At 45.7% G+C, this 71,372-nt stretch overlaps 5 protein-coding genes across 10 annotated transcripts; 2 read left to right on the forward strand and 3 right to left on the reverse strand.

Moving 5' to 3' along the window:
- Positions 1-20,732: 20,732 nt before the first annotated feature.
- LOC123108290 (uncharacterized) lies at positions 20,733-21,301 on the reverse strand. The gene is made up of 2 exons (XM_044530112.1): positions 20,908-21,301; positions 20,733-20,829 (listed from the first exon to the last, which is right to left on the reverse strand). Exons 1-2 carry the CDS (start codon positions 21,276-21,278, stop codon positions 20,781-20,783), a joined length of 420 nt encoding a protein of 139 aa, XP_044386047.1. The 5' UTR covers positions 21,279-21,301; the 3' UTR covers positions 20,733-20,780.
- A 3,287-nt stretch (positions 21,302-24,588) lies between these two features.
- On the forward strand, positions 24,589-28,090 carry LOC123105788 (cytochrome c-type biogenesis CcmH-like mitochondrial protein). 4 transcript variants are annotated; one of them, XM_044527931.1, is made up of 4 exons: positions 24,589-24,876; positions 25,948-26,115; positions 26,895-27,026; positions 27,475-28,090. In XM_044527931.1, exons 2-4 carry the CDS (start codon positions 25,975-25,977, stop codon positions 27,715-27,717), a joined length of 516 nt encoding a protein of 171 aa, XP_044383866.1. In that variant the 5' UTR covers positions 24,589-24,876; positions 25,948-25,974; the 3' UTR covers positions 27,718-28,090. The 4 variants fall into 4 exon arrangements, with proteins under 4 accessions (XP_044383866.1, XP_044383869.1, XP_044383868.1 ...); XM_044527934.1 differs by having other exon boundaries at positions 27,532-28,090; XM_044527933.1 differs by having other exon boundaries at positions 24,590-24,828.
- Positions 28,091-29,047: 957 nt separating this feature from the next.
- On the reverse strand, positions 29,048-29,808 carry LOC123105791 (putative lipid-transfer protein DIR1). The gene has a single exon (XM_044527935.1). The coding sequence runs from the start codon at positions 29,734-29,736 to the stop codon at positions 29,401-29,403; it is 336 nt and encodes a 111-aa protein (XP_044383870.1). The 5' UTR covers positions 29,737-29,808; the 3' UTR covers positions 29,048-29,400.
- A 2,523-nt stretch (positions 29,809-32,331) lies between these two features.
- Positions 32,332-33,484, forward strand: LOC123105787 (anthocyanin regulatory C1 protein). The gene is made up of 2 exons (XM_044527930.1): positions 32,332-32,544; positions 32,669-33,484. Exons 1-2 carry the CDS (start codon positions 32,415-32,417, stop codon positions 33,265-33,267), a joined length of 729 nt encoding a protein of 242 aa, XP_044383865.1. The 5' UTR covers positions 32,332-32,414; the 3' UTR covers positions 33,268-33,484.
- Positions 33,485-68,182: 34,698 nt separating this feature from the next.
- On the reverse strand, positions 68,183-70,981 carry LOC123105792 (uncharacterized protein At4g15970). Of its 3 annotated transcripts, none has more exons than XM_044527937.1 (3): positions 70,559-70,981; positions 68,582-69,432; positions 68,183-68,509 (listed from the first exon to the last, which is right to left on the reverse strand). In XM_044527937.1, the coding sequence occupies exons 1-3, from the start codon at positions 70,796-70,798 to the stop codon at positions 68,413-68,415; spliced, it is 1,188 nt and encodes a 395-aa protein (XP_044383872.1). In that variant the 5' UTR covers positions 70,799-70,981; the 3' UTR covers positions 68,183-68,412. The 3 variants fall into 3 exon arrangements, with proteins under 3 accessions (XP_044383872.1, XP_044383871.1, XP_044383873.1); XM_044527936.1 differs by having other exon boundaries at positions 68,582-69,438; positions 70,559-70,978; XM_044527938.1 differs by having other exon boundaries at positions 68,183-68,444; positions 68,582-69,438; positions 70,559-70,939.
- Positions 70,982-71,372: the final 391 nt, after the last annotated feature.

A 71,372-nucleotide genomic window follows, 5' to 3' on the forward strand; every position in this document is an offset into this window, starting at 1 on the left:
TGCGCTTGAAGATTAGAAAGATTAGAAAATATGCCATTCATACCGAGGCTTGGTATCATTATGCCGTTGGATCAATTGTTACCTTGGTTGCGATTATGATCGCATTTGTTTTCACATTGAAATGTTTTACATAGTTTCAATGTATGGTTTAATTAATTAGATGCTCTGAAGAGCTATATGTTGTTAGATGAGAACTATGTATGTACTTTGGTTTTAATGTGATGATGAACTTCTATTAATTTGGACACTTAATTATATATAACGCACGCAGATGAACCGTCAATGGATGTACGGTGACAGACACGCCTCCGAGTACATTAAGGGCGTGCATGAGTTTCTCGATGCGACTGAGGCAAACAAGCAGAATGGTTTTATATGTTGTCCATGCACTGAATGTGGGAATACGCGGTCTTATTCTAACCGGAAAATCCTTCACTCCCACCTGCTTTACAAGGGTTTCATGACACACTATAATGTTTGGACGAGGCACAAAGAAATAGGGGTTATGATGGAAGACGGCGAAGAAGAAGAGTACGATGACAAGTATGTGCCCCCTGAATACAGTGATGCTGCAACAGGGGGAGCTGGTGAAGATCAAGAGGAACCAGACGATGTGCCCAATGATGCTGCAACAGGTGAAGCTGCTAAAGATCAAGAGGAACCAGATGATGTGCCCAATGATGACGATCTCCGCCGGGTCATTGTCGATGCAAGGACGCAATGCGAAAGTCAAAAGGAGAAGCTGAAGTTCGATCGCATGTTAGAGAATCACAAAGAAGGGTTGTACCCCAATTGCGAAGATGGCAACACAAAGCTCGGTACGGTACTGGAATTGCTGCAATGGAAGGCAGAGAATGCTGTGGCTGACAAAGGATTTGAGAAGCTACTGAAAATATTGAAGAAGAAGCTTCCAAAGGATAACGAATTGCCTGACAGTACATACGCAGCAAAGAAGGTCGTATGCCCTCTAGGATTGGAGGTGGAGAAGATACATGCATGCCCTAATGACTGCATCCTCTACCGCGGTGCATACAAGGATCTGAACGCATGCCCGGTATGCGGTGCATTGCGGTATAAGATCAGACGAGATGCCCCTGGTGATGTTGACGGCGAGCCCCCCCAGGAAGAGGGTTCCTGCGAAGGTGATGTGGTATGCTCCTATAATACCACGGTTGAAACGTTTGTTCAAAAACGAAGAGCATGCCAAGTTGATGCGATGGCACAGTGAGGACCATAAGAAAGACGGGAAGTTGAGAGCACCCGCTAACGGGTCGCAGTGGAGAAAAGTCGAGAGAAAGTACTGGGATGAGTTTGCAAAGGACCCAAGGAACGTATGGTTTGCTTTAAGCACGGATGGCATTAATCCTTTTGGGGAGCAGAGCAGCAATCACAGCACCTGGCCCGTGACTCTATGTATGTATAACCTTCCTCCTTGGATGTGCATGAAGCGGAAGTTCATTATGATGCCAGTTCTCATCCAAGGCCCTAAGCAACCCGGCAACGACATTGATGTGTACCTAAGGCCATTAGTTGAAGAACTTTTACAGCTGTGGAATGGAAATGGTGTACGTACGTGGGATGAGCACATACAGGAGGAATTTAACCTAAAGGCGTTGCTGTTCGTGACCATCAACGATTGGCCTGCTCTCAGTAACCTTTCAGGACAGACAAACAAAGGATACCACGCATGCACACACTGTTTAGATGACACTGAAAGTATATACCTGGACAAATGCAGGAAGAATGTGTACCTGGGCCATCGTCGATTTCTTCCGACCAACCATCAATGTCTAAAGAAAGGCAAGCATTTCAAAGGCGAGACAGATCACCGGAAGAAGCCCGCCATGCGTACCGGTGATCACGTACTTGCTATGGTCAATGATTTACACGTAATATTTGGAAAGGGTCCCGGTGGACTAGCTGTTCCTAATGACGCTGAGGGACACACACCCATGTGGAAGAAGAAATCTATATTTTGGGACCTACCCTACTGGAAAGACCTAGAGGTCCTCTCTTCAATCGACGTGATGCACGTGACGAAGAACCTTTGCGTGAACCTGCTAGGCTTCTTGGGTGTGTATGGGAACACAAAAGATACACCCGAGACACGGGAGGACCTACAACGTTTGCACAAAAAAGATAGCATGCCTCCGAAGCAGTATAAAGGTCCTGCCAGCTACGCTCTTACGAAAGAAGAGAAAGAAATCTTCTTTGAATGCCTGCTCGATATGAAGGTCACGACTGGCTTCTCATCGAATATAAAGGGAATAATAAATATGCTAGAGAAAAAGTTTCAGAACCTAAAGTCTCATGACTGCCACGTGATTATGACGCAACTGCTTCCGTTGCATTGAGGGGTCTCTACCGGAAACGTCCGATAGCCATTGTGAAGCTATGTGCATTCCTCAATGCAATCTCTTAGAAGGTGATCGATCCAGAAATCATACCAAGGCTAAGGAGTGATTGTTGGGGCATGTAGTAATTTCAAAAAAATTCCTACGCACACGCAAGATCATGGTGATGCATAGCAACGAGAGGGGAGAGTGTTGTCTACGTACCCTCGTAGATCGACAGCGGAAGCGTTATGACAACGCGGTTGATGTAGTCATACGTCTTCACGGCCCGACCGATCAAGCACCAAAACTATGGCACCTTCGAGTTTTAGCACACGTTCAGCTCGATGACGATCCCCGGACTCCGATCCAGCAAAGTGTCGGGGAAGAGTTCCGTCAGCACGACGGCGTGGTGATGATCTTGATGATCTACCGTCGCAGGGCTTCGCCTAAGTACTGCTACAATATTATCGAGGAGTATGGTGGAAGGGAGCACCGCACATGGCTAAGAAAATGATCACGAGGATCAACTTGTGTGTCTAGAGGTGCCCCCTTGCCCCCGTATAAAGGAGCAAAGGGGGGAGGCCGGCCGGCCCTTGGGCGCGCATAGGAGGAGGAGTCCTCCTCCTAGTAGGAGTAGGACTCCCCTCTTTCCTACTCCTACTAGGAGGGGGAAAGGAAAGGGGAGAGGCAGAAGGAAAGGGGGGCGTCGCCCCCCCTCTCCTAGTCCAATTCGGACCAGAGGGGGAGGTGGCGCGCGGCCCACCCTGGCCGCCCCTCTCTCTCTCTCTCTCTCCACTAGGGCCCACCCTGGCACTCCGGTTTTCTCCGAAATCACCCGGAACACTTCCAGTGTCCGAATATAGCTGTCCAATATATCAATCTTTATGTCTCGACCATTTCAAGACTCCTCGTCATGTCCGTGATCATATCCGGGACTCCGAACAAACTTCGGTACATCAAAATATATAAACTCATAATGAAACTGTCATCGTAACGTTAAGCGTGCGGACCCTACGGGTTCGAGAACAATGTAGACATGACCGAGACATGTCTCCGGTCAATAACCAATAGCGGAACCTGGATGCTCATATTGGTTCCCACATATTCTACGAAGATCTTTATCGGTCAGACCGCATAACAACATACTTTGTTCCCTTTGTCATCGGTATGTTACTTGCCCGAGATTCAATCGTCGGTATCTCAATACCTAGTTCGATATCGTTACCGGCAAGTCTCTTTACTCGTTTCGTAATACATCATCTCGCAACTAACTCATTAGTTGCAATGCTTGCAAGGCTTATGTGATGTGCATTACCAAGAGGGCCCAGAGATACCTCTCCGACAATCGGAGTGACAAATCCTAATCTCGAAATACGCCAACCCAACATGTACCTTTGGAGACACCTGTAGAGCTCCTTTATAATCACCCAGTTACATTGTGACGTTTGGTAGCACACAAAGTGTTCCTCTGGTAAACGGGAGTTGCATAATCTCATAGTCATAGGAACATGTATAAGTCATGAAGAAAGCAATAGCAACATACTAAACGATCGGGTGCTAAGCTAATGGAATGGGTCATGTCAATCACATCATTCTTCTAATGATGTGATCCCGTTAATCAAATGACAACACATGTCTATGGTTAGGAAACATAACCATCTTTGATTAACGAGCTAGTCAAGTAGAGGCACACTAGTGACGTTTAGTTTGTCTATGTATTCACACAAGTATTATGTTTCCGGATAATACAATTCTAGCATGAATAATAAACTTTTATCATGATATAAGGAAATAAATAATAACTTTATTAGTGCCTCTAGGGCATATTTCCTTCAGTCTCCCACTTGCACTAGAGTCAATAATCTAGATTACACAGTAATGATTCTAACACCCATGGAGCTTTGGTGTTGATCATGTTTTGCTCGTGGAAGAGGCTTAGTCAACGGGTCTGCAACATTCAGATCCGTATGTATCTTGCAAATCTCTATGTCTCCCACCTGGACTAGATCCCGGATCGAATTGAAGCGTCTCTTGATGTGCTTGGTTCTCTTGTGAAATCTGGATTCCTTTGCCAGGGCAATTGCACCAGTATTGTCACAAAAGATTTTCATTGGACCCGATGCACTAGGTATGACACCTAGATCGGATATGAACTCCTTCATCCAGACTCCTTCATTTGCTGCTTCCGAAGCAGCTATGTACTCCGCTTCACATGTAGATCCCGCCACAACGCTTTGTTTAGAACTGCACCAACTGACAACTCCACCGTTTAATGTAAACACGTATCCGGTTTGCGATTTAGAATCGTCCGGATCAGTGTTAAAGCTTGCATCAACGTAACCCTCTTTGTCACCTCCATATATGAGAAACATATCCTTAGTCCCTTTCAGGTATTTCAGGATGTTCTTGACCGCTATCCAGTGATCCACTCCTGGATTACTTTGGTACCTCCCTGCTAGACTTATAGCAAGACATACATCAGGTCTGGTACACAGCATTGCATACATGATAGAGCCTATGGCTGAAGCATAGGGAACATCTTTCATTTTCTCTCTATCTTCTGCAGTGGTCGGGCATTGAGTCTTACTCAATTTCACCTGCAAGAATCCTTTCTTTGCTTGATCCATTTTGAACTTCTTGAAAACTTTGTCAAGGTATGTGCTTTGTGAAAGTCCAATTAAGTGTCTTGATCTATCTCTATAGATCTTAATGCCCAATATGTAAGCAGCTTCACCGAGGTCTTTCATTGAAAAACTCTTATTCAAGTATCCCTTTATGCTATCCAGAAATTCTATATCATTTTTGATTAGTAATATGTCATCTACACATAATATCAGAAATGCTACAGAGCTCCCACTCACTTTCTTGTAAATACAGGCTTCTCCAAAAGTCTGTACAAAACCAAATGCATTGATCACATTATCAAAGCGTTTATTCCAACTCCGAGAGGCTTGCACCAGTCCATAAATGGATCGCTGGAGCTTGCACACTTTGTTAGCTCCCTTTGGATCGACAAAACCTTCTTGCTGCATCATATACAACTCTTCTTCCAGAAATCCATTCAGGAATGCAGTTTTGACATCCATCTGCCAAATTTCATAATCACAAAATGCGGCAATTGCTAACATGATTCGGACAGACTTAAGCATCGCTACGGGTGAGAAGGTCTCAACGTAGTCAATCCCTTGAACTTGTCGAAAACCTTTTGTGAAAAGTCGAGCTTTGTAGACAGTAACATTACCGTCAACGTCAGTCTTCTTCTTGAAGATCCATTTATTCTCAATTGCTTGCCGATCTTTGGGCAAGTCAACCTAAGTCCACACTTTGTTCTCATACATGGATCCCATCTCAGATTTCATGGCTTCAAGCCATTTTGCGGAATTTGGGCTCACCATCGCTTCTCCATAGTTCGTAGGTTCATCATGATCTAGTAGCATGACTTCCAGAATAGGATTACCGTACCACTCTGGTGCGGATCTTACTCTGGTTGATCTACGAGATTCAGTAGTATCTTGTTCTGAAGTTTCATGATCATCATCATTACCTTCCTCACTAATTGGTGTAGGTGTCACAGAAACCGGTTTCTGTGATGTAATACTTTCCAATAAGGGAGCAGGTATAGTTACCTCATCAAGTTCTACTTTCCTCCCACTCACTTCTTTTGAGAGAAACTCCTTCTCTAGAAAGTTTCCGAATTTAGCAACAAAAGTCTTGCCTTCGGATCTGTGATAGAAGGTGTATCCAACAGTTTCCTTTGGATATCCTATGAAGACACATTTCTCTGATTTGGGCTCGATCTTATCGGGATGAAGCTTTTTCACATAAGCATCGCAACCCCAAACTTTCAGAAACGACAACTTTGGTTTCTTGCCAAACCACAGTTCATAAGGCGTCGTCTCAACGGATTTTGATGGTTCCCTATTTAATTTGAATGCGGTCGTCTCTAAAGCATAACCCCAAAATGATAGCGGTAAATCAGTAAGAGACATCATAGATCGCACCATATCTAGTAAAGTACGATTATGATGTTCGGACACACCATTACGCTGTGGTGTTCCGGGTGGCGTGAGTTGCGAAACTATTCCGCATTGTTTCAAATGTACACCAAACTCATAACTCAAATATTCTCCTCCACGATCAGATCGTAGGAATTTTATTTTCTTGTTACGATGATTTTCAACTTCACTCCAAAATTCTTTAAACTTTTCAAATGTTTCAGACTTATGTTTCATTAAGTAGATATACCCATATCTGCTTAAGTCATCTGTGAAGGTGAGAAAATAACGATATCCGCCATGAGCCTCAACATTCATCGGACCACATACATCTGTATGTATGATTTCCAACAAATCTGTTGCTCTCTCCATAGTACCGGAGAACGGTGTTTTGGTCATCTTGCCCATAAGGCACGGTTCCCAAGTACCAAGTGATTCATAATCAAGTGGTTCCAAAAGTCCATCAGTATGGAGTTTCTTCATGCGCTTTACACCGATATGACCTAAACGGCAGTGCCACAAATAAGTTGCACTATCATTATCAACTCTGCATCTTTTGACTTCAACATTATCAATATGTGTGTCACTACTATCGAGATTTAATAAGAATAGACCACTCTTCAAGGGTGCATGACCATAAAAGATATTACTCATATAAATAGAACAACCATTATTCTCTGATTTAAATGAATAACCGTCTCGCATCAAACAAGATCCACATATAATGTTCATGCTCAACGCTGGCACCAAATAACAATTATTTAGGTCTAATACTAATCCCGAAGGTAGATGTAGAGGTACGTGCCGACCGCGATCACATCGACTTTGGAACCATTTCCCACGCGCATCGTCACCTCGTCCTTAGCCAATCTTCACTTAATCCGTAGTCCCTGTTTCGAGTTGCAAATATTAGCAACAGAACCAGTATCAAATATCCAGGTGCTACTACGAGCATTAGTAAGGTACACATCAATAACATGTATATCATATATACCTTTGTTCACCTTGCCATCCTTCTTATCCGCCAAATACTTGGGGCAGTTCCGCTTCCAGTGACTAGTCTATTTGCAGTAGAAGCACTCAGTCTCAGGCTTAGGTCCAGACTTGGGTTTCTTCTCTTGAGCAGCAATTTGCTTGCTGTTCTTCTTGAAGTTCGCCTTCTTCTTCCCTTTACCCTTTTTCTTGAAACTGGTGATTTTGTTAACCATCAACACTTGATGCTCCTTTTTGATTTCTACCTCCGCAGCCTTTAGCATCGCGAAGAGCTCGGGAATTGTCTTATTCATCCCTTGCATATTATAGTTCATCACGAAGCTTTTGTAGCTTGGTGGCAGTGATTGGAGAATTCTGTCAATGACGCAATCATCTGGAAGATTAACTCCCAATTGAATCAAGTGATTATTATACCCAGGCATGTTGAGTATATGCTCACTGACAGAACTATTCTCCTCCATCTTGTAGCTATAGAACTTATTGGAGACTTCATATCTCTCAATCCGGGCATTTGCTTGAAATATTAACTTCAACTCCTGGAACATCTCATATGCTCCATGACGTTCAAAACGTCGTTGAGTCCCGATTCTAAGCCGTAAAGCATGGCACACTGAACTATCGAGTAGTCATCAGCTTTGCTCTGCCAGACATTCATAACATCTGGTGTTGCTCCAGCAGCAGGCCTGGCACCCAGCGGTGCTTCCAGGACGTAATTCTTCTGTGCAGCAATGAGGATAATCCACAAGTTATGGACCCAGTCCGTGTAATTGCTACCATCATCTTTCAACTTTGCTTTCTCAAGGAACGCATTAAAATTCAACGGAACAACAGCACGGGCCATCTATCTACATTCAAACATAAACAAGCAAGATACTATCAGGTACTAAGTTCATGATAAATTTAAGTTCAATTAATCATATTACTAAAGAACTCCCACTTAGATAGACATCCCTCTAATCCTCTAAGTGATTACGTGATCCAAATCAACTAAACCATGTCCGATCATCATGTGAGATGGAGTAGCTTCATTGGTGAACATCACTATGTTGATCATATCTACTATATGATTCACGCCCGACCTTTCGGTCTCCGTGTTCCGAGGTCATATCTGTATATGCTTGGCTTGTCAAGTATAACCTGAGTATTCCGCGTGTGCAACTGTTTTGCACCCGTTGTATTTGAACGTAGAGCTTATCACACCCGATCATCACGTGGTGTCTCAGCACGAAGAACTTTCGCAACGGTGCATACTCAGGGAGAACACTTCTTGATAATTAGCGAGAGATCATCTTAAAATGCTACCGTCAATCAAAGCAAGATAAGATGCATAAAATATAAACATCACATGCAATCAATATAAGTGATATGATATGGCCATCATTATCTTGTGCCTGCGATCTCCATCTTCGAAGCACCGTCATGATCACCATCATCACCGGCCCGACACCTTGATCTCCATCGTAGCATCGTTGTTGTCTCGCCAATCTTATGCTTCTACGACTATCGCTACCGCTTAGTGATAAAGTAAAGCATTACAGGGCGATTGCATTGCATACAATAAAGCGACAACCATATGGCTCCTGCCAGTTGCCGATAACTCGGTTACAAAACATGATCATCTCATACAATAAAAGTTAGCATCATGTATTGACCATATCACATCACAACATGCCCTGCAAAAACAAGTTAGACGTCCTCTACTTTGTTGTTGCAAGTTTTACGCGGCTGCTACGGGCTTTAAGCAAGAACCAATCTTACCTACGCATCAAAAACCACAACGATATTTGTCAAGTTGGTGTTGTTTTAACCTTCGCAAGGACCGGACGTAGCCACACTAGGTTCAACTAAAGTTGGAGAAACTGACACCCGCCAGCCACCTGTGTGCAAACCACGTCGGTAGAACCAGTGTCGCGTAAGCGTACGCGTAATGTCGGTCCGGGCCGCTTCATCCAACAATACCGCCGAACCGAAGTATGACATGCTGGTAAGCAGTATGACTTATATCGCCCACAACTCACTTGTGTTCTACTCGTGCACAACATCAACGCATAAAACCTAGGCTCGGATGCCACTGTTGGGGAACGTAGTAATTTCAAAAGATTTCCTACGCACACGCAAGATCATTGTGATGCATAGCAACGAGAGGGGAGAGTGTTGTCTACATACCCTCGTAGACCGATAGCGGAAGCGTTATGACAACGCGGTTGATGTAGTCGTACGTCTTCACGGCTCGACCGATCAAGCACCGAAACTACGGCACCTCCGAGTTTTAGCACATGTTCAGCTCGATGACGATCCCCGGACTTCGATCCAGCAAAGTGTCGGGGAAGAGTTCCATCAGCACGACAACATGGTGATGATCTTGATGTTCTACCGTCCCAAGCCTTCGCCTAAGCACCGCTACAATATTATCGAGGAGTATGGTGGAAGGGAGGACCGCACACGGCTAAGAAAACGATCACGAGGATCAACTTGTGTGTCTAGAGGTGCCCCCTTGCCCCCGTATATAAAGGAGCAAAGGGGGGAGGCCGGCCAGCCCTTGGGCGCGCCAAGGAGGAGGAGTCCTCCTCCTAGTAGGAGTAGGACTCCCCTCTTTCCTACTCCTACTAGGAGGGGGAAAGGAAAGGGGAGAGGGAGAAGGAAAGGGGGGCGCCGCCCCCCTCTCCTAGTCCAATTCGAACCAGAGGGGGAGGGGGCGTGCGGCCCACCCTAGCTGCCCCTCTCTCTCTCCAATAGGGCCCATAAAGCCCATTACTTCTCCCGGGGGGTTCCGGTAACCCTTCGGCACTCCGGTTTTCTCCGAAATCACCCGGAACACTTCCGGTGTCCGAATATAGCCGTCCAATATATCAATCTTTATGTATCAACCATTTCGAGACTCCTCGTCATGTCCGTTATCATATCCGGGACTCCGAACAAACTTCGGTACATCAAAATATGTAAACTCATAATGAAACTGTCATCGCAACGTTAAGCGTGCGGACCCTATGGGTTCGAGAACAATGTAGACATGACCGAGACATGTCTCCGGTCAATAACCAATAGCGGAACCTGGATGCTCATATTGGCTCCCACATATTCTATGAAGATCTTTATCGGTCAGACCACATAACAACATACTTTGTTCCCTTAGTCATCGGTATGTTACTTGCCCGAGATTCGATCGTCGGTATCTCAATACCTAGTCAATCTCGTTACCGGCAAGTCTCTTTACTCGTTTCGTAATACATCATCTTGCAACTAACTCATTAGTTGCAATGCTTGCAAGGCTTATGTGATGTGCATTACCGAGAAGGCCCAGAGATACCTCTCTGACAATCAGAGTGACAAATCCTAATCTCGAAATACGCCAACCCAACATGTAACTTTGGAGACACCTGCAGAGCTTCTTTATAATCACCCAGTTACGTTGTGACGTTTGGTAGCACACAAAGTGTTCCTCCGGTAAACGGGAGTTGCATAATCTCATAGTAATAGGAACATGTATAAGTCATGAAGAAAGCAATAGCAACATACTAAACGGTCGGGTGCTAAGCTAATGGAATGGGTCATGTCAATCACATCATTCTCCTAATGATATGATCCTGTTAATCAAATGACAACACATGTCTATGGTTAGGAAACATAACCATCTTCGATTAACGAGCTAGTCAAGTAGAGGCACACTAGTGACATTTAGTTTGTCTATGTATTCACACAAGTATTATGTTTCCGGATAATACAATTCTAGCATGAATAATAAACTTTTATCATGATATAAGGAAATAAATAATAACTTTATTATTGCCTCTAGGGCATATTTCCTTTAGTGATGTGGTGCAATGTCTTGTCAGTTTCGAGCTGGTGTTCCCACCATCCTTCTTCAATATCATGACGCACGTCCTAGTTCATCTAGTCGACGAGATTGTCATTCTGGGGCCCGTATTTCTACACAATATGTTCCCCTTTGAGAGGTTCATGGGAGTCCTAAAGAAATATGTCCGTAACCGCGCTAGGCCAGAAGGAAGCATCTCCATGGGCCATCAAACAGAGGATGTTATCGGGTTTTGTGTTGACTTCATTCCTGGCCTTAAGAATATAGGTCTCCCTAAATCGCAGTATGAGGGGAGACTGACTGGAAAAGGCACTCTTGGAAGTGACTCAATAATATGCAGGGAGGGATATTCTTGGTCTCAAGCACACTACACAGTTCTACAGAACTCTACCTTGGTGACCCCGTATGTCGATGAACACAAGAACAGTCTGCGCTTCAAACACCCAGAGCAGTGCGACGACTGGATTACATGTGAACACATCGGGACTTTCAGCAGTTGGTTGGAAACACGTCTCAGAGGTGACAACACTGTTTGTGATGAGCTGTACTTGTTGTCCAGGGGACCATCTTTGACTCTATTGACTTACAAAGGATACGAGATAAATGGGAATACATTTTACACGATCGCCCAAGATCGAAAGAGCACCAACCAAAACAGCGATGTCCGCTTTGATGCAGCAACTGAGAGCGGAAAGGACACATATTATGGTTACATAGTGGACATATGGGAACTTGACTACGGACATGATTTTAAGGTCCCTTTGTTTAAGTGCAAATGGGTCAATCTGTCAGGAGGCGGGGTACAGGTAGACCCACAGTACGGAATGACAACAGTGGATCTGAAAAATCTTGGGTACACTGACGAACCGTTCGTCCTAGCCAATGATGTGGCACATGTTAGCTATGTGAAGGACATGTCTACCAAACCGACAAAAAGAGAAGATAAGGAAGCGAATACATCATACGATGAGCCAAAGTGCCACATAGTTCTTTCAGGAAAAAGGGATATCCTGGGAGTGGAGGGCAAGACAGACATGTCTGAAGATTATGAAAAGTTTCATGAAATTCCTCCCTTCAATGTCAAGGCTGGCCCAAGCATCCTGATAAACGATGAAGATTATCCATGGTTACGGCGCAATAAGCAAATGACACAAGCGAAGAAAAAGTGAAGACTTTCTCCCGCAACTATTATGATGATACCATGTCAACTTTGTAACACACGACTATGCTATGCCAACTTTTTCAGAGTTCATTTGAAAACTATGAATTTAGGTCGAATTTTCTGTATAGGTGCATCTATGTTCATTTTTTTAGTAAAGTTAATCACAAACTTGTGATTCACACAAATTTCAAAGAATTCAAATCTTAACTATTCAAATTTGAAAACCAATGGCACTTACAGAAAGTTTATAATTTTTCTAAAACTAATGGCACTAACAAAAAGATTATAATTTTGCTGACCTAAAAGCAAAACGAAATAAAAATAAAGCAAAAAACAAAAGAAAAATAAATAATGCAGAAAACAAAACAAAAATCTAGAAAAAAATAAAAATAGCAACAATAAGTATTTTTTGTAAATAGAAACAAAATAAAATAAATAAAGCAACAAAGAAAACAAAAAAACTAAAAAAGTGTTTTCAATTTTGAAAACTAATGGCACTAACAGAAAGTTTATAATTTTTCTAAAACTAAAAGCAAAAAGAATTAAAAATAAAGCAAAAAACAAAAGAAAATAAATAATGCAGAAATCAAAACAAAAAAACTGGAAAAAAATAGCAACAATAAGTATTTTGTTGTAAGTAGAAACAAAATAAAATAAATAAAGCAACAAAGAAAAAAACAAAAAAAGTGTTTTCAAATTTGAAAACTAATGTCACTAACAGAAAGTTCATAATTTTTCTAAAACTAAAAGCAAAAAGAATTAAAAAATAAAGCAAAAAAACAAAAGAAAATAAATAATGCAGAAAACAAAACAAAAAACTGGAAAAAAATAGCAACAATAAGTATTTTGTTGTATGTAGAAACAAAATAAAATAAATAAAGCAACAAAGAAAAAAAACAAAAAAAGTGTTTTCAAATTTGAAAACTAATGGCACTAACAGAAAGTTCATAATTTTTCTAAACTAAAAGCAAAATAGAATTAAAAATAAAGCAAAAAACAAAAGAAAATAAATAAGACAGAAAACAAAACAAAAAAACTGGAAAAAAAACTATTTTTCTAGTAAAGTTAATCACAAACTTGTGATTCACATAAATTTTAAAGAATTCAAATTTTAACTATTTAAATTTGAAAACTAATGGCACTAACAGAAAGTTTATAATTTTTCTAAAACTAAAAGAAAAAAGAATAAAAAATAAAGCAAGAATCAAAAGAAAATAAATAATTCAAAAAAAAACAAATGCTGGAAAAAATAAAAATGCCACCTATTGGGCCACACGGCCTGCATACGACTAGAAACCCATATGTACATGGGCCAGGATGCAGGCCCGCAGGCCCAATAGGTCCAACAAGGCAGTGACAAGGGCAGGCAAGTATTGCCTGCATATTAGAGAGGAGCTCAGCACCTGAGCCGCAATGCAGCTTATAAACAGGTGCTGAGCTCTCTCAGCTAGCGAGGTGGGACTAAACTTCCCACCGCACCGCGCCAGGCCTTTGGTCTCGGTTGGTGGCTCCAACCGGGACTAAAGGGGGCCATTGGTCCTGGTTGGTGGCTCCAACCGAGACCAATGCCCCCCTTTAGTCCCGGTTGGTGCCACCAACCGGGACCAAAGGCCGTCGCTTCCCGCCCTTTGGGCTGCTGAAAAGAGGCCTTTGGTCCCGGTTGATGGCACCAACCGGGACTAAAGGGGGGCATTGGTCCCGGTTTGTGTCACGAACTGGACCAAAGCCTTTCCTATATAACCAAACACTTGGGAAATTTCCCCCCACTCGCCATTCTTCTCCAACGCCGCCAGGCTGCTGCGCTGCTCCTCGACGCCGGCCCCTGCCCCGACGTCGCCGTCGCCTCCCCTAGCCGCCCGAGGTCGCCGCCCGCTCACCGTCGCCCGTGCCCTTGCCCGACGCCGTCGCCGCTCTCCGCCCTGCCCCGACGCGCGTCGCGCGCCCCGGCTCGCCCATCGTCGTCGCCTTGCCCCGCCCGTCGCCGTCGCCCTGCCCCTCCATTGGCCCGGCCGGCGCCCCTCCCCTGTTTTTTCATATATGATATGCTTGTGTATATTGTGTATATTGCTTCTTTGTGTATATTATGTATATATGTCAGTATATATATTGTGTATATTGCTTTTTTCAGATTTTTTTCATATATATGTTTGTATTTTGTATTTTGCTTTTTTATAAAAATGTATACATGTTTGTATGTTCTCTGTGTATATATGTTCATATATGCAAAAGTTAGATTTAAATATTTAGAAAAGGATTATCTATATATGTTCTCTGATTTAGTACATTTTAGGTTAGTTTCATTTCTAGAAAAGTTTTATATATTTAGGAGAGGAAAAAGGAAAATAAGAAGAGGAAAAAGGAGAATAAGAGGAGAGGAAGAAAAGGAAGAGGAGAAGAAGAAAGGAATAGAGGAGAAGAAGAAAAAAATAGAATTTTTTCTATTTTTTTCTTCTTCTCCTCTATTCCTTTCTTCTTCTCCTCTTTTTTTCTTCTTTTTTTCTTCGATCTTCTCCTCTACTCCTTTCTTTTTCTCCTCTTTTTATTTCTTCTTCGTATTCTTATGTTTTATCGGGTCTGTCGTCGTTGATATACCCCTCCTGATAACTTCAACACGAGGGGGGTCGATATACCCCCTCCCGATAACTTCAACACGAGGGGGGGGTCGATATACCCCCTCCCGATAACTTCAACACGAGGGGGGGGTCGATATATATACCACCTCCCGATAACTTCAACACGAGGGGGGGGTCGATATACCCTAAATAGCAAGTATCGTCGGTGTGAGATACATGTGGCCGTCGGTGTCGGACACTACATCCACGTCCCACAAGTGACGTGGGCTTCGATGCCCACGTCACTTGTGGGACGTGGATGTAGTGTCCGACACCGATGGCCACATGTATCTCACACCCACTATACTTGCTATTTAGGGTTTCCTCTACCGCTCGGTGACCCTCGACAACCCTCGTTCCCGATAAAAAAAAGAGGAAGAAGAAGAAAAAAAGAGGAGAAGAAAGAATAGATGAGTTTACTCCTCTATTCTTTCTTCTCCTCTTTTTTTCTTCTTCCTCTTCTTTTTTTATCATTGAAGCGTTGTCGAGGCCACCTCAAACCCTAGAGAAGCAGCGTCGAGGCCACCCCAAACCCTAGAGAAGCAGCGTCGAGGCCACTAATTAATATTAGTTCTACGTTTGCCACTAATATATCCATCTGTCATGTTTGAATAATAATTGCCATGTTGTAAATATTTGTAGAAACTATGGACACCGCCCGAGACGAAGTATAAGAAGAGTTGTTGGGGGACATAATTGCACGAGGAAGTGATGCCGTCTGCTCGTTGTTTCTCAACAACACCGATGGTCTGGAAGCAGCTGGCTATGATTATGATGGCTCCGGTGACCTAATGCTGGTGCAAGAAGGAGACCGTGAGGACGGCTCCGGTGACCCAATGCCGGTGCAAGGAGACCGTGATGACGTCTCCGGTGACCGAACCGAGTCCGGCCAGGTATATATATTAGTTAAGCTTGTGCTGACTAGCTAATTGATGCATTCATTGTTTTGGTATGTACACATATTAATTAAGTCTTTGTTCTTTTTTCTAGCCCTTCGGATCGAGCACAACTTCGGTAAAGAGACGAGGCCCGAAGAGAAAGTTGAGCTCGGATGAAAGGTTTGAGATCATAGCAATCGCGACTGACGGCCAACCGATTGAACCCATTCGGACAAAGAACGCATTTGTTGCTCAATGTGGGGTTCTGGTTAGGGACAAGATCCCGATCAGCATCCAACAATGGTTAAAGCCGGCTACAGAAGACCCTGAGGTGTCTTATGTCAATGATATGCAGAAAAATGATCTTTGGACTGAGCTGAAGTCAACTTTCACCCTACCACCAGAGGATGATCCGGAGAAGCCAGTTAAAGAGCAATTAATCAAGTCGTTTGCTCTTAAGAGGATGGCAGAACTATTCATGAGGTGGAAGAAAGAGCTGAATAAGTTTGTCGAAAATAAAGAGACACCAGAATTCAAGGGCAGATATGAGAAGATCAGAGATCACTGGCCCGCATTTGTGGCCCACAAGACATCGGAAAAGAGTAAGAAGATGTCGGCGACAAACAAGCAAAATGATGCGAAGAAGAAGCATCACCATCGCACGGGGTCAGGTGGCTACCTCGCAGCCCGACCTAAGTGGGCCAAGACTAAGAATGATCTAGTTGATAAAGGGATCGAACCAGAGACAATTAACTGGCCAGACCGTTGCCGGACTTGGTTCTTCGGGGCTGGCGGAAACTTGGACCCTGTATCAGGGAAGTGCATTTGGAAGGACGAGCAAATGGAAATACCAGTCAAGAGGCTTAAGCACTATATCGAAGCAGCGCATCAAGGGACGTTCGTTCCAGACAGAGAGAACGACGAGCTCACAATGGCCCTCGGGAATCCTGAGCACCCTGGACGGACACGAGGCACGCCAGGGTCCATTTCATGGAAGGCTGGATTTCCGGACGCAGGCGGTTACAAATGCCACGAGAGGAGGAAGAAAGTGGAGCAGACCCAACTGCAGGCGCTGCACGCTAGGGCACAAGCGATAGAGGAACGAGAAGCAAATCGCAGCAAACGAACTGCCGAAGCTTCCCCTGAAGCTACCTCGCCATCTCAGCGGAGAAGCAATGTGGCTTCCACCGAGCTGCTTCAGCCGGAGCATGTCTTGACGGCTCCTGCCAGCTATCCCGTGGATGCTATCACGGAGTCTCAAAATTGCCACCTTATGACGCAATGGATTAATATGAAGGTCAAGGCGGCTGTTGGCTCTGTTTTTCCTACTGAACCCGGGGCAACTTTTCACTGCGGCCGATTCCAGAAGGATATGCTAGGGTGATGGTTGATGAAATAACGGAGGGATTTGAGGACCTCCAGCTTGACCACCCTACCGGTGAAGGGGAGACTCGGCTGGGTTCTGCTCTGAAGACTCCATGCCTATGGCGGAAGGAGCTCATCAACCTTCCGAACTAGACGCCTCCGCCTCCTCCTCCTCCTCCGGCGAGTCAGGGCACTCCGCCTCCTCCACCGCCTCCTCCTCCGGCGAGTGACGATTAGGGCACTCGGCCGGCTCCTTCTCCGGTGCGTGGCGGCACTCCACCTCCTTCTCCGCCTGCGCCGGCGCACCCGAGCAGCCAGCCTCCTCCTTCTCCGCCTCGTCAGCAAGGGCGGAAGAGACCCGCCGCCGCTCCGGCTGCTCCAGCACGTCGTAGTCCTTCTCCTCCGCCTCGTAATAAAGTAAAGAAGACATCCACTCTGTCTGCTCTGCCGGCGTCTAGCAGTACAGCCAAAGGCGGGAGGACATACAGATTCGGTCCTTCTCTGAAGACTCCAGAGAAGTTACCATACGAGAGGACCCCGGAGGAGAACGCCGAGATCGCGCGAGAAGAAGTGAGGAACTTCTTTGAAGGGGTGAAAGCAAAGAAACATCCACCTCCGGAGGAGAAGGTAGATCCGGTGAAAGCGAAGCGCACTCTGGCTGCCCTGACAAAACCACCCAAGTCTCTACCGAAAGACAACTATGAGCACATTATTGGAAAGGCATTTGCCGAAGCGGAGCGGTCGGGAAGTGCCGTCAGCGATCAAAGGCTGAAAGAACGACGAGCTGGGAAACAAATTGCCCAGCTCGCCGAACAAGCGAAGCAATTGCGCCCCCCGCTCAAGGTGCCTATCGACATCATCGCTAGTGATCCGAGGATGGTGCCCAGTTATAGCAATCTTGGAGATTACCTGCCCGATGATGTACATTATGATTTCATGGAGGTGCAGATACAAAGATACGAGTACGTGAAGCCTCTCGTCAAAGATGAAAGATCTCTATCAACGATGATGCGAAGATTGCATGATTGGTACTTGAAAATCTGCAGAGAGTCTGGGGGGAGGAGTACTTTGTATGTGAGAGTTAAAAAGGAGCATGACCTCGTTGGAATTGAACTGTTGCCTGTTCCATTTGAGGAGTTCTTTCAGTTTTTCAATCAATTGACCCTCGAGAAAGCAACGGTCACCTACTACTGTCTGTAAGTAGTACTACTTCTGTCATTAAGTCTCTTTATATAGCTCAGCTCTTTCATTGCATGTATTTATAATTATCCTCACTATATTATGCAGATTGAAGATCGTCGAATTGAAGAAGAGACAAATCGTTGATATTGGGTTCATTAACACAAATCTCATAGATGCAACTCAGGTTAGATTTCATGCCGCAGATACCGAGGCCAACTTGCTACGATCATTGGTAATAAATGAAAACAAAGATATAATACTCTTTCCTTACAACTTCAAGTGAGTGTTACTGTCTTGTGCATATTCGGTTTACCTTATATATTAGTCAAGGTTATAGTAATGTAATTGATGAGTTATGCATGCGTGTGCAGTTTTCACTATATTCTCCTAGAGATTAAGCTAGAGCAGGGACTAGTAACCGTCTTAGACTCGAGACGAAAAGATCCCCAGGACTATGCGGACATGACTCAAATGCTCGAGAAGTAAGTTAAATCGATCATTATCCACCATATCAGCAGCTTTGTTCAATTCCTGATATATCAAGTAATTGTTTTCTTTGTCTGGCTGGGTTTGGAGAAAATTCACCAAAAAAGCTCCGGGACTGCCGAAGAAGCTGCAATTTAGACACCCGAAAGTAAGTACTATAGTAGCATGTTCCTCGCATCTCCTAGTGATTCAAGCGCTAGTTTCATCAATACCATTTCGCATTCTTGCTTATCAGTTTGATTGACCTCTATTTCTTGTAAAGTGGTTGTGGCAGGAACAAGGGAATGATTTCTGTGGATACTACGTTTGCGAGTCCATCCGCCACAAGACCTGTGAGCGGGGCTACTCTGACGAACAATATGAAGTGCGTAAGTAATAATATTCACAATTTTATTTTATTACCATCATTTGTGTTGAGTTTCATTCATATATATATATATATATATATATATATATATATATATATATATGTATTGACCCCTTTCTTCAAATTAGATGTTTCGGAAGCGGGATGAACTCCTAGCACCAGCTCGCATGCGAGAATTCAAGAGGAATTGGCGGCACTCTTTCTTGACCACGTGATCGCTGAAGACGGAGAATACTATGTGGACCATGCGTCCGTATGTTAGGAGATTATATTTGTAAGAGATAATTATTGTATATATATGTAGCCGGTAGTGTCAGATAGATATACGAGAACTTGTTGTTCGACCAATCTCTCGGAGAAGGAGAGGTGGTCGATATCACTTCTCTCTGTATGCATATATGTTCATGACGATCTTCTGTTTCCTTCGTTTGCTTACTAGCTAGTTAGCGTGTCTAGTCCTCTCTATACATATGTATAGTACGTAGCGTCGACCAAGCACGGACATAAGAGAGGACACTTCTCTCTATTAATTATAGCTAGCTAACACAATATATGAAACACCTAAATTAACCCCCCAAAACCCCCAAACCCCCCCCCTTTCAAAAAAAAACAAAAACCCCACCCACAGAAATGCTGACGCGTGGATGCCTATTGGTCCCGGTTGGTGCCACCAACCGGGACCAAAGGCCCTCCGCCTGGGCTCCGCGCACAGGCCGCGTGGAGGCCCATCTGTCCCGGTTCTGGATTGAACCGGGACTAAAGGGACAGGGTATTAGTACTGACCCTTTAGTCCCGGTTCAGGAACTGGGACAAAAAGCCCTTACGAACCGGGACAATATGCCCGTTTTCTACTAGTGAAAAGAACATTTGCAACATTAACAGCTGAGCAATCAAAAAGGATATTTCTATGTTACAGTGCATGTCATATTTCTCATGCACTATTTTTTTCAGATTTCTTACTTCTTGTTATTAATACTTCATTATTCTGAATTCCTACTTAGTGTTATTAATTTAGTAAAGATAACATGCATTGCTGTTTATTTTTCAATAATAAGTAAAGACAGGGAAGAAACTCATGCGCACACTCTCCAGCTATAAGAATAACTAATGCAATAAGACACTGATCGGGGCATACCAATATTTAAGTCTTGTCAGACCACAATAAGAGAACAATCAGTCACATATTGATACTTTGGTTTCAGTAATAAGAAGGATCACACGTTCGACATAAAAAATGAAGTCCATTTAGTTACTGGAGTTATAAATTCAAGGTGATGCCTTAACTTGCTGCTGGCTTCGAGGTTGTGACCTCCCCTCCCCTTCTTGGTTATTCCTTTCCCCCCTCTTCGTTTCATTGAGCTCATCCCCACTTCTATTTTCCTCTTCATCATCCTGCAACAAAACAACAGAGTTTGAGATGCATCAGACTTTCACAAATCACAACGTAACTCTGGAACTTCATATAATATTTCTAATTTCCATGTAGTAGAGTCCAACCTATATACAGATATAATTAGGATTTGCATAATTACTTTCTTCCATGCAGTACAGTCGGGCATCTTAGATCAAACGTCTGCAAGTTCTGCAACCTCAATATTGTGGATCTGCACAAGTAGCAGTTGTAGTGCCCTGCCCACACCTGCTAATTTGAGGAAGCAAGAACCTCATTGTAGGACGGACATAAGGAATCTTAGCGAAGTAGTAGTGTAGTACTTACATGCAGACCATCGCATCGGTGGCGTCGGGTGCAGGAACTCTACATAGGTGGCGCAGAGGAAGAACACATCTGCTAAGGGAGGAGCTTCTACGTTGTTGCGGCGTGGTGGAGTCTTTGTTGCCGGCCGTGTGGAGGACGGAGGAGTCGCCGTCGGCCGCGTGGGGGACGAATGCCGAGCGCCACAGGAAAGGCGGCCGGGCAGCCGTCGACGGTGAGGCGCGATGGAGGCGGACGGGAATCAGGGCCGCAAGGGGCTGTCGGAGGATCGGCGCCGTAGAGCAGGGCCGTGTGGAGAGGTGGGGATCATCACTGGCGAGTAGAATCACATGTGCGCATGGAGGGCGACTGCTCATGATGGGTTCGTCCGCCATGGTGAGGGAACTGAGGGAGGCGGTTTGCTTCACGGGGGAGGGGAGCCAGCTTGTTTTTGGGAACGTCTTGTTTTAGCCCAACCGATCGTGCATGCGTGCAGGTTCTTCGAAGGCTACAAACGTGGAGTGGCATAGTGGGTAATTAGAACGTAAAATGCATTTAGTACGATGGAGCGATGTAGACCATCATATCACATGATTTGATGGATGAGATGAATTGGTTCTCCGCTCTTTCGTGCTTTTATAGGGGTAGTAGATAGATGTAATTGTATTTTCTTACGTATTTTGTACAGATTTACTTTGCACACTACACCAAATCTCTTATTTAATTTCAATGTTCTATGCCATTCTATATGTAATAAATTTGATGGGCGCGGCAACGCGCGCCTGTCACGATTTAGTCATCACAAAAATCAGCCTAGGGGATAAGATGCCCTTTCACCAACTTGGCAAAGATGAAACCATGGTGGTGGGAAAACGATCATGCATGCGGGGAGTAGTGTTGGCTTGTCTACCTTGATAGATCTTGCACGGTCTCAACAAATCCAGCGAGGGTGCAATTGAATCATGCGTATGCGCGCGGGGGAGGGGGGGGGGGGGCTTCGGACCTCACACGTCGAGGACGGATAATCTTTTTCATGTTCTGTTGTTGGGTATGAAGTGTCTGATTTTCCATCCCTTTTTCATTGTGAGATCTAGAGGATGCATGGCCATGCTTATGCTTTGGCTTCAACTTCTTATACCTCACCATCCAACCAAACACATTCCTTTATTTTGGGCTTAAACAAAAGTGGTTCCGCTTTTTAGTTTAAAGAATTAAGAACACGGCCGAAGGTACTTTGTATTTATGAAACATCCATTCTATAATATCATTATGTACTTCACAGAAATTAAAAGAGAATTGCCACAAGATATAACAATCTAGCTACGCCCAGATCAGGGGATGCCCCCTATCAATGTGGCTTCTCTGAACCCTAGATCACGCTGTTCGTGATGGGTGATTAGTACAACGACTTCGACAAATTATGATCTTCTGCATGTTTGTGCTCAATATATCGGCTTCGTTCTTCTTTGGTGCTCGGGCGACGTAACGATAATTGGGGAAGCGACAACGAATTAGGGGATGTGTATACAAATTTCTGTGGACTTGGTTGCGTTTTCACCTTTTGTCAAGGTATTTTCTCTGCATTTCCATTCTTAATTCATTTCTTGGTTTACAAAATCAGATGATCTACCAACTATCTATCTACCTATCTATCTATCTACTACTCTATAAAAAAAAGAGGCAGATCCAAACAATCATACCCGTTCATCTACAAGATCTAATGGTTGCTAATCCTTCGATCTTTAACCCTACAAGCCACGGAATTAAGCCAGTAAGGGCATGTACAATGGTTCTATCTTAGCAATGCCACGTAGGATAGATGATGAGGTGGAGGAGAGAGAACTCATAAGAAAAGATTTGTCCTCTCTTATTTAAGAGAAGACAAGAGGTGATCTCTTAGCACAATATGTCTCACCATATTTTTAGGAATTACTAGTTATTGAAGATAAGGCTAAGATATGACCCATTGTAGATAAATTTTTTTGTCATCTCTAAATCACATGCAAGACTTAAGATAAGACTATCTTATCAACCATTGTACATGCCCTAATCCTCAACTCGTGACCCTGCCCACCCGTTAAAAAAAAACCGCTGCCCGCTGCGCACGCACGCACGCCCCTCGCTCGCTCGCTCCTCGCCCTTCTCCCGCCGCCCCGGTCCTCGCCCTCCGCCGCCGCCGCTCCGCTCGCCCTCCACCGCCGCCGCTCCGCTCGCACTCCACCGCCGCTCCTCCTCTCCTCCGCCGCCGCCCCGGTCCCCTGGGCCGTCGAGGACGCCGCCTGGACGGCCGTCCGTGGCCGCCTGCTCCGTCCAGCTCCTCCCCCGCCCCCGAGTACGGCCGATGTATTTTCTAGCGCACCACCGTTGATGTACAAGCAACTAATGTTATGCTGGGTGTTTTGTTTGTTAATAATAATTCGCGCATCACACCATTTCCATTTAAATCATCTGAAAGAATATGCCGTGTAGCTCAAAATCCAGTGAAGCACGGCTAAATCAGGCTAGTATCATTATCAGTACATAAACAGGCTTCCAACATTTTTCTCGCCACATTAGTGTCCATCTCAACATTCTTCGAAGCTAAATTGTGACGCCAACATCCACCCGAGTGAGCTTACTAGAGTTAGAAAATTGTGTTAGTTTAGGAACCGTAGCCACTGACAACGAGTTGAGGGTACCCGCAAAAAAGAAAAAGAAAAAAAAAGAGTTGAGGTAGCCAACTGAGAAAGTCAGTGATAGCTTGGGGAGTTCTGATGCATTTTTCTCTTTCCAAAAGCTACCGTTGAGGATATTCCCCTTGCTTCTTGGTTATTATTTTCTAAGGCGATGAAAAATGTAGAAACAAATTCTTGTGCAATATACAGTTTGCATGTCAGTATAACATTTTGTAGATTTCCTTAAAATAGTTTTTTTATGACAAAGTTGCCATACATAAAGCATAAGTATGACAGTTGAATGTGGAAAATGAGAAACAAAGCTGCAAATAGCAGCTGCATATGTGACTCGGTAGGATACAATGCTCGACACTCAACAGCTATTAGTCATTTTCACTTGCTTACCTTAAATTGTAAAATGGTTCTGCCGGTCTGCCCAGAGCTTCCAAACATTATATGCTTATCCTGATAGATAACTTGTCCCAAACATACAGAGGCTTCCCTGAACATTATATGCTTATCCTGATAGATAACTTGTCCCAAACATACTTTGCTACTTCTAGTTAATTAATCTGATCTGTGGTGGATGGTTATCACTCCCTCCGTTCTCAAATGTAAGTTTTTCTAGATATTTCAATAAGTGACTACATACGAAGCAAAAAGAATGAATCTATACTCTAAAATATGTCTTCATACATCCGTATGTTGTAATCCACTTGAAATGGTTAAAAAAACTTATATTTAGAAACGGAGGGAGTACCTCACAAGTGAGATCACAACCATTCATTCTAGTGCGCCATAATTATTTGTTCTTTGGTTCACAGATGCCACTAAGGCCCAGTTCTTTTCACTCGATTCTGAACAATCTGGGTCTGAAAAAAATCAAAAGCTCAAAAGAACTGGATCTGATTTTATCCAAAATCATGTGAGAATCGCCAGAATGAGTAGTGCAATCGAAAATCGTGTCGAGACCTCTTCTGGCGATTCTGGACGCTCCCACGAAACAAAACGTTTTGACTTAAGGTAGTAGTACCCCTATTTGAGAGGCAAATTACCAGAGAACTGCCACTCTCCTTCGCTCGATCCCCCACCTCCCCACTCGCGCTCGCGATAGGGTTACAGGGCCGCCGCCGCCGCGCCGCCCGACAGCCCGCCCCTCCCGCTCGCTTCGAGGCCCGCAGCCGTTGCTCCGCCCCGGCCACTCCTTCGGCCCGCCTGCTCGCCTCGAGGCCCTCAGCCGCTGCCCCGCCCCGACGCCGCCTCGCCGGAGTTTGCTCGGGCCGTCGCCTAGGCTGAGCTCTCATCTCCTCTCCGTCTTCTCTGTTCTGTTCTGTTCTGGGTGCAGCTCTATTCCTTCTTGTTCGTCTCTGTTCCTAGTTCTTCTCTGTACATGGAAAAATGGATGGATGTTTGTTTGTTTGTTTGGTAGGAGTAGATGATTTGCTTGATTGCTGAATGGATGTATGCTCGTTTTCATGCTCATATTCGACATAAATTGTCCAAAGCAACTAGAGTAAGTCTTAGCAATTCAACACACAGTTTTAGTTCAGGGACATTACAGAAATTTTAGCACACAACTCATCCCATAATCTCAGACCACAATCTTAGAAAAAGAACTCGGCAGCTGATTCTGGGTGATTCTGCAGGAAGCTGATTTTGGGGCAAGTTTCTCAAAAGCTGATTTTGGAGAATCAAAAAGCTGAAAAGAATTGGGCCCTTTTTTCCTCAGATACACTAAGACAAAATTAGAGCTCTACTCAGAACTTGAGGCTCGAGCAGCTCATGAACTCCCAGTATGTTGTATAACATTGGTTGACATACGCTTGAGTATGTACTCATATGGGTCCATGGTGGACTAGAGGTTTGGCGGGCATGATCTTTAAAGAATGATCTATCATGGATTCTAGTAGAAAGTATAAGTTATTCTACAAACATTATAGGATATACTGGTCTGAGGGAAAAATAGAAATAAAAATTCACAATGCATTTGTTAGTCTGTGAATTTCTAATTAGATTATTCCTGGGACAATAGTAATTCTATTTGTGATCATATTTCGTCTGAAGAGCTGCTACTATCGGCTACCATTTCTCTTCAGTACTATAAGAAATATCTGAACTGAACTTCGTTATATATAATTGCAAAAATCTTTGTGAACCAGCGAAAGGCATTGGGACCAGCAAACCCTATTTTCTTCAGGAACCGGTTCAAGAAAACATTGTAGCTTGAATCAGCAAAAGACAAGAGTAAAACGTTGCCAAGCTTACTTGATAGTTTAGTCTTGTCATAGTAACTTAATCCTAATAGTTATGATCTGTTTTATTTGTAGAACTTGGGTGGTATTATTTTGTACATTAAGTACATAAGTAACATTTTATTTCTTCAGGTTCTTATACAGCTACTTTGTTACAGTTAATACAGATAATATTATCTTGTACCATGGCTAGTGCGGAGGATGTGAAGCAGCGGCAGGTTGTTGAAGACCGTGCAAGAAATATTAGCCACAATGTACGGTGCACTGAGTGTGGCAGCCAGTCCATTGAAGATTCGCAAGCAGATGTTGCAGTTCTCCTTAGAAGGGTACTTTTCGTTCTATAACCTTGTGATGATTGGTTGCCTGACCTTGTTGTTTCAGTTAGTGGTCAAACTTTTAGTAGCAGAGATTGGCTTATTCCTGTATACCTTTTCATGTTTCCACAACATCCAAATTTTGCTTTGTTGCTCTCTTGATCTTAACAAGACCTAACTAAGATTGGAAATTTGATAACACTTTTAACTGAGGTAACACTTGTACTTGAGACCTTGTACTGATCAATACAACAACAACAAAGCCTTTCAGTCCCAAACAAGTTGGGGTAGGCTCTAGGACTGATCAATAATGACATAAAATAAAATGTGTTCACCGGCACCCAATAGTTAAATGCAAAATAGGGTTGAGAAACTTGAAATGATATTTGCTACTATCAATTTTTTTTTTGAAGAATCTATATGTCCTGTTTGGATTTGGAATGATAGAGATGGTTTTGGTAATGCCGCAACTGGTTTGGTTCTTCGATTATATACATTTGCGTCCTTTTTACTTGACTAGGTTTCTTAGACTTGGATGATATTTCTGCCTATTCAGCTATATTAAATTTACATTACCTTTCACTGTACCAGAACACTGTTGTCTGATTCACAAGCATTTATCTGCACCATGTACTACATATACACGAGAAAAAAATTAATCTTGAGTTCTCAACGTCAATAAAGGCACTTGGTTTATATGCTTTAAAGGATTGAAATATTATTGCCTTACACCCAATATGTCATGGGAAGCTTCACGGCCGGACGAACTGACATATGTGTCATTTTTGCAGTTAATTCGTGATGAAATAAAATCTGGAAAGAGTGATAAGGAGATATACAAAAAACTAGAAGAAGACTTTGGAGAAACAGTTCTATATGCCCCTAAATTTGATCTTCAAACTGCTGCCATATGGTTATCACCGGTGAGCCTTAATTATGATTCTTTTTCCATGCTGTTCAATTGTCCGTGCTTTTATTATACTAGAAATATTATCACTTGCACTTTTTTAGCCTATTATTTGTTCGTTTTATGAATGCATTGTGTGTCTTGGTGAACCCAAGCATATTCCATCATCACAAACTTTTGCATCAAGATGTTTTTCGTAAGTACGTGGATGATTCTCTTTCATAGTTACTTGGTGAATTTGCAACCAGTGGAAGTAAAATATTTCAATTCTTAAAAAATCTAATTCCAGCTGATCCCTTGTTGTAGTTCAATGTAGTCTGTAGAGAGATAAATTGATACTGATTTGACCTGCTTTCATTTGTGCTTAGTAAAATTATGTTGTTGCAGCGGAACATGGTAAAATGAAGGCTTCAAAATATCGAAGTATCTACCCCCCTGAATTAGTATCATTTTATCCTGTGCAGGTGATTGTGATTTCTCGGGTAGGCAGTCGAGAGCCTGATACATTAAATCCTGTGCAGGTGATTGTGGGCGGCGTAGCAGCTGGTGTGTGGGCTTACCAAAAGCACAGGCAAAGGACCAACGTTCACATCATGGCTCTGAACCTCGTCCGAGGGGTTCCCCTGACTCCAAGGGAGAAGGAGACGATGATCGACATCCTCACGCCGCCCCTGCCGGCAAGGAGGTGGTGGTGGCCTATCAAATGATGTTCTTTCATGTCCTTAGACGCGACATTGAGTGGGTACCAATTTCCTGAGGTACAAATGTTCAGGATGGCTGGAATTTTAGCACGTGATTTCGTTGCACATCTCGCGCCCTGCTTGGAGCTTGGGCTACAGATTTTTTTTCTGGGTTTTATAACCGGATGCTTGCGATACCTTGGTGGTTTGTGAAGCATGAACCTAGCTAGCAGCACATGTTGCCTTCCTCCGTATGCTGGCTGTGAAGCTGAAAAACAGCCTCCTGTTAAGTGTAGTTTCTTCCCTAAACATGTGGTGTCACTGCTGACCCTCTGTGCTAGCAGTCTAGCACACAAGTAGAGCATTTTGTTCTCAGAATAAGCTGCAAATTTTAATTGAATTTTCGTAGGCTCTTTGATCGATGTCATGTTTGTTTCATCTAACCTGCGACCTTGATCCCCCAGCTTGGCGTACTAGATGGTACTGGCATGCAATTCTCCATAAACAAACAAGTTGGTGCTGGCATGCATACATAGCAGCGGCACAGATGATTACTGGAGGTTTTCTCTCTTAACTAAAGTTCATCGGAGGTTGTAAAAAAAAATCGGAGTTGAGGTCTTTCAAAAATAAATGAATGTTAAATTAGCTCAAATTCATGTGTTTCTTCTTGATCTTCTAGCTACGGGGCCGCCGGTATTTTCACCCAACGACTGAACGGAGCACTGTTGTGAGGATAAGATAGCTGGAGTTCTGTGGATGGATTAACCCGGCCCGAAATATATACTTTCTCCGTTCCGAATTACTTGTCGCACGTATGGATGATAACCAGGTACAAGCTCTCGTCCTCGTAGAGAGATCAGAAACCACACACATGTATACAGTGCACACATTTGAACAAGTGCCACCAGCAACAGCAATGTTATACCTGCAAAAAAAAGCAACAGCAATGTTACACAGACAGTCACTGCCAAGAGGCGACACGCGTCAACACACTCTTTCACATGGCAGCCCAGTGGCAAGGTCACAGTGGTATTTCCTTGTAGACCGGAGTTTAAATCCCGTCGGTAGCGAATTTTTACGATCTCATCGGGGTGGGCTTCTTCTATAAAAATATGTCCTGGATGCTAGTGTCTAAGGATCTCATTTTTTTAACACACTCTTTCACACACCGACAGGTATACGGCTTGGTGGATGTACATTGTACCTCCAGGCTACAGCCATTTATACCCCATCAATCGATCCCAGGAGGACAGATGCTGGGAGGTTTTTATTATATTTAAGATGCTTTGTACTTCGAATGAAATTTTAATCTGATCTTTCTCGGGGTGGAAAAAAACATACCGCTAACATGACACGATTGAGCGAAGCACTGTTGTGAGCGATAAGATAGCTGGAGTTCTGTCGGTGGGTTAATTAACCCCGAAGTAGATTGTTTACAGAAACCACATACACATGTACTAAAGTGCACACATTTGAAGTAGTGGCAATGTTACACACGGACACAGTCACTGCCAAGAGGGGACATGCGTGGCAGCACACACTTTCACACACCGACAGATACGTAGTACGTACGACAAGATGAGCACATGTATATACGGCTCAGTACATGTATACTATACCTCCGGGCTCTTGCCATTTGCACCGCATGCATCATCAACCCACCCCGGGGCCGGGACACGAGGAGGACAGATGTTGGGAGGGTGGGTGGATCTAGCAGTCGGGCGGCGTGGTGAGGCCGCACTTGGCCGGCAGCTCCATGGCGCGCTTGGGGTCGATGTTGTAGAGGCTGAGCCAGGGCGAGTTCTTGTAGGAGCAGAGGCAGCGCAGGTCCGCCTTCCCCAGCGTCGCGCAGCACGCCTCCGACGGCGCCGGCTGCGGGTCCGTCGTCGCCGCCGCCGCCGGCTGGCACGCCATGAAGTCGTCGTTGTCCATGTCGCACACCGCCTGCGCCGTCGCCGCGAGGGCGACGACGAGGAGGACCGTCAGCGCCAGCGCCTTCCTGCTGCCGGCCATGTCGCGCAAGTAGCACACCGAGCGCTGCTGCATGCTCCTTAGCTGATTGGGAGGTTGCTCGATCGGTCGGTGCTACTGGAATGATTGTTGCGGTGGCCTGTGATGGCCTCCGGCGGGGTGTTTTATACCGTGGGGTGATGGGAGGTTTTGGCTGCCGGGTGTTGCAAGTTTGCGGTTTTGACAACGGGGTCCTCGGCGAATATATAACATCTTTTGGTTTACAAAACTAAGTAAAGTACTCCCTCTGTTCCGAATAACTTGTCGTAGAAATGGGTGTATTCAGAACTGAAAATATGCCTAGATGCACTCATTCATGCAAGCAATTCCGGACGAAGAGATACTAAACATGACGATGGCTAACCTAATTTGGCCGTAAGCACGATGGAATTAAGTTGCATCGTCTTGTTGCCTTGGCAAAACCAAAGATAACCATAATGATGACGCGTTCGATCGGTGAGCGCGCGTGCCGTGTCGGCGTGCGCACCCAATCCAGCGGTAGTGCTGTGCGAGGCGCGGGTGCTAGGTGCAAAACGTCTGGATGTTTTTATCTATCTCGTGGAGAATCACTCACTAACTTGGCCCGTGAAGGTGTGTTGTTGGCTTGCCCCCCTGTCCCGTCACGCACGCGCGCCCATGTCAGCGCTGCCGCTCCCACTTGGGTCGGGATCGGGTTCACGGGGGATGGAATGGGCGGGTGCGACGCCGTGGCCGGCAGGCGGCAGGCCCACCCCGGCCGGCGCTCGTGGCTCACAGCCTTTCCCGGCCGGGTTTGCTGACGCGCGGCCACCGGGTTTTGTATCAGCCGCCGTTCGAGCAGCAGCAGTTTGGTTTTGGTGCTAGACTGCGCTTCTTTCTGCGTGCTCGGTGCTCAGTCACAAGAGCTTGTCCTCATAGTCATAGGTACCTCTGCCACTGCATGCCAGTGACCGACGGTAACGACACCACAGCCTTTGGGTCTGGACGGGCTTTAGTTTTACCAGTTTCTGAGCTGGATCAGCATTAAGAGTCCGTTTGGTAGCTTCACCGACCGATTCCACGGACCACAGCTTCAGCGCCGCGGCCTGAAGATCAAAAGCACTCGTCTCCTCCTCTGACGCGGCGTGGGGTGGCAGCCCAGCAAACAGTCCTGCCCCAGCTTGGGTGTCTGGCAGGCCTGGTAGTGGAGACCAAGGGTTGGGCTGCAGCGCATGATAGGCTGTTGCTTATTCTTTTGGTATGATTTTACGGCGCATCACCGCCCCTATCTCCTTGGAACAGGGCAAACATTGTTATAGTAGACAATCGGAAAGTCGTCGTGTTAAGACCCTATAGAACCCTAACGCACCAGAACATCAACTGTCGCGGATGAAGAGTGTAGAACAAAAGGATCCACCAAAGACTGATCCGCCGCAGATGAAGAGCGCAGGGCAAACATTGCGCGGATGAAGAGTGTAGAACAAAAGGCAGAGAACCCTAGCTTTTTGGAAGGCGGCGGCTGGCTAGATCGACGAGAGTTTCTTCGTCTATTTAGAGCCAGCTAGTTTAGTTGATTGCAAGTTTATTTTTAAAGGCTGCGCATCAAATATTGATGCAGTTGCAGATAGGTTTGCTAAGTTTTCAAACACTCTTGATCAGGGGCGACACCTTTGGCAGATCCATCCCATGATCCTTTTTGTATACCACTTTAAGTGGTCTATGATCAATAAAGCTTTGCTATACCCCTAAAAAAGGCATACATTATATGTAGTTTTTTTACAGATATTTTTTTTCTCCAAAATTTAACAAGTTGAGATATTGAAGTTTGGCACGCGTCAGACAACAGAAGCTTCATTTCAATATATCTCTAAATAAAAACGGGCACAATTCTTTAAGACCATGAACATAACTTCAGTAAATAAGAACCGTGGCGCTAGATAGTTCATTTCCTTAACCTATCTATGTCAGGGCATCTTCGGCACCAAAGTTTTGAAGCATCTGATGATGCAGGGGGGATACTCTACTGCTTTATATGTTCCCGGAATTGTTAGTCGTGCTTGTAATCAAGCTTAGTTTTCGTCTTGAATAGAGTTCCCACCCCCTCATATGTACATAGGATTGATGAAAATGTACATGCTTATTTTTAAACATTCACGGGTTTGAGAAAATATTAATATTAAAATAAAAAATACATTTGTATTTTATGATATTTTTAAAAAAACCAACTGAAAATCGTAAAATTAGAGACTTCGAGAAAAAAACAATTGACAACTGCAGGGAGCCGATGAAAGACAAATGGGCCGGCCCATATTGTGAGCGCTTGGACAACGATCCATAGGACTTGTCATAGAAATTTGGCTGCATCCGAGCTGCCGGCGATGTATGACGGCGAAGAAACGGCCGCGCTGTGCATCCCGATTCATTGAACACATGGAGCTTTCCTAGCCTTTTGGTCCATCTACCTCTAGAGAGAAGTGTCGATCACGATGACCATGGCTGAGGGTGCTAAGCAGGTCCACGTAGACGCGCTACTGTACAATGCTTAACAGGTCCACGTAGACGCTCTGCTGTACACTGCTCAACGGGGCCACGTAGACGCGCCTATGAATAAATACGGCTACAGCCCTGCTGCCCACAGATGACAGACCCCCCCCCCCCCTCTCTCTCTCTCTCTCTAACACAATACACACCGGAGATGAGGTGAGATAGAGAGGTTAGTTCAGAGAAAGAGGAAGAGGAAGATAGAGAGGGAGAGAATGAGGAGGGCGTGCAGTGCGAAGGAAGGGGTGAAGAGAGGGGCATGGACGAGCAAGGAGGACGAAACCTTGGCCTCCTACATCAAGGCGCATGGCGAAGGCAGATGGAAGGAAGTCCCCTTGAAAGCTGGTACGTTCTGCTACTAAACGATCGTAACCCCTAGCTTGGTAAACAGTAGTACCATTCCGTTCTAGACAATGGAGTGCTAGCTAGTTGAACGTGAGTGAGTGACGCGCCTCAAATTAATTTGCAGGCCTGCGGCGGTGCGGCAAGAGCTGCCGGCTGCGGTGGCTCAACTACCTCCGGCCGAGCATCAAGCGGGGCAACATCTCCGACGACGAGGAGGAGCTCATCGTCAGGCTCCACCGCCTCCTCGGCAACAGGTGGTCCCTCATCGCGGGCAGGCTGCCCGGCCGAACAGACAACGAAATCAAGAACTACTGGAACAGCACCCTCGGGCGGAAGGCGCTCCCGGAGCGAGCTGCCACCAGGGTGGTCGCCACGCCCTGCGCCTCCGCCAGCTCCGGCTCCTCCACAGGGGCGTCGACAGCAGGGCTGTCCTCTAACTGCGGGGCTGGTACAAGTGCCAAGGCTGCGGGGCTGCTGTCGTCGGCCTCGGTGTGGGTGCCCAAGCCCGTGAGGTGCACAGGCGGTCTCTTCCTCAGCGGGGATGCGCCGCTGCCCGCGCCGGTCACGCAGACGCGGGCCGTGGGTGGAGACGGAGATGAGTGCAGCGGCAGCAGCTTGGCGGCATCGTCGGGCGGCGGCGACTGGATGGACGACGTGAGAGCCTTGGCGTCGTTCCTCGAGTCCGACGAGGACTGGGTCAACTCCCTGCACATGGCGGATTAACGCTCACACTTTTTCTCAGCACGTGCACGTTTATCACTACGTACGAACAGGGAGCTGTATCGATACAGCTCCATGCGTGTACGTAGGTTGGCTTCGTGCTGAGTACTGACTAATCAGTAGCTACCTGTGATGGACTTCTAATCATACTCACACTCTCTCGAGCTGTTTAGTGGATGGTGTATGAGTGGGTGTGTTCAACCGAATAAGTGTATGTGTGTCTACACGAGCATCCACATTTTGTATTGTATTTCTAAATAAGAATCGGCCTTTTTTGGTTCATAGGAAAGTTGTAGGAATTGCAAAGAATAAAAACTTTGTAGGAAAAATTCCTTTGAAGCCCTTTGGTTTGTAGGAATGAGTTCCTATTTCTATGTAGGATAAGAATTAATCCTTCACATTTCAAAGGAAAAAAACATTGGCCTAAACTCAATGAAAATTTTTCTATCCTATGCATTAAATAACATCTCTTATTCTATAGGATTTGAGATGCATGTCATCTCACTTTCTATGATTTTTCTATTCTTATATTATTTCTATCCTACGAACCAAAGAAGACCTAAGTATACTTCAACATGACTAATTATTTTTCTTTGAAAAGGATGATATCTGCCAACCTCTTTTTCTTTGAGGCTAGCCATAGTGGGGGTAACTTAGGTAGTAACTTAACACACCCTAAGACAATTTTGTTTATGTGGCAAGTATTTAATAAGGAGAGAGGTGCTTGGAGTAACTTTACCATACCAAACGGGTTGTGAATGAATACGACTGGTTAGCATTTAATTTCTTTTGGATGTCACCATACCAAATGATGGCCGTTTTCTTCAACATGCACAGCATAGTGATAAGAAATTTGAAGCAGATGGCCACTGGCTAGCCGTGAGCGAGCCTGTGTGCGTGTGACCCATACTGGAGCACGTATACACAAGCTAGTGCCATACACGGTCATGCCAGTGCACGTACAAAGCCGAAAGCAAACCGAGACACATGTGCCATTTTTTGCATGTGGTCACTGGCCAGTCGACATATACGTATGTCAGCTAGGTAGGTAGGCCTGTATATACATGGTGCATTGCCACTGTGATGAGATGAGATCGACGCGGCAGTGAAGAACAAGACATTCATGGCTCTCACGACGCCGCGGTAAAAACGGTGCGTCACCATCGGTGCCACTATTTGCCTTTCGTTCACGCCTTTTAGTGAAAGCAAGTGAATAGGCCAATGCAATTTTTTATGAAAGGGACTCCTCCCTGTGATATGGTGTAATCGACACCAGGGACGTAGTATTCCTCCTCTAAGCTTGTAGAAGTCGAGAAGTCGAGGGTGACAAGGATTTGACCCGATGACCTGGGGCCTCAGTACTAACACGTCCGGCCCTGTCTTTTCCACGCGGAGGACAAAAGTGAAGTCCGACAGATGTGGGATCACTCGTTGGCAAGGCCTGTGCGTGACCTCAGGGTCGGCCGGGAGGTCGGAGTGGTGGCTTCGGGAGGCAAAAATGATAAATTTGACCTGTAGATAAAAAGAATTCACAAAATAAACTGTTCTTGAAAATTTTTCACTCCGCTGACCCTTTTGTATAGCGCCCGACAGCAAGACGTCACATTATACAGTGCAGCGCCTGACTGACGGGTGCTATACACCTAGCCAACGTCGAACCTTAAACTGCCTGAAAATTTTAAGTTAATGTGCAACGCCTAAGGATTCAAACAAGCACACGACGCTCAAGCATGCAGTACGTTGCTGTAGGCCCTACGAGGCTGTGGCCACGCATGCACGCACACGGCATGCATGCACGTGGTTTGGTGATCCGTCGTTTTTTTTAGTGATCCGTCGGTTGCGTGTAGTGCGTCGGTATAAGGTTTTGCTTTGTCCCTTGTATAGCTGTTAGTGCAGCGCCTAGACGCTAGGCGCTACACTGTAGCGTCTAACTTTTAGGCGTTGCAAACTGACCTAGAAATTTTTAGGCATTTCGAGGTGTGACATAGGCTAGGCGTGTATCGCCTGTCAGTCAGGCGCTGCACAGTGTAGTGTGGCGCCTGGCTGTCGGAAGCTACACGAAAGGGTCAGCGGAGTGATTTTTTTTAACAACAGTTTACTTTGTGAATTCTTTTCGTCTACAGGTCAAATTTGTAGTTTTTGCCGCTTCTGGATTCGTCTTCATGATGAAGGGCTTCGGTTTTGGTTGCTTGGGCAGCAGAGTCGTCGACAAGTCTGGTCCTCGGCCTCAGGGCCGGTGTGTGTGGGGTTGAGGTAGGGCTGGAATTTCGAGCCGAGTCGAGCCAGCTCAGCTCGACTCGCTAGAGCTCGTTTCGTTAACGAGCTAGCTCGACTCGACTCGTTATTATAACGAGCTCAAATCCAAGATTGGTTCGACTCGTATAACTCGCGAGCTGACTCGTTTAGCTTGTTAAGCTCGTTAAAGATATGAACATAAAACCGTCAAATATTATAAAAATGATTATGTATATATTGAACATATATATCACTAACAATAGTAATTTCCTTATAACGCATGAGTCTCCTAGGCGGTTGGGCCTTCAATGGCTAGGCCTTGAGTTGTGCGCCTAGAACATAGGGTGCTGAGTGGCTGATCTTTTGTACCGAGCCTAACGAGTTACACGAGTACTCGTGAGATCGGCTCGTTTAACTCGGTCTATAAACGATCTTAAACTAAAGCTTAGCTCGATTCATTATTCGAGCCGAGTCACGAGCTACTCGTTTAGCTCACGAGCTTTGAGCTTTTTTTCCAGCCCTAGGTTGAGGTTTTGTATGTCAGAGCGGTTGGCTCATTGGGTATGCAGCCTCGGTCCGGGTGTGTGTGTGTGTGGGTGTGGGTGTGTGTGTGTGTGTGTGGGGGGGGGGGGTGTTTAGGACTTGTATCAATTTTTGGCTGTTCTTTTATAAACTGGTGAATTCTCTTCTTCTATATGAAAAAGACAGAGTTTCTGTGGGTTGCTCAAAAAAATATGGAAGAAGGAGATGGCGAGAATGTGTAGTTGCGGTAGCTCTCGTGGTGTGTGAGAGCCAATAGTGGGGGCCATGGTGCGCGACTGAAATCAGGGTAGAAACAACTAGTGGTAGTCTGGTAGAGGAAACAATCAGCTGGCAAGCTTTGAACTTCGTAGGTTGGGTAGAAATATGTATTGAGAAAAGCTTCAAACTCACATAAATGCTGAGCTCCAGACTAGATAGAAATATGTATTGTATGTCGTTTTTCAAACCAATCTAGGGTGCCTCAAACCTCAAGCCCTACAATGTTGAAGTTGCCTGCTCCCACAATGCTGAAGTTGCCTTCTTTGAACATTGTGCCAAGGTACAAAATAGTTCTACTTTTCCAAGAAGATCTTGGCTGACCACTGCATCAATTGAAGCACACTTATTTCGTTGCAAAATATTAGCCCGTTCAATAAAACACAAAGAAATGCAAAACATTAAGCTAATACAACTGCTTCAAAGATTATTATTTTTTGCTGGTTATTCATGTGGATACGGATTGAAACTGTATGTGGTGAACCCCCACCCAAAATTTTATATGAATACAACCACAGTAAACTAGCCAATGGATAATAGTTCATCTTTATCATAAAATCAACTGTGATGAAGTTCTCTTTGATGGTGATAAATCGTACGTCATGAAGACTGTCCGCTACCAATAACCGTGACAATGGGTGAGAGTTCAACTTCATCACACTTGTAACACTTCTTACTGCCAAGCCTCCTGTGGCTTAGGCAACTTATTTTTATTTGTTAAAAGCACACCACACTATAAGTGCCACACAAATATCTTAATCTTTTAGGGGCACTTTAATTCTGTCAAAACACATCTTCACAAAATGGGCTATACGTATCATCCACCAACGGGAGGGCAGCAGTAGTAGTGCTTTGCCTCCACTCTCACTCTCATGTGCATGCATCTTCCACTCCTCCTGCCAACACCATGTTTATATAGGATGGTTAGGTTTGTCGTTTGTGTTCGGCCATGTTAGAATTGCACATTTTCGTGTAACGACAAGTCTGAATCCTTCCTCTGTAATTTCACTACTCAAGCTCTTTTGGTTCCTTCCCGATCTTCTCTGTTTTTGGTCAGACTAATTAAATGGTAAGCATCCATTCAAGATACTATCAATAAAGATTAATCACCAAGTTAAAGGCTATTTTTGGCTGCTCTTGCACTGTCTGCGGCCTCTGTTGTCGAGTCTGCAGTGGAGTTCGCCCTGCCGTGCTGTTGGCAGCAGTGGAAGCATCGGAATGCTGTCGTTTTCAACGGCAGCAGCTCTCCATTGGTCGGGTACTTAGTTGTTTCCGAGAGGACGCGGTGTTATGGAGCGGGCAGTTGTCAGCTGCTCGACACTCTCATGTTGTATCCTAAGTGAGCTCTCTCTCTCTCTCTCTAGTTGCATCCTCGTCTGCGACGCATGGATTGCATGTAGGTGTGCCTCCTAACCTCCCCCCCCCCCCCCCCCCCAAACTCCTTCTAGGGTGCCCCTGTGGCGCTTGTAACCATCTGGGATTTTAGCCCATTTTGATCAAATATATTAGCTGGGGAGTTAAAGGCTATTCCCATTTCTTGTCTACCTCGAAAAAAAAGCAAACAATGGACACACTCTCAAATCATGGACTAACAATCCTCTGACTCAGATCGGATGCATGACGTGACATCAGATCATTGTACGCTACGTTGGAGACTCCCAAACCATTTCCTATCCTAACCCTAGGGAGAGGCGCTCTACCAAATGGATAATGCTCCCTATGAACAGTAAAAACTGAAAAGGATAGTAAAAAAAGTTTTTCTTTTGCAACAAGCATTAACGAATTGTCTACATATGTACAAATGTTCATCAGGAAAATCATTTATGCTATGGGAAAAAGGTCAATGCTCCAAAAGAACTAATTTTGAAAGCATTGAATCTGTTTCTTTCCCAAGACATTAGATATGTTTTTTCTTCAGGAAAACTTTCACATATGTAGATAATCCGTCAATCCTTGTTGCCAAGAAAAGTTTTTTTTAATATTTTACTGTTCATTGCGGATGCATTTGAGCCAGTGAGAAAATAGCACGCTATATCGTCGCTAATAGCACACTACAACATTTTGTGCAATGCCTCGCTAAATAAATCAATGTACAATGTCTCGTTAATTGCATAGCTTTAGCCACGATATTTTGTCATCACACGCTGTTTTTTCCATTGATTTGAGCTTGCGAGTAAAAGGACGCTTTTGATTAAACTCTGGCCCTTTATTGTGAATACTAATATCTTCTCTTGTCGCAAACGAAGTATACATGAAGCCGATGGATACCTATCACTGTACGCATAGTCGTGTTCACTAAGCGACAGATCAGGAAAATTATTGCCTGACTGTTTGACGAAGCCATGGGGGTGGACTGGTGACTTTCTCATGTCTGGCTATGGATGGAACACCCAAAGGATCGATCAGCGGTGGTGCTGAGGGTTGGATCCCCCCGGACTGAGCCTCTTGGAGGTCTCATAGACCGGATCGGCGATCCCTTCTTGCCGCGGCCGTGCTGCAACCGCGGTGCTCGCCGCCTGCAGCCTAACGACGACGTCCTGGAGCTGCCGGCGGTGCCGCAGCGGGCAGCGCTCGGAGAAGGGATCGGGGGAGGAGCCGGCGAGGAGGAGGACAAGGCAGATGCAGAAACACAAAAGTAGCCTCATGCTTAACCTCGTTCGTACTTGATTAGTTGATTTGCAACTGGTAGCAGCTAAACCTATGCAGACATGCTGCTGTATGCATGTATCTGCAGGTTGATTAGCAAGCGACGAGCATTTATAGGCGGTGCTCGGCTGCTAAAAGAATGGAAAAACTGTATGCTTCAGCTGATCTGCCTTATTTTATCGATTTGATAGGATTTGCGGCTATAACCTAAACCGCTCCACTGATGCACTAGCAAACCCTTTCATCTTGACCATGTACTATTTTTCGTTTGAAATAATAGTGCTGATGTGATCTCTCGGTCTATCTACATGGACGATAATGGTTCACAACGTGAAAGGTCAAAGCGAAAAAGCACGCTACTTTTTTCGATGGAAGGCGCCACTTGGCCGCCATTTTCATTAAGAAAATGGAGTCTGATAACACCGATCACCCCATCAAAATTAACCTATGCACAGTGGGAGAAATGTACAACTTTTATTTCCATTTCTTCGACTTTCTGCAACATGTCATTTCAAAGCTACCACCTTCTATTGGTCCCCTTAGTATTTTATATCAAATTTTGATCATAGATTTAACTAACAAAATATTTCTGCATATCACAAAAAATTATATTGTTGAATTTGTGTTTGAACATAGTTTTCAATGATATTATTTTTGCTACGTCCAACTTAATATTTTATTAGTTAAAATCATGGTCAAAATATGGCCCTAAATACAAAGAGGACTAAGGGCATCTTCAACACCGACCCTCAAACCGTCCGCAACCGTTCGGACCGCGCGGTCCGGACGTGTTGTGCCATTCAACGCGGTCCTGCAACGGTCCGCAAGGTGGACTGGGCACACTTTCTCCCGCAAACTGGAGACAAACCTAGAGGACTTTGCGGGCGTCCGGACAACAGCCACACCCATTTCTGACCACCCTGGCCCACCCAAAACCGTCCTCCCTCGCTCACGCGCATTCCCGCTCGATGCCAATTGCCTACATTCATGCCGCTGTAGAGCGCCTGCTCCCCATTGAAGCCGGCTACAGAGTGGATGCGACCTCTCATAGGCACCGACACTGAAGCGGCGCGCCGACCGAGGGCGCCTCCCACAACACGTCCCTGATGTCCGCGCTTGTTCAATGTCAGAGACGCGTTACTGGACGGGACGAGACGAATATCTACCATGCCCGTTCAATGCCCCGTTCGTCCATATGCCTCCGTTAAGCAGGCTCATCGGACGAGAAACCCACTCCGGCGCCCAACATTGACGCACCCGGACACCTAGCCTCACAGGAATCCGCTATTTAAACGTGGCCACTTCCGACTTACTCCACACCGTAACACAAGCCATTCCACCTCCCTTGTGAAGGAAATATGCTCTAGAGGCAATAATAAAGTTATTATTTATTACCTTATATCATGATAAATGTTTATTATTCATGCTAGAATTGTATTAACCGGAAACATAATACATGTGTGAATACATAGACAAACAGAGTGTCACTAGTATGCCTCTACTTGACTAGCTCGTTGATCAAAGATGGTTAAGTTTCCTAACCATTTACATGGGTTGTCATTTGATTAACGGGATCACATCATTAGGAGAATGATGTGATTGACTTGACCCATTCCGTTAGCTTAGCACTTGATCGTTTAGTTTGTTGCTATTGCTTTCTTCATGACTTATACATGTTCCTATGACTATGAGATTATGCAACTCCCGTTTATCGGAGGAACACTTTGTGTGCTACCAAACGTCACAACGTAACTGGGTGATTATAAAGGTGCTCTACAGGTGTCTCCAAAGGTACTTGTTGGGTTGGTGTATTTCGAGATTAGGATTTGTCACTCCGATTGTCGGAGAGGTATCTCTGGGCCCTCTCGGTAATGCACATCACTTAAGCCTTGCAAGCATTGCAACTAATGAGTTAGTTGCGGGATGATGTATTACGGAACGAGTAAAGAGACTTGCCGGTAACGAGATTGAACTAGGTATTGAGATACCGACGATCGAATCTCGGGCAAGTAACATACCGATGACAAAGGGAACAACGTATGTTGTTATGCGGTTTGACCGATAAAGATCTTCGTAGAATATGTAGGAGCCAATATGAGCATCCAGGTTCCGCTATTGGTTATTGACCGGAGACGTGTCTTGGTCATGTCTACATAGTTCTCGAACCCGTAGGGTCCGCACGCTTAACATTACGATGACAGTTATATTATGAGTTTATATGTTTTGATGTACCGAAGGTTGTTCGGAGTCCCGGATGTGATCAAGGACATGACGAGGAGTGTCGAAATGGTCGACACATAAAGATTGATATATTTGAAGCCTAATTTGGATGTCGGAAGTGTTCCGGGTGAAATCGGGATTTTACCGTAGTACCGGGAGGTTACCGGAACCCCCCGGGGGCTTAATGGGCCTACATGGGCCTTAGTGGAAATAGAGGGAAGCAAGGGAAGTGTGGGGCATGCCCCCCAAGGCCCAAACCGAATTGGTTTAGGGCAAGGGGGCCGGCCCCCTCTTTCCTTCTTCCCCTCTTTCTTTCCTTCTCCCGAATCCTATTCCAACTAGGAAAGGGGGGGGGAGTCCTACTCCCGGTGGGAGTAGGACTCCTCCTGGCGCGCCCTCTCCCTGGCCGGCCGCACCCCCCTTGCTCCTTTATATACGGGGGCCGGGGGGCACCCCATAGACACAACAATTGACCTCTTAGCCGTGTGCGGTGCCCCCTCCACCATAGTCCACCTCGATAATACTGTAGCGGTGCTTAGGCGAAGCCCTGCGTTGGTAGAACATCAACATCGTCACCACGCCGTCATGCTGACGAAACTCTCCCTCAACACTCGGCTGGATCGGAGTTCGAGGGACGTCATCGGGCTGAACGTGTGCTGTACTCGGAGGTGCCGTACGTTCGGTACTTGATCGGTCGGATCGTGAAGACGTACGACTACATCAACCGCGTTGTGCTAACGCTTCCTCTTTCGGTCTACGAGGGTACGTAGACAACACTCTCCCTTCTCGTTGCTATGCATCACCATGATCTTGCGTGTGCGTAGGAAATTTTTAAAATTACTACGTTCCCGAATAGTGGCATCCGAGCCAGGTTTTATGCGTTGATGTCGTATGCACGAGTAGAACACAAGTGAGTTGTGGGCGATATAAGTCATACTGCTTACCAGCATGTCATACTTTGGTTCGGCGGTATTGTTGGATGAAGTGGTCCGGACTGACATTACGCGTACGCGAGACTGGTTCTACCGACGTGCTTTACACACAGGTGGCTAGCGGGTGTCAGTTTCTCCAACTTTAGTTGAACCGAGTGTGGCTACGCCCGGTCCTTGCGAAGGTTAAAACAACACCAACTTGACAAACTATCGTTGTGGTTTTGATGCGTAGGTAAGAACGGTTCTTACTAAGCCCGTAGCAGCCACGTAAAATTTGCAACAACAAAGTAGAGGACGTCTAACTTGTTTTTGCAGGGCATGTTGTGATGTGATATGGTCAAGACATGATGCTAAATTTTATTGTATGAGATGATCATGTTTTGTAACCGAGTTATCGACAACTGGCAGGAGCCATATGGTTGTCGCTTTATTGTATGCAATGCAATCACCCTGTAATGCTTTACTTTATCACTAAGTGGTAGCGATAGTCGTGGAAGCATAAGATTGACGAGACGACAACGATGCTACGATGGAGATCAAGGTATCACACCGGTGACGATGGTGATCATGACGGTGCTTCGGAGATGGAGATCACAAGCACAAGATGATGGCCATATCATATCACTTATATTGATTGCATGTGATCTTTATCTTTTATGCATCTTATCTTGCTTTGATTGACCGTAGCATTATAAGATGATCTCTCACTAAATTATCAAGGTACAAGTATTCTTCCTGAGTATGCACCGTTGCGAAAGTTCTTCGTGCTGAGACACCACGTGATGATCGTGTGTGATAGGCTCTACGTTTAAATATAACGGGTGCAAAACAGTTGCACACGCGGAATACTTAGGTTAAACTTGACGAGCCTAGCATATAACAGATATGGCCTCGGAACACGGAGACCGAAAGGTCGAGCATGAATCATATAGTAGATATGATCAATATAGTGATGTTCACCATTGAAACTACTCCATCTCACGTGATGATCGGACATGGTTTAGTTGATTTGGATCATGTGATCACTTAGGGTGTGTTTGGTTGCGGAACGAAGTGGAATGGAATGTCATGGTTCCATTCCACTGGAACGGGTCGGTTCCGTTCTTGTGTTTGTTTGGAGACAATACATGGAATGGAATGGTTACATTCCAGTGTTTGGTTGGAGAGATGAAACATAATGGATTCGGTTCATTTTGACAAAAGGCACATTCACAAAACATAATAGATATGACATCAAACGTATCTGCAACTATTTCCTCTTGCGCCAAAGCACTTCTACAAGATGACCTTGAGTCTAAAAAATATATTTCTACAAAAAAAGGATCAATCTATAGAGAAGAGTAAAAAATATATGACAGCAAGAAAAAGAAGATAGTAATGCACATTATGACAATGATGTTTCATCTCTAACTCTTAAGTCCTAAAGCCACGGTGAAACTCCTCAATGATTAATGTTAGAGTTAGAGATAGAATCTAGTTCAAACTCATGTAATCTCAACCTCTGTCCTATCTCTCTCTCTCTCTCCCGTATCTGGTTAGATTTCCTCTCTTCTGTAAACCATTGTATCCTAGCGATAGATGGAAACTTGTAAGCCACGACAGGGGCTTCCTATCTCAATCAATAAAACCCAATGCGGCTCCCTCACGAGGGAGTAGGAACGCTTCAATCTTACATGGTATACAGAGCCTATTCTCTTCCCGTCTAGCTATCAGAAGCCAATCCCCATCGCCATGTCTTCCAGCTCGGCACCGGTCGTCCTCAACATCGGACCTCCACCAGCCGAAAAGCTTAGCAAGGGGAACTACCTCTTGTGGAAGGCCCAGGTCATGCCCGGCCTGCGAGGAGCGCAGGTCACAGGGCTCCTGGATGGAACCGACGCGGCGCCCCCGACCACGGTGGAGCAGCAGAAGTCGGACAAGACCATGGAAGTGGTACCCAATCCACTTTATGCGCCATGGCTATCAAAGGACCAACAAGTCCTTAGCTACCTGATGAACTCCCTCTCCAAAGAAGTCCTCGCGCAGTTCGTCGGTAAGGAAAATACCTATGATTTGTGGACCGGCATCACCACCCTGTTTGCATTGCAGTCCCAATCCCGCATCACCAACTTGAGGATCGCCATCACCACGACAAAGAAGGGCAGCATGTCCAGCATGGCATACATCTCCAAGATGAAGAGTCTCGGGGATGAACTCGCGGCGGCAGGACGCCCGGTCTCCGATCCCGAGATGGTGGACTACGTACTCGCCGGACTGAATCGCGACTATGATCCGGTGGTGGCGGCCATTGGTGTTGTCAAGGCCTCCATCAACGTTGACGAGCTTTTTGCTCAGATTGCCGCCTTCGACTAGCGCATGGAGATGCTGGGCGATGGAGAAGAAGGAGGCTTCAACACTTCAGCGAACCTGGCGTACAGAGGCCGTGGCCAGTACAGGTCCAGGGTGCGCGCACGTGGGACCAGGGGGCGCGGTCGAGGGAGGCGCTCTCCCTCCGCTCCAAGCAGCAGCAACAGGGGCGCTCGAGGTGGCCGTCCTCAACAACAGAATCAACAACGTCAACAGCATCGGGATTATCCCGAGTGTCAGATCTGTCTCAAGCATCATCGAGGAGGCGCTCGTGCATGCTGGGATCGTTATGAGGAGGACGAGGAGTACGAGGAGAAGGAGGCAAACGCTGTCACCGACTCCTACGACATCGACACAAATTGGTATGCAGATACTGGTGCTACCAACCACATCACGGGGGAGCTCGACAAGCTGACCATCAGGAACAAGTACCGTGGACATGACCAAGTGCACACTGCAAGTGGTTCTGGTATGGACATTACTCATGTTGGTAGTTCAATTGTCAAAACCCCCTTAAAAAATTTCAATCTAAACAGAATTCTATATGTGCCCGAAACATCAAAAAATCTTCTTTCTGTTCATAGATTTACCCTTGATAATTGTGTTCTCATTGAATTCTATCCTTACTTCTTTTTGGTTAAGGACTTGGACACGAGGAGGGTTCTTCTTAGAGGCAAGTGCGTGGGAGGTCTCTACCCAATCATATCGTCATCATCGTCATCAAATAAACATGCCTTTGTTGCTGTCAAGCCGTCTTCAGCAAAGTGGCACAGTAGATTAGGTCATCCTTCATCAGTTATTGTTAAGCTTGTTCTTAGTAAGAATAAACTTCCTCATTCGCATGAGTCTAGCATTGAGTCAATTTGTGATCCTTGTCAGCAAGCTAAGAGTCATCAGTTGCCATATCCTATTTCTATCAGTATTTCTACTGCACCCTTACAACTTATATTCTCAGATGTTTGGGGGCCTGCTCCTACCTCTGTTGGTATACACTCATATTATGTAAGTTTCATTGATGACTATAGCAAATTTACTTGGATCTATCTTCTTAAGAAACGATCTGAAGTGTTTCAAGTGTTCAAAAATTTCCAAAATCTTGTTGAGCGGAAACTAAACACTAAGATCATTGCCATGCAAACGGATTGGGGAGGTGAATACAAGAAACTCAATCTCTTTTTTCAGCAACTTGGCATCTCACATCATGTGTCGTGTCCCCATGCACATCAACAAAACGGTTCTGCCGAGAGAAAATATCGTCATGTTGTTGAAGTAGGACTAGCTCTATTGGCAAATGCGTCTATGCCATTAAAGTTCTGGGATGAAGCATTCTTGACTGCTACATATCTCATAAATTTACTCCCTAGCAAAGTCATCAAATTTGAGACTCCCATCACACGTCTTTTTGGCACTACTCCTAACTATAACTCTCTCCGTGTGTTTGGTTGTGCTTGCTGGCCCAACCTTCGTCCTTACAATACACACAAGCTTGCGTTTCATTCCAAGAAGTGTGTATTTCTTGGCTACAGTCCTATTCAAAAAGGCGTTAAATGCCTAGATGTTTCCACCGGCCAAGTCTATATTTCTCGGGATGTTGTGTTTGATGAATCAGTGTATCCTTTTGAGTCTCTTCATCCTAATGCCGGAGCCCTCCTTAGGAAAGAAATTCTCCTCCTTCCACCTAATCTTCAAAACTTTGATCAAGGGGGCGACGATTGTACTAACCCAACTGATGATCCTACTAGTACTACTCGTGTGCAGGACCATGCAGAAGTTGCAGCAGAAAACGGTGCAGAAAACGGTGTAGAAAATGATCAATTTTTTGAATAAAATGGAGCTATATTTCATGTGCCAGAAGATGACGAAGCGGGGGTGGAACACGAGGAAGATTTCGCATCGCCTAGAACTCATGTGCTGCAGCCTTCATCGGATCGCGTGCGTAGATACGCGCGGGATCACGCGCCAGGCAGAAGCGCTCTGCACCAGCCCGCGAGCGCCACGTCATCACCTGCCACCCCACGCCCCGCGCGTAGGTCCACGGCATCGCCAGAAAACTCGTCGCCAGAAACCGCGTCGCGCGCGCAGATCCGCATGCATGTGCAGGGTGATTCCATGGGATCGTCTGCGGCCGGTATAGATGATGCAGTAACTTCTTCCGCCACACCACAGGCTACATGATCTCTTGTGCAAAGCGAGTCCAGATTCTCTCCAGGATCTACTGCGGCTGAGTCTTCTACACCACCTCCTGTACAGCAGGTTATAAGGCATCAACCACAAGTAACTTCACGTGTTACAACTCGGTTACAAAAAAGGTATTAGAAACCCAAAAGTTCGAACTGATGGCACTATACGATATGGAATGTTGTGTGTCGCAGGAGAACCAATGAAGTTGGAGGATGCACTGAAGGATCAGAAGTGGAAAATTGCAATGGAAGAGGAATACATGGCACTTATGAGGAACAAGACATGGCACCTTGTACCGGAACCGAGAGATAAAAATATTATTGACTGTAAGTGGGTTTACAGAATCAAAAAGAAGGCAGATGGCTCAATTGACAGGTATAAAGCACGTTTAGTTGCAAAAGGTTTTAAACAACGTTACAGCTTGGATTATGAAGATACCTTTAGCCCTGTTGTTAAAGCAGTGACTATTAGGCTTGTATTATCTATTGTTGTGTCCAGGGGATGGAGCTTAAGATAGCTAGATGTTCAGAACGCGTTTTTACATGGTGTTCTGGAAGAGGAGGTTTACATGAGACAACCACCTGGGTATGTAGAAAAGAATGCACCTCATTATGTGTGCAAACTTGATAAGGCACTTTAGGACTGAAACAAGCACCAAGAGCATGGTATTCAAGGTTAAGCTCTCAGTTAAGACGTCTTGGCTTTGCTGCATCAAAAGCTGACACGTCTCTCTTCATTTACAACAAGGCAAACGTTGTTATATTTTTACTGATATATGTTGATGACATTATAGTTGCAAGTTCTTCACAAAGTGCCACTAATGCTCTCCTGCATGATCTAAGTTCAGAGTTTGCTTTGAAAGATCTTGGTGATCTACACTTCTTTCTAGGAATTGAAGTCAAGAAGATTCAAGATGGTATAGTACTTAATCAAAAGAAATATACTACTGAACTTCTGGTTCATATGGGAATGAAGGATTGTAAACCTTCACCTACACCATTGTCTTCTTCAGAAAAGCTTTCAGCATTTGAGGAAGAGCCACTCAAGGAAGAAGAAGGCACAAGGTACAGAAGTGCTGTAGGGGCTTTGCAGTATTTAACATTGACAAGACCAGATATATCTTTTGCTGTTAATAAGGTTTGTCAGTACCTACATGCACCTACTACAGTACACTGGACAGCTGTTAAAAGAATTATACTGTATATAAAACATACTGTAAGCTTAGGCCTTCAGTTCAGACGTTATAATTCCACTCTTGTCAGTGCTTTCTCTGATGCTGACTGGGCAGGATGTAACGATGACAGAAGGTCAACTGGAGTCTGATGCTGACTGGGCAGGATGTAACGATGACAGAAGGTCAACTGGAGGATTTGCAGTGTTCTTTGGTTCTAATCTTATTTCTTGGAGTGCCAGAAAACAAGCTACAGTGTCAAGGTCAAGTACTGAGGCTGAATATAAATCACTGGCCAATGCCACTGCTAAGATCATTTGGTTGGAGTCATTGCTTAATGAACTGGGAATCAAGAAACATCGTGTGTCATGTTTATGGTGTGATAATTTGGGAGCCACCTATTTTTCTGCAAATCCAGTTTTTCATGGTAGAACCAAACACATTGAAATTGATTTTCATTTTGTGCGAGAAAGAGTTGCAGAGAAGAAGTTGGACATAAGGTTTATTCCCTCCAAAGATCAGATAGCAGATGGCTTCACTAAAGCTTTACCAAGCAAATCATTTGAGGAATTCAAGAGGAATCTTAATGTAGGATAGTTGAGATTAAGGGAGGGTGTTAGAGTTAGAGATAGAATCTAGTTCAGACTCATGTAATCTCAACCTCTGTCCTATCTCTCTCTCTCCCGTATCTGGTTAGATTTCCTCTCTTCTGTAAACCATCGTATCCTAGCGATAGATGGAAACTTGTAAGCCATGACAGGGGCTTCCTGTCTCAATCAATAAAACCCAACGCGCCTCCCTCACGAGGGAGTAGGAACGCTTCAATCTTACAATTAAGAGCTAATGAACTAGTTGACTGGTTCCTGTTTGTCATTAGCGATCTGCCACTCCTCTGCCTCCATTAGTCTACTGAGGAAAGCTTCAGATTGGAGGAAGAACAAGTTGCTCGCCTGCTAGTCTTCGCCGAACAACACCAAGTCCCTGCGTGTCACTACGCGCAACCAGCAGGTCAGGTTGTTCCATCAGCAGGGCAGCAGGTCAGGCGCCGCCGCCATCAAATCGGCTGCCCACTCATTGGAAAGTCAGGCCGCCGTTGCCCACCAGCAGATCAAGTCGCTACTGCCCACCAGCAGATTGGGCCGCCGCAGCTCCCCGGAAGATCTGGTCGTCGCCAAAAAATTGCAGCCGCCATCTAGGGTGTGGCCGGCACCAACAACCACCGGCCCCCGTCGGTTGCTGCCCGGTCCGCTGCCCAGATGGGAATGTTGTGGCCATGAGAGAGCAGAGGGAGGAAGGGGGGAGACAAGGGGAGGCGGACCAGAGAGAGGAGACGCGACATGATTTCGGCGGAGCGAGAGGAAAGAGCGACCGGTTCCGCGTGATTCCTTCGATTCGGAGTTATGGACGCGTTCTGGATATAGCCCGAATATTCGCTCGGTGGGAATGACTTGGTTCCCGTTCCAGCTATGTACCAAACGCAGGAACCAGGTCCAGGCACGGGTCCAACCCATGCCATTCCAGTTGGTACCTGAAACCGAACACACCCTTAGAGGATTAAAGGGATGCCTATCTAAGTGGAAGTTCTTAAGTAATATGATTAATTGAACTTAAATTTATCATGAACTTAGTCCTGGTAGTATTAGCATATCTATGTTGTAGATCAATAGCTCACGTTTAGCTCCCATGTTTTTTTTGATATGTTCCTAGTGAAAACTAAGTTGAAAGATGTTAGTAGCAATGAAGCAGATTGGATCCGTGATCTGAGGTTTATCCTCATTGCTGCATAGAAGAATTATGTCCTTGATGCACCGCTAGGTGACAAACCTATTGCAGGAGCAGATGCAGATGTTATGAACGTTTGGCTAGCTCAATATGATGACTACTTGATAGTTTAGTGCACCATGCTTAAACGGCTTAGAATCGGGACTTCAAAGACGTTTTGAACGTCATGGACCATATGAGATGTTCCAGGAGTTGAAGTTAATATTTCAAGCAAATACCCGAGTTGAGAGATATGAAGTCTCCAACAAGTTCTATAGCTAAAAGATGGAGGAGAATAGCTCAAGCAGTGAGCATGTGCTCATATTGTCTGGATACTACAATCGCTTGAATCAAGTGGGAGTTAATCTTCCAGATAAACTAGTGATTGACAGAATTCTCTAGTCACCATCACCAAGTTAGTAGAACTTCATGATGAACTATAATATGAAATGGCTCGGACGATTCCCAAGCTCTTCATGATGCTAAAATCGACGAAGGTAGAAATCAAGAAAAGCATCAAGTGTTGATGGAAAACAAAACCACTAGTTTCAAGTAAAGGGACAAAGGGAAGAAAGGGGAACTTCAAGAAGAACGGCAAGCAAGTTGCTGCTCAAGTGAAAAAACCCAAGTCTGGACCTAAGCCTGAAACTGAGTGCTTCTACTACAAAGGGACTGGTCACTGGAAGCGGAACTACCCCAAGTAATTGGCGGAAAAGAAGGATGGCAAAGTGAACATAGGTATATTTGATATACATGTTATTGATGTGTACTTTACTAGTGTTTATAGCAACCCCTCAGTGTTTGATACTAGTTCAGTTGCTAAGAATAGTAACTCGAAACGGGAGTTGCAGAATGAATAGAGACTAGTTAAGGGTGAAGTGACGATGTGTATTGGAAATGGCTCCAAGATTGATATGATCATCATCGCACACTCCCTATACTTTCGGGATTAGTGTTAAACCTAAAATAAATTTTATTTAGTGTTTGCGTTGAGCATAAATATGATTGGATCATGTTTATTGCAATACGGTTATTCATGTAAGTTAGAGAATAATTGTTGTTCTATTTACATGAATAAAACCTTCTATGGTCATACACCCAATGAAAATGGTTTGTTGGATCTCGATCGTGGTGATACACATTTTCATAATATTGAAACCAAAAGATGTAAGGTTAATAATGATAGTGCAACTTATTTGTGGCACTGCCGTTTAGGTCATATTGGTGTAAAGCGCATGAAGAAAATCCATGCTGATGGGCTTTTTGGAATCACTTGATTATGAATCAGTTGATGCTTGCGAACCATGCCTCATGGGTAAGATGACTAAGACTCCGTTCTCCAGAACAATGGAGCGAGCAACAGATTTGTTGGAAATCATACATACTGATGTATGTGGTCCGATGAATATTGAGGCTCGCGGCAGGTATCATTATTTTCTGATCTTCATAGATGATTTGAGCAGATATGAGTATATCTACTTGATGAAACACAAGTCTGAAACATTTGAAAATTTCAAAGAATTTCAAGTGATGTGGAGAATCATCGTAACAAAAATAAAATTTTCTATGATATGATCGCAGAAGTAAAATATTTGAGTTACGAGTTTGGCCTTCAGTTAAAACAATGTGAAATAGTTTCACTACTCATGCCACGTGGAACACCACAGTGTAATGGTGTGTCTGAACGTCGTAACCGTACTTTATTAGATATGGTGCGATCTATGATGTCTCTTACCGATTTACCACTATCGTTTTGGGGTTATGCATTAGAGACAGCTACATTCACGTTAAATAGGGCACCATCTAAATCCGTTGAGACGACACCGTATGAACTATGGTTTGGCAAGAAACCTAAGCTGTCATTTCTTAAAGTTTGAGGTTGCAATGCTTATGTGAAAAAGTTCCAACTTGATAAGCTCAAACCCAAATCGGAGAAGTGCGTCTTCATAGGATACCCAAAAGAAAATGCTGGGTACACCTTCTATCACAGATCCGAAGGCAAGATATTCATTGCTGAGAATGGATCCTTTCTAGAGAAGGAGTTTCTCTCGAAAGAAGTGAGTGGGAGGAAAGTAGAACTTGATGAGGTAACTGTACCTACTCCCTTATTGGAAAGTAGTTCATCACAGAAATCTGTTCCTGTGACTACTACACCAATTAGTGAGGAAGCTAATGGTGATGCTCATGTAACTTCAGATCAAGTTACTACCGAACCTCGTAGGTAAACCAGAGTGAGATCCGCACCAGAGTGGTATGGTAATCCTATTCTGGAGGTCATGTTACTTGACCATGACGAACCTACGAACTATGAGGAAGCAATGATGAGCCCAGATTCCGCGAAATGGCTTGAGCCCATGAAATCTGAGATGAGATCCATGTATAAGAACAAAATATGGACTTTGATTGACATGCCCAAAGATCAGTGAGCCATTGAGATTAAATGGATCTTCAAGAGGAAGACGGACGCTGATAGTAGTGTTACTCTCTACAAAGCTAGAATTGTCACAAAAAGTTTTCGACAAGTTCAAGGTGTTGACTACGATGAGAGTTTCTCACTCGTATCTATGCTTAAGTCTGTACGAATCATGTTAGCAATTGCCACATTTTGTGAAATCTGGCAAATGGATAAACAAAACTAAATTCCTTAATGGATTTATTAAAGAAGAGTTGTATATGATGCAACAAGAAAGTTTTGTCAACCTAAAGGTGCTAACAAAATATGCAAGCTCCAGCGATCCATCTATGGACTAGTGCAAGCATCTCGGAGTTGGAATATACGCTTTGATAAGTTGATCAAATCATATAGTTTTATACAAACTTGCGGTGAAGCCTGTATTTACAAGAAAGTGAGTGGGAGCACTAAAACATTTCTGATAAGTATATGTGAATGACATATTGTTGATCGGATATAATGTAGAATTTTTCTGCAAAGCATAAAGGAGTGTTTGAAAGGAGTTTTTTTTTCAAAGAAAGACCTCGGTGAAGCTGCTTACATATTGAGCATCAAGATCTATAGAGATAGATCAAGACGCTTGATAAGTTTTTCAATGAGTACATACCTTGACAAGATTTTGAAGTAGTTCAAAATAGAACAGTCAAAGAAAGAGTTCTTGCCTGTGTTACAAGGTGTGAAACTGAGTAAGACTCAAAGCCCGACCACGGCAGAGGATAGAAAGAGAATGAAAGTCCTTCCCTATGCCTTGGTCATAGGTTCTATAAAATATGCCATGCTGTTTACCAGATATATTGTATACCCTACACTGATTTTGGCAAGGGAGTACGATAGTGATCTAGGAGTAGATCACTGGACAGCGGCCAAAATTATCCTTAGTGGAATAAGGATATGTTTCTCGATTATGGAGGTGACAAAAAAGGTTCGTCGTAAAGGGTTACGTCGATGCAAATTTTGACACTGATCCAGATGACTCTAAATCTCAATCTGGATACATATTGAAAGTGGGAGCAATTAGCTAGAGTAGGTCCGTGCAAAGCATTATTGACATAGAAATTTACAAAATACTTACGGGTCTGAATGTGGCAGACCCGTTGACTAAACTTCTCTCACAACCAAAACATGATCACACCTTAGTACTCTTTGGGTGTTAATCACATTGCGATGTGAACTACATTATTGACTTTACTAAACCCTTGGGGTGTTGGTCACATGTCAATGTGAACTATTGGTATTAAATCACATGGCGATGTGAACTAGATTATTGACTCTAGTGCAAATGGGAGACTGAAGGAAATATGCTCTAGAGGCAATAATAAAGTTATAATTTATTTCCTTATATCATGATAAATGTTTATTATTCATGCTAGAATTGTATTAACCGGAAACATAATACATGTGTGAATACATAGACAAACAGAGTGTTACTAGTATGCCTCTACTTGACTAGCTCGTTGATCAAAGATGGTTAAGTTTCCTAACCATTTACATGGGTTGTCATTTGATTAACGGGATCACATCATTAGGAGAATGATGTGATTGACTTGACCCATTCCGTTAGCTTAGCACTTGATCGTTTAGTTTGTTGCTATTGCTTTCTTCATGACTTATACATGTTCCTATGACTATGAGATTATGCAACTCCCGTTTACCGGAGGAACACTTTGTGTGCTACCAAACGTCACAACGTAACTGGGTGATTATAAAGATGCTCTACAGGTGTCTCCAAAGGTACTTGTTGGGTTGGCGTATTTCAAGATTAGGATTTGTCAATCCGATTGTCGGAGAGGTATCTCTGGGCCCTCTCGGTAATGCACATCACTTAAGCCTTGAAAGCATTGCAACTAATGAGTTAGTTGTGGGATGATGTATTACGGAACGAGTAAAGAGACTTGCCGGTAACGAGATTGAACTAGGTATTGAGATACCGACGATCGAATCTCGGGCAAGTAACATACCAATGACAAAGGGAACAACGTATGTTGTTATGCGGTTTGACCAATAAAGATCTGCGTAGAATATGTAGGAGCCAATATGAGCATCTAGGTTCCGCTATTGGTTATTGACCGGAGACGTGTCTTGGTCATGTCTACATAGTTCTCGAACCCGTAGGGTCCGCACGCTTAACGTTACGATGACAGTTATATTATGAGTTTATATGTTTTGATGTACCGAAGGTTGTTCGGAGTCCCGGATGTGATCAAGGACATGACGAGGAGTGTCGAAATGGTCGAGACATAAAGATTGATATACTGGAAGCCTATATTTGGATGTCGGAAGTGTTCCGGGTGAAATCGGGATTTTACCGGAGTACCGGGAGGTTAGCGGAACCCCTCGGGGCTTAATGGGCCTACATGGGCCTTAGTGGAAATAGAGGGAAGCAAGGGAAGTGTGGGGCGCGCCCCCAAGGCCCAAACCGAATTGGTTTAGGGCAAGGGGGCCGCCCCCCTCTTTCCTTCTTCCCCTCTTTCTTTCCTTCTCCCGAATCCTATTCCAACTAGGAAAGGGGGGGGGGGGGATACTCCCGGTGGGAGTAGGACTCCTCCTGGCGCGCCCTCTCCCTGGCCGGCCGCACCCCCCTTGCTCCTTTATATACGGGGGCAGGGGGCACCCCATAGACACAACAATTGATCTCTTAGCCGTGTGCGGTGCCCCCCTCCACCATAGTCCACCTCGATAATACTGTAGCGGTGCTTAGGCGAAGCCCTGTGTCGGTAGAACATCAACATCGTCACCACGCCGTCGTGCTGACGAAACTCTCCCTCCACACTCGGCTGGATCGGAGTTCGAGGGACGTCATCGGGCTGAACGTGTGCTGAACTCGGAGGTGCCGCACGTTCGGTACTTGATCGGTCGGATCGTGAAGACGTACGACTACATCAACCGCGTTGTGCTAACGCTTCCGCTTTCGGTCTACGAGGGTACGTAGACAACACTCTCCCTTCTCGTTGCTATGCATCACCATGATCTTGCGTGTGTGTAGGAAATTTTTGGAAATACTAAGTTCCCCAACACCTTGCACCACATCCGCCATGGCGGCAGGCGGCAACGCTAAGTGGGAGGGCCTTTCAACAGAGGTGAAGCACGAGGTGGCCGCCTGGCGAAGCATTCATGTCAGGCGAATCGAGGTCGGTATACCGGTCAGCTCGTCCAAGGTCTCCTACGATGAGGACGACCCCATGATGGAGACGGCCTCCGATGAGCTGCACTGCAGCCCGCGCCTGTGCATGCCGGCTTCACCATGGAGCGGCGCAGACGCACTACAACGCCGCCATGGCGGAAGAGCAGCCTGCGCCGGTGCTTATGTCGGCATTCCAGCAGGAGTAGGAGGAACATCGGTACAACTTGTTCCTCCTAGAGCAGCATTGACTGGGAGAGGGCTAGATCGACGACAAGCGCGCGAGCGAAGAGGCCTGGGCGAACCCCAACTTCGTCCCGGAGCAGCGTGCGATCTACGAGGCCGTCCGCGCTCAAGCCACCACTCGCCTGGAAGTGGACGCCACAGAGGCGCGGTTATAGGCGATCGCGGACAAGAACAACGCCAGTTGTGCCTCCTATGCTTCTCGACGAACTATCGGGCGACCCGGTTGGACGACAACAGTGCCCGCGCCACCATTTCCATCATGGACCTCACGTCCAGCGGCGATGGACAGGTCACGGACTCCTCCGACTATGAGTAGGGCACGGGAGGCGACAGGGCCATGTGTCCCATGTGGGCTGGTCTGTCTCCAGTGTTCTACTCTTCCTCGCCAGAGGCCACAACTTCACTTCACGGGTCTTACTATCAGTGCCCATGGAGACGACAGATGGGGGAGGTGGTCACCGACACGGAATAGAAAGGAAATGTATGACAGCCGGCCTCCGTTGTACGATAGGTTTTGGGCCGGGTTTCTTTTTGTTCTAAATATTTGAAATGTAATGAGAATCTGGCGTGTTTGCATGAATCTTGTCTGGTTTATATGTAAATCGGCCGTGTTTGTATGAATTTCATTTGGTTAGTTGAAATGTTGTTTGAAATATATGCGGCAGCATTGGATGGCCGGCTCTCGCATCCATGTCCATGGACTGATCCCCTGTTCGCGAACGGATGCGGCAAAAAATTTACGGATCGCCGTTGGAGATGCCCTAATAAATCAGAAAGGAGCTAGTACCTCTCAAGTCCTGTTTTCTTTTTTTTTTTAACTTTCGGGAAATGCTCAAGTCCTGTTTGATGGGGTTTCAAATTAAACACTTGAATTCGATATTTATTTGCGCATCAACCAATTAGATTCCCGCCAAAAGGAAAAAAAACCAACAATTAGATTACTCCTACGTGATTATACGTCAAACACAACCCGAGAGAAAAAGTACCAACTGAGGTTCGTTTCCTTGGTTATTGCATTCAGCCAATTATATCATTTATTCAATCAAAACGACAGTGATGGCACTCGCGAGAGTCAAGAGTGAGACATATACCTGCAAAAACCGACGAAGGACCAACCAATGGGCCCACTTATCTTGGGTCATGGATGATCATATGGTTCACTTATATTCAAGTGATCTTCCAAGGTAAGCACGTACGCCAATTTTAATGCCACTCCAGCATGAATGCACTGCTCGATTAAATTGTGCACCTGCGTGTCATCTTGCATTAGTTTTTGTCTTACCCCATTAATAGAATATTATAAGCTCGCCGGCGCCCTAATGCAGGTCGCCGCGGCAGGCTTCCGATTCATTGGAAGAGCAAGCACAAAGGACTCGCTTCGGTTTACCGGTGCTGATAGACACGTAACTATTTGTATTTTACAAAGTTTACCTATCTTATAACAAAAAAGGGTTTTCTTCCGCTTTATATAAAAAGCAATCATCACCGAACAAGCCGATATAAACGCACACCCCACACCACCACAACACACACCTAAGGCTAGATACAAGGACGCTGAAAACAGCAACACCATCCCAAACAACTCCAAAAAAACATCGGATAAAACACTAAGCACTGCTATGAAGTCATCGGGGCCCTCAAACGTGGATAAGCCACCGTGATGTGAAGAAGCCGTGCATGATGAACAATGGGCTTCAAGGCGGTGCCTTCGGAAAGTGAACGACACCGGAGTGCCGCCACAGCCCAATCCAAGGATTAGGGTTTCCCTCGGAGCACCACGGCGACAAGTGAGATACCACGACGATGCCTTCAAGAAGGGGACAATGCTAGAGCGCCCCTGCCGCCGGCCTGACAAGTCAGAGCGGATTTTCACCTCGGTGAACACTCACCGTCACCAATTGGGGTACGAACTATTGGGGAACGTAGCAGAAATTTAAAATTTTCTACGCATCACCAAGATCAATCTATGGAGTCATCTAGCAACGAGAGAGAGGGAGTGCATCTTCATACCCTTGAAGATCGCTAAGCGGAAGCGTTCAAGAGAACGGGGTTGATCGAGTCGTACTCGTCGTGATCCAAATCACCGATGATCTTAGCGCCGAACGGACGGCACCTCCGCGTTCAACACACGTACGGAGCGGAGACGTCTCCTCCTTCTTGATCCAACAAGGGAGGAGGAGAAGTTGATGGAGACCCAGCAGCATGACGGCGTGGTGGTGGAAGTAGCGGGATCCCGACAGGGTTTCGCCAAGCACAAGTGGGGAGGAAGAGGTGTCACGGGAGGGAGGGAGGCGCCAGGGCTTCAGGTGTGGCTGCCCTCCCTCCCCTCCACTATATATAGGGGCCTAGGGGGGGGCGTGCCGGCCCCTTGTAGATCCCATCTAGGGAGGGGGGCGGCAGCCCTAGGGGTGGCTTGGCCTCCAAGCCAAGTGGAGGCGCCCCCACCCCTTAGGGTTTCCAACCCTAGGCGCATGGGAGGCCCAAGGGGGGCGCACCAGCCCACCAGGGGCTGGTTCCCATGCCCCTTCAGCCCATGGGGCCCTCCGGGATAGGTGGCCCCACCCGATGGACCCCCGGGACCCTTCCGGTGGTCCCGGTACAATACCGATGACTCCCGAAACTCTCCGGGTGGCCGAAACTGGACTTCCTATATATAAATCTTTACCTCCGGACCATTCCAGAACTCCTCGTGATGTCCGGGATCTCATCCGGGACTCCGAACAACTTTCGTTAACCCCATACTAATATCTCTACAACTCTAGCGTCACCGAACCTTAAGTGTGTAGACCCTACGGGTTCGGGAGACATGTAGACATGACCGAGACAACTCTCCGGTTAATAACCAACAGCGGGATCTGGATACCCATGTTGGCTCCCACAAACTCCATGATGATCTCATCGGATGAACCACGATGTCAAGGATTCAATCAATCCCGTATTCAATTCCCTTTGTCTATCGGTACGATACTTGCCCGAGATTCGATCGCCGGTATCCCGATACCTCGTTCAATCTTGTTACCGGCAAGTCTCTTTACTCGTTCCGTAACACATCATCCCGTGATCAACTCCTTGGTCACATTGTGCACATTATGATGATGTCCTACCGAGTGGGCCCAAAGATACCTCTCTGTTTACACGGAGTGACAAATCCCAGTCTCGATTCGTGCCAACCCAACAGACACTTTCAGATATACTCGCAGTGCACCTTTATAGCCACCCAGTTACGTTGTGACGTTTGGTACACCCAAAGCATTCCTACGGTATCCGGGAGTTGCACAATCTCATGGTCTAAGGAAATGATACTTGACATTAGAAAAGCTTTAGCATACGAACTACACGATCTTGTGCTAGGCTTAGGATTGGGTCTTGTCCATCACATCATTCTCCTAATGATGTGATCCCGTTATCAACGACATCCAATGTCCATGGTCAGGAAACCGTAACCATCTATTGATCAACGAGCTAGTCAACTAGAGGCTTACTAGGGACATGGTGTTGTCTATGTATCCACACATGTATCTGAGTTTCCTATCAATACAATTCTAGCATGGATAATAAACGATTATCATGAACAAGGAAATATAATAATAACTAATTTATTATTGCCTCTAGGGCATATTTCCAACAGTCTCCCACTTGCACTAGAGTCAATAATCTAGTTCACATCGCTATGTGATTAACACTCAAGGTCACATCCCCATGTGACTAACACCCAAGAGTTTACTAGAGTCAATAATCTAGTTCACATTACCATGTGATTAACACTCAATGAGTTCTGGGTTTGATCATGTTATGCTTGTGAGAGATGTTATAGTCAACGGGTCTGAACCTTTCAGATCCGTGTGTGCTTTACAAATCTCTATGTCATCTTGTAGATGCAGCTACCACGCTCTATTTGGAGCTATTCCAAATAACTGTTCTACTATACGAATCCGGTTTACTACTCAGAATCATCCAGATTAGTGTCAAAGATTGCATCGGCGTAACCCTTTACGACGAAACTCTTTTATCACCTCCATAATCGAGAAAATTCCTTAGTCCACTAGTTACTAAGGATAACCTTGACCGTTGTCCTGTGATCCATTCCTAGATCACACTTGTACCCCTTGACTGACTCATGGCTTGGCACACTTCAGGTGCGGTACACAGCATAGCATACTATAGAGCCTACGTCTAAAGCATAGGGGACGACCTTCGTCCTTTCTCTCTCTTCTGCCGTGGTCAGGTCTTGAGTCTTACTCAATACTCACACCTTGTAACACAGCCAAGAACTCCTTCTTTGCTGATCTATTTTGAACTCCTTCAAAATCTTGTCACGGTATGTATTCATTTAAAAGTACTATTAAGCATTTTTGATCTATCCTTATAGATCTTGATGCTCAATATTCAAGTAGTTTAATCCAGGTTTTCCATCGAAAAACACTTTTCAAATAACCCTGCATGCTTTCCAGAAATTCTACATCATTTTTGATCAACAATATGTTAACAACATATACTCATAAAAAATTATATAGTGCTCCCACTCACTTCTTTGGAAATACAAGTTTCTCATAAACTTTGTATAAACCCAAAATCTTTGATCATCTCATCAAAGCGTACATTCCAATTCCGAGATGCTTACTCCAGTCCTTAGAAGGATTGCTGGAGCTTTGCATACTTGTCAGCATCTTTCAGGATTGACAAAACCTTCTGGTTGTATCACATACAACCTTTCCTCAAGAAAAACGTCGAGGAAACAATGTTTTGACATCATTTCTGCAAGATTTCATAAATAATGCAGTAACTGCTAACATAATTCCAACAGACTCTTAGCATCGCTACGAGTGAGAAAGTCTCATCGTAGTCAACTCCTTGAACTTGTCGGGAAACATCTTAACGACAAGTCGAGCTTTCTTAATGGTGACACTTACCATCAATGTCTGTCTTCCTTTTAAAATCCATCTGCACCCAACAGCCTTACGACCATCAAGTAGTTCTTTCAAAGTCTATACTTTGTTTTATACATGGATCCTCTCTCGGATTTTATGGCCTCGAGCCATTCGTCGGAATCCGGGCCCACCATCGCTTCTCCATAGCTCGTAGGTTCATTGTTGTCTAGAACATGACTTCCAAGACAGGATTACGTACCACTCTGAAGTAGTACACATCCTTGTCGACCTACGAGGTTTGGTAGTGACTTGATCCGAAGTTTTATGATCACTATCATAAGCTTCCATTTCAATTGGTGTAGGTGCCACAGGAACAACTTCCTGTGCCCTGCTACACACTAGTTGAAGTGACGGTTCAATAACCTCATCAAGTCTCCACCATCCTCCCACTCAATTCTTTCGAGAGAAACTTTTCCTCGATAAAGGACCCGTTTCTAGAAACAATCACTTTTGCTTCCAGATCTGAAATAGGAGGTATACCCAACTATTTTTTGGGTATTCTATGAAGATGCATTTATCCGCTTTGGGTTCGAGCTTATCAGCCTGAAACTTTTTCACATAAGCATTGCAGCCCCAAACTTTTAAGAAACGACAGCTTAGGTTTCTCTAAACCATAGTTCATACGGTGTCGTCTCAACGGAATTGTGTGGTGCCCTATTTAAAGTGAATGTGGTTGTATCTAATGCCTAACCCATAAACGATAGTGGTAATTCGATAAGAGACATCATGGTATGCACCATATCCAATAGGGTGCAGTTATGATGTTCGGACACACCATCACACTATGGTGGTCCAGGCGGTATTAGTTGTGAAACAATTTCCACAATGTCTTAATTGTGTGCCAAACTCGTAACTCAGATATTCATCTCTATGATCATATCATAGACATTTTATCATCTTGTCACGACGATCTTCAACTTCACTCTGAAATTACTTAAACCTTTCAATAATTCAGACTTGTGTTTCATCAAGTAAATATACTCAGCATCTACTCAAATCATCTGTGAAGTAAGAACATAACGATATCCACTGCGTGCCTCAGCACTTATTGGACTGCACACATCAAAATGTATTACTTCCAACAAGTTGCTTTCTTGTTCCATCTTACTGAAAACGAGGCCTTTCAGTCATCTTGCCCATGTGGTATGATTTGCATGTCTCAAGTGATTCAAAATCAAGTGAGTCCAAACGATCCATCTGCATGGAGTTTCTTCATGCATATCTACCAATAGACATGGTTCGCATGTCTCAATCTTTTCAAAACGAGTGAGTCCAAAGATCCATCAACATGGAGCTTCTTCATGCGTTTTATACCAATATGACTCAAATGGCAGTGCCACAAGTATGTGGTACTATCATTACTATCTTATATCTTTTGGCATGAACATGTGTATCACTACGATCGAGATTCAATGAACCATTCATTTTAGGTGCAAGACCATTGAAGGTATTATTCAAATAAACAGAGTAACCATTATTCTCCTTAAATGAATAACCGTATTGCGATAAACATAATCCAATCATGTCTATGCTCAACGCAAACACCAAATAACAATTATTTAGGTTTAACACCAATCTCGATGGTAGAGGGAGCATGCGATGCTTGATCATATCAACCTTGGAAACACTTCCAACACATATCGTCATCTCACCTTCAGCTAGTCTCCGTTTCATTCTATAGCCTTTTATTTCGAGTTACTAACACTTAGCAACTGAACCGGTATTTTAATACCCTGGTGCTACTAGGAGTACTAGTAGAGTACACATTAATATAACGTATATCCAAAATACTTCTGTCGACCTTGCCAGCCTTCTCATCTACCAAGTATCTAGGGTAGTTCTGCTTCAGTGACCGTTCCCCTTATTACAGAAGCACTTAGTCTCGGGTTTGGTTCAACCTTGGGTTTCTTCACTAGAGCAGCAATTGATTTGCCGTCTCATGAAGCATCCCTTCTTTCCCTTGCCCTTCTTGAAACTAGTGGTTTAACCATCAACAATTGATGCTCCTACTTGATTTCTACTTTTGCGGTGTCAAACATCGCGAGTTGCTCAAGGATCATCATGTCTATCCCTGATATGTTATAGTTTATCATGAAGCTCCAATAGCTTGGTGGCAGTGACTATGGAGAATAATCACTATCTCATCTGGAAGATTAACTCCCACTCAATTCAAGCGATTGCAGTACTCAGACAATCTGAGCACATGCTCAACGATTGAGTTTCTCTCCCTTAGTTTGCAGGCTTAAGAAACTTGTCAGAGGTCTCATACCTCTTGATGTGGGTACTAGTCTAAAATTCCAATTTCAGTCTTTGGAACATCTCATATGTTCTGTGACGTTTCAAAAATGTCTTTGGTGCCACAATTTTAAACCGTTAGCATTCGCACTGAACTATCACGTAGTCATCAAAACGTGTATGTCAGATGTTTCCCAACATCTACAGACGATGCTCCAGGTTCAATGCACTGAGCGGTGCATTAAGGACATAGCCCTTCTGTGCAGCAATGAGGACAATCCTCAGTTCACGGATCCAGTCCGCATAATTGCTACTGTCAACTTTCAACTAAATTTTTTCTAGGAACATATCTAAAACAGTAGAGCCAAAGCATGAGCTACGACATAATTTACAAAGACCTTTTGACTATGTTCATGATAATTAAGTTCATCTAATCAAATTATTCAATGAACTCCCACTTAGATAGACATCCCTCTAGTCATCTAAGTGATACATGATCCGAGTCAACTAGGCCGTGTCCGATCATCACGTAAGACGGACTAGTTATCATTGGTGAACATCTTCATGTTGATCGTATCCACTATACGACTCATGTTCGACCTTTCGGTCTTCCGTGTTCCGAGGCCATGTCTGTACATGCTAGGCTCGTCAAGTTAACCTAAGTGTATTGCGTGTGTAAATCTGGCTTACACCCGTTGTATGCGAACGTTAGAACCTATCACACCCGATCATCACGTGGTTCTTCGAAACAACGAACCTTCGCAACGGTGCACAGTTAGGGGGAACACTTTCTTGAAATTATTGTGAGGGATCATCTTATTTAAGCTACCGTCGTTCTAAGCAAATAAGATGTAAAACATGATAAACATCACGTGCAATCAAATAGTGACATGATATGGCCAATATCATTTTGCTCCTTTTGATCTCCATCTTCGGGGTGCCATGATCATCATCGTCACTGGCATGACACCATGATCTCCATCATCGTGTCTTCATGAAGTTGTCTCGTCAACTATTACTTCTACTACTATGGCTAATGGTTAGCGATAAAATAAAGTAATTACATGACGTATAAGTTGACACGCAGGTCATAAATAAATTAAGATAACTCCTATGGCTCCTGCCGGTTGTCATACTCATCGACTTGCAAGTCGTGATTCCTATTACAAGAACATGATCAATCTCATACATCACATATATTATTCATCACATCCTTTTGGCCATATCACATCACACGGCATATGCTGCAAAAACAAGTTAGACGTCCTCTAATTGTTGTTGCAAGTTTTTACGTGTCTGCTATAGGTTTCTAGCAAGAACGTTTCTTACCTACGCCAAAACCACAACGTGATATGCCAATTTTTATCTACCTGTCATAAGGACCCTTTTCATCAAATCCGATCCGACTAAAGTGGGAGAGACAGACACCCGCTAGCCACCTTATGCAACTAGTGCATGTCAGTCGGTGGAACCAGTCTCACGTAAGCGTACGTGTAAGGTCGGTCCGGGCCGCTTCATCCCACAATGCCGCCGAATCAAGATAAGACTAGTAACGGCAAGCAAATTGAACAAATCATCGCCCACAACTACTTTGTGTTCTACTCGTGCATAGAATCTACGCATAGACCTAGCTCATGATGCCACTGTTGGGGAACATAGCAGAAATTTAAAATTTTCTACGCATCACCAAGATCAATCTATGGAGTCATCTAGCAACGAGAGAGAGGGAGTGCATCTTCATACCCTTGAAGATCGCTAAGCGAAAGCGTTCAAGAGAACGGGGTTGATGGAGTCGTACTCGTCGTGATCCAAATCACCGATGATCCTAGCGCCGAACGGACGGCACCTCCGCGTTCAACACACGTACGGAGCGGAGACGTCTCCTCCTTCTTGATCCAGTAAGGGGGGAGCAGAAGTTGATGGAGATCCAGCAGCACGATGGCGTGGTGGTGGAAGTAGCGGGATCCCGACAGGGCTTCCCCAAGCACAAGCGGGAAGGAAGAGGTGTCACGGGAGGGAGGGAGGCGCCAGGGCTTCAGGTGTGGCTGCCCTCCCTCCCCTCCACTATATATAGGGGCCTAGGGGGGCGCCGGCCCCTTGTAGATCCCATCTAGAGAGGGGGCCGCAGCCCTAGGGGTGGCTTGGCCTCCAAGCCAAGTGGAGGCGCCCCCACCCCTTAGGGTTTCCAACCCTAGGCGCATGGGAGGCCCAAGGGGGGCGCACCAGCCCACCAGGGGCTGGTTCCCACGCCCCTTCAGCCCATGGGGCCCTCCGGGATAGGTGGCCCCACCCGGTGGACCCCCGGGACCCTTCCGGTGGTCCCGGCACAATACCGATGACTCCCGAAACTCTCCCCGCGGCCGAAACTTGACTTCCTATATATAAATCTTTACCTCCGGAACATTTCGGAACTCCTCGTGACGTCCGGGATCTCATCCGGGGCTCCGAACAACTTTCGGTTAACCGCATACTAATATCTCTACAACTCTAGCGTCACCGAACCTTAAGTGTGTAGACCCTACGGGTTCGGGAGACATGTAGACATGACCGAGACAACTCTCCGGTCAATAACCAACATCGGGATCTGGATACCCATGTTGGCTCCCACATGCTCCACGATGATCTCATCGGATGAACCACGATGTCGAGGATTCAATCAATCCCGTATTCAATTCCCTTTGTCTATCGGTACGATACTTGTCCGAGATTCCATCGTGGTATCCCGATACCTCGTTCAATCTCGTTACCGGCAAGTCTCTTTATTCGTCCCATAACACATCATCCCGTGATCAACTCCTTGGTCACATTGTGCAATTTATGATGATGTCCTACCGAGTGGGCCCAGAGATACCTCTCCGTTTACACAGAGTGACAAATCTCAGTCTCGATTCGTGCCAACCCAACAGACACTTTCGGAGATACCCGCAGTGCACCTTTATAGCCACCCAGTTACATTGTGACGTTTGGTACACCCAAAGCATTTCTACGGTATCCGGGAGTTGCACAATTTCATGGTCTAAGGAAATGATACTTGACATTAGAAAAGCTTTTAGCATACGAACTACACGATCTTGTGCTAGGCTTAGGATTGGGTCTTGTCCATCACATCATTCTCCTAATGATGTGATCCCGTTATCAGCGACATCCAATGTCCATGGTCAGGAAATCGTAACCATCTATTGATCAACGAGCTAGTCAACTAGAGGCTTACTAGGGACATGGTGTTGTCTATGTATCCACACATGTATCTGAGTTTCCTATCAATACAATTCTAGCATGGATAATAAACGATTATCATGAACAAGGAAATATAATAATAACAACTTTATTATTGCCTCTAGGGCATATTTCCAACACAGACTACCGCACCACTGCCCTTTAACGACACACCCCGGCCATCATATGCCACCCACGCGGCCATGGTGACCGGATAGCGCCCGAGCCGCGTGCTCCGCCCACGAGCACCCCGGCTACCACCAGTAGGGCCGCCACCCAAGCATCTGAGCCCAATCCTCAACCACAGATACACCGTACCGACGCGGCCGACCGGAAAGGGCAGAAGACCCCCCTTCCACCCCAAAGCGGACACCTTGGGAGGTTGGTGGCCTCGGTGGCTAGATCTGGGCCAGGGGAACTCCGTCAGCCACACGTTGCAGCCGCCAGATGCAATGGAGGGGCACCCATGCCCCTTCCCAAAGTCCCCTGCCACCTCCGGCAAGTCCCCGCGCGCACCAACACCGCACCATGGAGTCACCCCTGCCTGTCGAGCCCGTACCTGAATCCGTAGAAGGAGGAAGCCCACCCGAGTCAACCGCGGATGAACAGACGCCGGAGCAAGTTCAACCGTCGCCGCGAGCAGACCAGGCCAACCACGCGGCTGCAGCCAAGCCGCTGCAAACCACCACCATGCAGAGCCCTCGAGGGACCTCCGCTACCACCCCGCGATGCCCGCCGCCGACAGGGACCAAATCCACCGCCTGATCTGACCTTGCAGCAGTCGCCGCACGCAGACACCCTCTAGGTTGCTAGCAGCCTCCGCCATAGGCCAGCACCCCGCTCGTGAAGCCGTCCCGCGCCTACCATGGACCACGGGTGGAGGGGAAAGGGAGGCCTCGCTGCCGCCCCTGCCGGCCAGGCTTCGCCCGACGGCCCCGTCAGGCGGCGGCGAGGGAGGCGTGCAAAAGAGGGGGAGAGGAGGCGGCGGGTGAGGTTCCCCTCGGGGCGCTCGCGGGAGTGCCGCGAGAGGGGAGGGGAACGAGGAACTTGCCAATACCCGGTGTCCTCAGGCTGTTCACTCTTTTAGCTATCTTATTACAAACCAAGAGTGAAAATGCGTTAGGAATCCGTTAAAATACAAATTCTTGATTCTTTTGCGGACATGGGAGATCTACCGGAGACATAGTTTGGACATCATAGACAAATTGATCTTGTTTTGCCATCTCGATCGCCCACCATTTCCTTGATGAGTTACCTATGAACTCGTCGAAACCATCATTGCAATATGTTCTCTTCCTTGTCTCGGTATAATCCCATATAAGGAGGAGTAAGGCTATTACAGACGGATCAGGGGGGCGAACCAGACTAAACTTGTGCTCCATGTTCATTTGATGACCTAAGGTGACGCCTCACTACCAAATAAATCCAGGAACGACTACCATGCTGCTGCTAGGCATTTTGCGAAGCACCCTCAACAGTTGTCACCGGCTGTAGGTATCCTTGGATCATTGGATCGAATCTACGACATCGACCTCGATATCATCATCATCAACAACTTCGATATTGCTCGAGATCAAGGAAAAATCCGACTATGAAGCTTGGGGGCTCCACATCAACATTAGCCCTCGTGCAACCGTGGACTGCAGGACTTACTGTTGCCAGGCCATGCCGCACTGCAAGAGCATTACACACGAAGATCTTAATCTTTTCAGGATAATTTTAGTTTGCAAAAAAGCATGTATACAAAAGGGGCTACACCATCCACCAATGGGAAGGTAGCAGTAGCAGCTTCAGAACGTGGAATTTGAGCTGTAGCAGGACTGCAGGAGCAATGGAAGTGCTTTGCTTGCTTCCCCTCTCATTGTCATGTGCTTGCCTCTTCCATCACGGCTGCCAATACCGTGCTTGTATAGGATGGTTTGGTTTGTGTCTGTATTATCACTGCTCGAGCTCTCTTGGTTCCTCCCGACCTTCTCTGTTTTGGCTCATTTTAGTCGAGTCACGCTGAAGCTGTCTGAATTTTCTGTTCATGTTCATTTCATCGGAAGTTAATTTGCAGTTCATGATTCCTGCATGACAATCAGTGGTGGATGGACTAACAGTAGCCATGCCCCCTGTGCTAATATCGTTTGTATATAAACGATATCTGGGGCTTAATTTCTTTCATTAGAGAGCTTTGGTTGAACTGATTAAGTTGCTTGGTTTCTGCTAACTGAAACGGTAGTCTCATGACTACTTTTAGTCATGAGACTAAAATGTATCCAAGCACCCTCTTATCGTTTGTATATCAACGATATTTGGGGCTTAATTTCTTTCATTAGAGAGCTTTGGTTGAAGTGATTAGGTAGCTTGGTTTCTGCTAACTGAAACCGTAGGCTTCCTCAAAAAGAAAAGAAAAGAAAAGCAGTCAAAACGAAACAAAACAAAACAAAAGGAATCGGAAAACAGTTCAATTAGCGCTTGATTACATTCGGTTGCAATCAATCAATTTGAGCAGGGTCACTAGCTAGGTTGGCAACTGCCACCTAGTGAGTGAGTGTATGTGAATATATGGGCTACGGTGCAAACAAGCTAGCACCGATATTGTCAGAACACAATCTTTACACACCTCCATGTCTCCTCAGTCAGCGGCTAATCACCTCATGTCTAGTAACAAATGGTCCTCAGCGTGTCCTACTCCTCCACTTTATCCAGGCTGCAAAGCGACCATCACATGTATGTATGGACAAGACATATATCAGACGAAGAAAACATCTCCCTCTGCAAGGAACATACATGCGATACAGTAGCACAAACAAACAATGTGATTCAGAAAGCAGCAGAGGTCTGTACCTGCAGTTCCGTGGCGCGCTCCATGAGGCGGAGCGCTTGTCCGGGGCCCTGAGAGACATGAAATTCCTCCAGTCGTGGAGGATGAGGGTGAGGTCGGCGATCTTGCGGCGGAGGCCGACGCAGCAGTTGGCGTGCATGGTGCAGACGGCGCTGAGGTTGCGGCTGGGCTCGCAGAGGCCCCCGAAGAATTCGGTGCTGAGGAACCTGATCCTGACGCCAACCTCGGTGAGGTAGCGGTCGGCCTTGATGAGGTTGAGCACGTCCTGGTCGTGCAGGCCCGGGTGGCGCTCCCTGGCGGCGTACCAGTAGCGGTAGAGCTCCACCGTCTCGGTGTTGGCGCGCGCGTAGGCGAACCCCCCGTTGGGCGCGTTGCCGAGGACGTCGTCGGGGTCGCCGGTGAAGTGGTCGCAGGCGATCTGGAAGTCCCCCTCGGCGTAGAGGCGCGGCAGCGGGCTGCGCAGCCACACGATGTCCGTGTCCGTGAAAATGAAACTGTAGCCCTTCTCCAGGACCTGCCGGAGGAAGTCGATCCGGCGCCACATCATCCGCAGGTACCCGTCCGTCATGAAGTTCTTCTGGCCGGAGAAGTCGACGCCCTCGGTGGCCACGGCGAGGCAGTGCGGGTGGATCTGCTTGCAGCGGCGGTGCGCGGCGAGGTCGAGCGAGACGATGACGAGGTGGTCGAGCAGCTCCCGGGTGTGCTCGCCCACCCGGAAGCTCTCGAGGAACACGTCCAGCATGGACCCCGGCTCCGCCCAGGCCGAGTTGAGCGTCGTCAGGATCACCGTGTCGTTGGGCATCGCCGCCGCCCGGAGCACCCGCTCCAGCCTCACGTCCTCGCTCTCGCTCTCCTGCACCTACGTACGCACGCGCACATAAAAATCAGCTCGCACAATGTTTCTTTACAGGATTGCCGTGTGGATACTGGATACACGTACATAACCATGCATCCAGACCAAGGGGGAAATGGCATAGTGTACATGGAGTACGTACAAGAGAAATCCACACCCGGCCGGTCATGTACCATTGCACACATAATAGTAACGGACTTTTGTGGTGGCAAAATTTGAATGAAAACAAACTGGAAATCAATCGACTATAAAATAGATTTTTTTGAAGTAACTGTAAAATAGTTTTTTTAAGTAACTGTAAAATAGATAGTTCCCTTGTACTATTCGTATGACTCGCATGCGTGGAGAACGTGAGCTGAGCGGCATATGGCATGAGCCACCGGTTTTCGTTACACAATGCAAGTGAAAATGTCGTGGCCTAACGAACCTAAACAGTATGGTACTGCATGCTCTTTGGGCACTCCTTCTGGTTTCTACGAGTAGCTACCTAAATTCATGCACAATAGCGCAGCTGAATTTAACACTAATTAGCTCTGCAACAAATTAAAAAGTGCACAATTCTGCGTGAAAACCGTTGCCCTTTGCAACTGCAGTTTCAACTTGCAACTATTAGCAATAACTCGGGGAGGCTAAATTGTCGGTCAATTTGATAGCCGGTCCGAATATTCTTCTCAACATGGACATACTCATATCATATAAGTAGACAAATTAAACATGGCAAGACAGTATGTTTCATGAGCTACTGGAGGCCCGTTCAGATTATACTGCTGTAAAAAACCAATCGAAGTTTGCATGCAGGATCAACCAGTACCACTGTATGCCCATCCCATCGGTTCGCCACAATTATTTCCAGAATTACCTTTAATTGTTTTCAGAATTAACTCTAGTGGAGGAGGAATACTAAGCGACGACGAGAGTCGTTATTTACATTGTCCTAAAGAACCGGACTCTTTGCGTGGTGAGCAGCGCAAGAAGCAAACGAATTTATTTACTTGGGAAAAAACAATATTGACCAAGAACTCTGGACTCTTTGCATTTTTGTGGTGTCGAGAGGCTCTCTGGCGTAGTACGACTGATTGACTATTCAACGAGGAAGACCCGAGCTTTCCGTAATGTACGCACGTACCAGATCGACGACGTCGTCGTCGTCGTGCGGCGGCGCGCCGGCCTGCAGCCACGGCAGGCGGGCGGCGGGCTGGACGAGCACCCCGCCGGGCGCCACGGCGCGGTACAGCACGAGGCACGGCAGCGCGACGGCCGCCAGGAACAGCAGCGCCGTGGCCAGCCGCCTCGCCCCCGGCCCGGCGCCGCCCTGCTCCGGCCAGCCGCCGCCCTCATAGGCGCGCGGCCCCAGAGGCGCGGCCATGCACAGCGCCCACCGGAGATTTAGGGCCTGGTGATAAATGGGAACGTTGCCAATCCGGACGCGGAGGCCGTCGGATCGGTGCGCCGAGAGGGGTCGCTGGTTTATATCGGGAAGGCGAGCGATCTCTCCCCGTCGCGCCGGCCGCGTGACGGTGTTGGGTTTAGCAGACGAGTCCTTCACGTTTCGGCGTATTATTACTGCTGTTCACCGGGAAGAAGTGAAGAACCCATGGATGGATCGATCAAGTGCCTATTTCTAAGAGCGTCTCCACAAGGCAGGACCACTTTTTGAGCCAAAATAGTCCTGCAATATAGATGTCCTATATCTGTAAAAAACTTATACTTGAAATATACACCACCAATTTGGGGCACCAAGTGTTGAAAATATACAACACTTGGGCTAGTGGAGTAAAACAAAGTTGCATCCCGCGCGAGCGGCCAACCGTCCACCTGACCACCGCCAGTTGTGATTTCGGCCGCGAAGGCCCACGCCCGCTGCTCCTCGGCCCTCCCCCGACTCAGCCGCGACACAACCACACTACCCCTGTCACTCCAGACGATCGCCAGAGTCCCGT

Source organism: Triticum aestivum, chromosome 5A, assembly GCF_018294505.1.
Source record: "Triticum aestivum cultivar Chinese Spring chromosome 5A, IWGSC CS RefSeq v2.1, whole genome shotgun sequence".
Classification (NCBI taxonomy): Eukaryota; Viridiplantae; Streptophyta; class Magnoliopsida; order Poales; family Poaceae; genus Triticum; species Triticum aestivum.

Bases quoted from the DNA above. Each gene is read 5' to 3' on its own strand.
- LOC123105792 (XM_044527936.1), bottom strand. From the start codon at position 70,798: ATGGCCGCGCCTCTGGGGCCGCGCGCCTATGAGGGCGGCGGCTGGCCG. The intron at 69,439-70,558 runs GTACGTGCGTAC...GTGCGTACGTAG, and splicing joins ACGACGACGTCGTCGATCTG to GTGCAGGAGAGCGAGAGCGA. The intron at 68,510-68,581 runs GTACAGACCTCT...TGTTCCTTGCAG, and splicing joins AGCGCGCCACGGAACTGCAG to AGGGAGATGTTTTCTTCGTC.
- LOC123108290 (XM_044530112.1), bottom strand. From the start codon at position 21,278: ATGGCGGACGAACCCATCATGAGCAGTCGCCCTCCATGCGCACATGTG. The intron at 20,830-20,907 runs GTAAGTACTACA...TCAAATTAGCAG, and splicing joins ACCGATGCGATGGTCTGCAT to GTGTGGGCAGGGCACTACAA.
- LOC123105787 (XM_044527930.1), top strand. From the start codon at position 32,415: ATGAGGAGGGCGTGCAGTGCGAAGGAAGGGGTGAAGAGAGGGGCATGG. The intron at 32,545-32,668 runs GTACGTTCTGCT...ATTAATTTGCAG, and splicing joins GGAAGTCCCCTTGAAAGCTG to GCCTGCGGCGGTGCGGCAAG.
- LOC123105788 (XM_044527931.1), top strand. From the start codon at position 25,975: ATGGCTAGTGCGGAGGATGTGAAGCAGCGGCAGGTTGTTGAAGACCGT. The intron at 26,116-26,894 runs GTACTTTTCGTT...TCATTTTTGCAG, and splicing joins TTGCAGTTCTCCTTAGAAGG to TTAATTCGTGATGAAATAAA. The intron at 27,027-27,474 runs GTGAGCCTTAAT...TATCCTGTGCAG, and splicing joins CTGCCATATGGTTATCACCG to GTGATTGTGATTTCTCGGGT.
- LOC123105791 (XM_044527935.1), bottom strand. From the start codon at position 29,736: ATGCAGCAGCGCTCGGTGTGCTACTTGCGCGACATGGCCGGCAGCAGG.